General features: G+C 36.2%; 1 protein-coding gene across 2 annotated transcripts; it reads left to right on the forward strand.

Moving 5' to 3' along the window:
- Nucleotides 1-3,968: 3,968 nt before the first annotated feature.
- DSC1 (desmocollin 1) lies at nt 3,969-33,430 on the forward strand. 2 transcript variants are annotated; one of them, XM_032293121.1, is made up of 17 exons: nt 3,969-4,335; nt 7,329-7,413; nt 9,065-9,267; nt 10,455-10,574; nt 11,689-11,844; nt 15,732-15,876; nt 16,882-17,048; nt 18,202-18,336; nt 19,348-19,533; nt 21,211-21,470; nt 21,622-21,764; nt 26,748-26,960; nt 27,412-27,651; nt 28,826-28,947; nt 29,670-29,918; nt 30,666-30,711; nt 30,793-33,430. In XM_032293121.1, the coding sequence occupies exons 1-16, from the start codon at nt 4,273-4,275 to the stop codon at nt 30,699-30,701; spliced, it is 2,523 nt and encodes an 840-aa protein (XP_032149012.1). In that variant the 5' UTR covers nt 3,969-4,272; the 3' UTR covers nt 30,702-30,711; nt 30,793-33,430. The 2 variants fall into 2 exon arrangements, with proteins under 2 accessions (XP_032149012.1, XP_032149011.1); XM_032293120.1 differs by lacking the exon at nt 30,666-30,711.
- Nucleotides 33,431-55,959: the final 22,529 nt, after the last annotated feature.

Here is a 55,959-nt window from a genome sequence, read left to right on the forward strand (position 1 = left end):
AGCTTCTGGTGGTCATCTTTGCCTCCACACTGGGAAAACTGAAATAATGAAACCAACACACAGAAAGGCAGAGCTGAGAGATGGAGGGAGTTTATGCCTAAACCTTAGGCTATCCTTACCCTTCCAGTTACATGACCTAGCAAATCCTTTTGTGCTCAACAATTTTGTTTTGTTTTCTCTTAAGCCAGTTTGAGTTAGGTGTGTGGGCTGAATAGAAAGAGTTCTGAACTACCCGGAGATGTGTGCTAATATTTCTTTTCATAGATTTGTCAACAGTTTTGCTAATAATGGGGAGTGATCATTTTATATAAAATTAATCACTATTCTATGCAAACAGCCTTGAGAAATCATCATTAGTAATTATCAGTGCACGTGAGTTATTTCTAATTTTTAATAGTCCTTTACTCAGGTAAAAGACTGTGAGTCTAGTGAGATTGAGGGAGTTTCCACTGCAGTACATTGAACTCATGGGAGCCAAGTTTTTATTTTTTAATAGCTAACGCTTCTTTTTCTTTGTTAGTACACTTCACCCATATGAAGTTCACAAACCCTGTTTTTACACTTGGTTTTACACCTGGTTTCTGGTTTATTTAGTCATTTGTATTCAACCCAAAGTGACTTTTTGTGGCTTCATTAGTTTGTACAGCATTCCTACCAGTCTAGGAGTCTTTTAGAATATATTGAATCATCTTACAGAGATAATGATTCTATCTGTAAATGGTTTTCTTGAGGCCCTGAATTTATTCATAATGAGCCCCTTTCTGAAAGTTGGTCATACATAAACATCTCTAATAAAATTTGTCACTGTGATTCTATAAAATACATTATTTAAATTTATAAAAAAGATATATTTCCTTGATGTGCCTTAAGCCAAAAGAGAAAAATCTAAATGCAAGAGTCATGAAAGATTTACATTTAAATCTTTCTCTGTATAACCATAAATGTGTGGTAGAAAACAGATTATGCAGTATTTACATATTTAAAATAAAATATTTTTTTCTGTAGGGGTTTCTTGACATTTAATCATTGTTCTTGACATTTAATCATTGTTCTCTTCTACAGTGCCTCTTTTCATCCTGTCTTTTGAAGTGGAAAGATAACTGTATGTTCTTCACCATGAGGTGTCCCTTTAGTTTAACGTCATAATATTTCTGTCTTCTTTTTTTCTCTCTATATGATGCTTCTCTCTAGCAAAGGCCAGACCCCAATATATAAACCCTTAGCTATTTGTTCAATGAGTAAACCTATTCATGTATCTTTAGGTAGCCTTTACATAAGAAACCTTGGATTTGCAATAATTTTGTGTTTGTTTCATTTGAAGTTCAGTCTCTTCAATTTTTTATTGCATGCCTAGGCAATTGTATGGTGTAAAATATTAGTGCTTGCTCTGAGCCAGACATTGTTGGAAGTATTTTCTTTATAATATCACATTTAATCTTCATAATAACCTATGAATTAGCAGCTATTACTGTCTCCATGTTTTAGATAAAGAGACTGAGGCACAGGAGAGTTAACTAACTTGCCTAGGGGTTTAATTGCTAATAAGTAGTAAAGCCAGGATTTGAACCCAGGCATTCTAGCTTCTAAGTACAAGTTCTTAACCACCACACAACATTATCAATCTTTTACTTAAGCCTATTAATTTAGATATAGATTAAAACAAACAAACATACAGGTAGAACTAAAAATAAAATAGAGCTTGTAGTGGTTTGAATGTTTCTGCCAAAACTCATATTGAAATTTGGCTGCCATTATAATGATGTTAAGAGGTGGGATCTTTAAAAGTTGATTATGCCATGAAGTCTCCACCCTCAGGAATGGGTTAGTTATCATGAGAGTGGACTTCTGATAACTGGTAAGTTAGGCCACTTCCTTGTCTGTCTGGTGCACTGGCTCTGTCTTCTGCCTTCTATCATGGGACTACCCTCATCAGATGCCCATGCCATGCTCTTGGACTTCGCAGTGTCCTGAACCATGAGCCAAACAAACTTCTGTGTGTGTGTGTGTGTGTGTGTGTGTGTGTGTGTGTGTGTGTGTGTGTGTGTTTTAAATAAATTACCCAGTCTGCGGTATATCTTGATGGCAACAGAAAAGAGATTAAGAATTCTTACTGAATAATCTGATGGCAGAAAATTAGAAGAAATAAATCTTGTTTTCATTTAATTTTAAGGCAGAGTCAATTTTAAGTAAGTCAATAATTTGTAATAATGAATTATTTTTTACCTCTAAGGTGCCTATATTTTATTTTTAGGAAACCTTTGTGTGCAAATACAAAATATGGGAGAAATATTAATGTAATAGATTTGCAAACAAATGATTTAGTGTTAGCTTTTACACAAGCTTTTCTATTATCTTTGAGAACGATAGATAATGAGAAAAGAGCATGCAGAAGGTAGGTTAAAAGAACTAGGATCAGAACATCAATTTTGTAGAACTGTGCAGAGTATTCTGGTTCACTTGAATTTAGCAGTGCCTGGAATCTCTTCATCCAGCAAATATATGCCATTTTTTTTCAGTAACGCCAATTTAATTTTGCTTTTCTATATTTTCCTAGTTCGTTGGAGAATATCATATTATAGAAAGAGGTAATGATAACTTCATTAGCTGAAAAATGTCTTTCTACTTCGTAGGGTCAGAGAATTTGTCTTTGAATCATTTAAGCTATATGACTATTTATTTATCTGTATCTATCTATTTATCTGTATATCTATCTATCTAAATATATACTTAGATGATTATGCTTAAACATGCACAGAGTTACACTTGGCTCCATACATACACATCTAAATAATTTTTCTATTTTTATATTCCTACTCTTTTCTCCCAAAACGTTAGATGTAAAAATATTCCATTAAAGTGAATGTATTTTCTGATTGAGAAATCAAATTCCAATGCAGTCGCAAAATATGTTCATTACTGGGTAGACCACTAGCAATAAAATACTACAAGATATCTTTTAGATTTTTTCTCATGGGTCATTCATTTTCCAAATCTTACTAGGTTCTACTTCTAATGAAGCAGTTACATTAATATTTGTCTCTACATAAAGAAGCAATTGTTCCCATTGTCAAATAAGCTGAAGAAAATCTGTCATTCCTCCCTTCTCAGCAGCCTGGGTGTTGGGCTCTACCTTAACATTTGAAAATATGCATCTTCCTCTCCTAACTTCCATCACTGCCATTGAGTGCAATTGATGTCACTGAGCTCACTAAGTTGGGATAGAAATAATGATGCTAAAGCTCTTATTAGAATAATCATTAGGGTTTAAAAACACCTACATTTGATAGCCTTATTGTACTATTAGGCTAGGATATCCTATATGTAATGTACAGGTAATTAGGGTGAATGGAGTGATTTTAGAGAGACTTGGTCTCAAAGATGGTAGTTGTCCTTGAAAAATTATAGGGGTAAAAAGCAATGGCTTCATGTATAACCAAAGGAAAGCCAGAAGAAAGATTATATGCTAGCTATTTCTTTATTCTCTTACTTTCATGAAGTCTTTACATTCTGATAAGTTCCTTGTGACATCTAGAGGACCAACCACAGTGAATTGTCGATGACAAGAAGTACACACAATGCCTTTAGAAGTCGCTGCTTTAAACTGGAATGCCAGCTCTCTGGCAGAACTACAATGCTCTACAGGACCGACAATACCTAAATGCTTAGATGGGAGATAACTTCTGATAAGTGTGATTACACATGCTTAGGTCCTCTGATTTGCCAATGGCAGTCGAGGAGGCATCACTTCCTTGCATGGCGTTTGTGCACAATTTATGTTTATACCCAGGGGCAAGACAGGTTAATAAGGCCAAGAAGGAGGGGAGGCTGTGGGAGTGGGTAATAAGTGGGGAGGACTTCACAGCATCAACCTGGGGGAAAGGGAGGAGGGCTGAGGACGAAGGGTGTTCCCTCCTGCTTCTGTCTATGTGCTAAGTGGCAAGAGAAATTTTGAAAGCTGCTGTGAGGAGGAGCTACTGACTGGGTTTTGGGGTGTTTTGTACCCCACCCTTCTCACTTGTGGGAAAACCTCTTTGCATTTAGAGTTAATTGAACTGCAAGGAAGGAGACTGGCCAGGGAATAGGGGGAAAGCAATTCTGTTGCTCCTCCTCCTGTTTGTCACTTACCTCCTGACTCTCTTCCAAACCAAGCTCAGCTGCATCAAGGTGGCGGCAGAATATCCTGCCCAAGTGCCAGTGCCTGCTTAGCTGCCCTGTGCATCCCAGGCTGCCTTGTTATCTGGCCATTGTCCCTGGCCATTGGGACTGCTTCTGATGGCTGTGGCCTCCGCTGCCCCAGGGAGCATCTTCTGTAAGCAGCTCCTTTTCTCTCTCCTGGTGAGTAACAACCAAAGGATTAGGGAATTCAAACACGTTACTACCTGCTTCCTCTTTGCGATTTGGGCTTGAAAGAGACTAGCAGTGGGAATGGGAGGCAAAGAAGAGAGATCGGGGAAAACAAAAACAGATCTGAGGAAGATTCAGGGAAGGGTTGGCACACTTGGGATCCAGGATGAAAAGTGTTTCTCTTACTTCTCAAGCACCCACTGCCAGGGTGTTAAAATTTTTCAAGGGAATCCCTCTTACATCCTGCTGTGGTGTTTTTCTAAGCAGTAGAGAAATGAATTCATTCCTTAGGCACTTGGCTCAGAAGGTTCTGAGGTTTACTTTTGCTACCAGTGATTATGTAAACTCATGTTATTTAACATGCTGAGTTCTACTGAGAAACAAAAAAGGAGAAAGGATTCTGGTGAACATGGAAATTATCCAGGACTTTTTGAATTTTACCCATGAAGCAGTTTAAGCAAAGAATGGTTTAAGAAAAATAACAAAAATGTGACAGTCATTGAAAATATCCTTAACTTCACTTCCACTTGGTTTTTAATAGCTTTGTAACTGTGTATAAGGTGCTATTTCTTTTTTGGTGGTGTGGGAAGAGAGGGGGTTTATTTCACACATGCATCCATCATTTCTGAGCTGTGAATTTCCTTTTTGTTCATTTTAGCAAAATATTTTCGTTTCAAATTATATTTTTAGAAATGGCATGTATGGGGACAAATATTTCCTCCATGTAAATAATATACAATTCAGGCTTGTTGGTCACCTTCTCATTCTGGAACTGCTTGAGGAGAAGATAACTCAGATACCATCTTGAGTTAGTACAAGTTTGGTAAAATGTGGTAAAAATTTTCCGAAGGATTCTACCCACATTTCTTTTGCTTCTGATCCCTGTACTATCTGCTATCTCTTGGATAATTCATCTCCTGTTCATTTATTTCTGACCCTGAAACTAACTAAAAGGGTGTCACTAAGACACTTAGTCATTGATTTAACCTGAAGACTGGAATAGTATTTAATGAGTGGAACCACTCAGTGGCTCTGCCTGCAGAGGGAGGACCATCAGCATGGACTCCCAGGATGGGAAGAAAAGAAGATGGCGGTGGGAGTAGAAGTGTGGATATAACCTATGAGAATGTGTCACATATTTATATATCTGCATGTACACCTGCATATGTACACACACATACACATACAGTCATACGCTGCATAACAATGCTTCAGTCAATGGTGGACTACATATATGACTGGTCCCATAGATTATACCGGAGCTGCCCTGTATAGATGAACCATTTCTTACCTTTTATATTATATTTTAATATTCTTTTTCTATATCTAAAAATGTTTAGTTACACAAATACTTATAATTTCTTACAGTATTCGGTAGAGGAACATGCTGTACAGGCTTGTAGCTTAGGAACAAGAGGCTATACTATATACTATACACCTAGGCTGTACCATGATGTATACCATGGGGTATACATATATATACCATGGTGTACACCATGTAGGTATAACCTAGGTGTGTAGTAGACTATGTATTCTAGGTGTATGGTAAATATACTCTACAATGTCTGCAAAATGATGAAATCACCTAATGTTGCATTTCTTAGAATGTAAGCAATATGTGACTGTGTGCATATTTATACACATGCACACACATACATATAGGTATATGTACAGGTATATGTGTATATATATATGTGCATGTGTGTATATGTATGTACACATGTATATCCTAATTACAAAATGCTCTTTCAACATTATATATTTAGACCACTACTAATAGTTTGGTCTATGCTCAGAAAGTTATTTGAGTATAATTTAGTATGTTCCTTGGTATTAGGGATGAACATATTTAAAAAATTAAATACATATGAATGTCTCATGTTTTAAAAAGTGGCTTTTAAATTAGAACTAAATAAAATGTGGTCTTTTAAATTCTAGATTTCTGCCTAACAGAGATTAACAAAATTATAAACTATTTAATTAGACTGCTACAATCTATCTGATAGACTTGATTTGAGCTGGAAAAAAAGTACACATCCTTAATATGGATGTTAATCCATTCTCTTTCCTCCTCACAAATAATGGGTTCCATCATTCTAGAAATATATCTTCAGAGAAAAGCTGCTCATAAAATTGACCTACATGTTTCTTGGAAATCTAGCTCTACTCTGTCTTCTATTTAAATAATAAAAAAGCAGTTATTTTGATAATGAGAAACAAATGGAAAACGCCAAGAAAAGGACACAAAATACGTTGTGAACTTGTAGACATTTTTGAAATGATAGCTTTTCTTTTGTTTTTCAGATAGTATCTTTGTGTTTGAACTGCCTAGCTTTTAAAAACAATAGCTGGGTCTTGAATTTCATTAAAAATCTTTACCTATTTGAAAGACACTCTCCATATTGTGACCTATATTTGTTTTTAGACTAGTCATGTGATCTGAGATCATTTAGACTTTGCAGTTTTGTCCAAGTCTGTCTGAAAATTGATTTGAGAAAAATAATTTTAGTGGGGGTGGCATTTTTTTGTGAGGTAAAAAAATTCAACTATTTTCTAGACTCTATCAACTATACCTTCAAACAGTAAAAATAATGATTGGAGAATTAGTACAGATACGTAATTATGCATTTCAGAGTTAAGTATGTTCTTCACGCTAAAAATCAGACAGACATTTATGAATGGTTTTAGAGATGTATAACTTCTATTTAAAGTCAATGGTTTGTGAAATATTTTCTTGCATTGTTACAAGTTAGGTTCTAAGAGCTACTATTCTCTTAATTTTTTCATTGACACTAAATGACAGTGTTATCCCTAAAGCTATTCTCTTTGCTGGTTCCTTTTAAAGTGAACATTAAAAATTTAAAGAATAAAATGATTAATTTGTTTCCAAAATAGGCAATATTTTTATTAATAAGAAAAAGTTGTAACGTGAACATTTGTGATCAAATGTAATTCCTGATATATTTTTTTCTTTTTTTTTTGAGGTTTTAATATTACTTTGCGATGCTTGTCAGAAAATTTCTCTTCGAGTTCCTTCTCATCTTCAGGCTGAAACACTTGTAGGCAAAGGTGAGAAACTTTACTAACAATTTCATAGTTGTAACTTGGCACATTTAGCTTCAGGCTGCCCTTGTAAAGTTTGGGATAAAAGCCATGTAGTGGCTACTTGATGTTAAAATTGGACGTGCAATACTGATAGGCTACTTGTTTTTTGGTAGTGGTTAGAAACAATTAAAATAATAAAGTTAGTTGTATACTTCTCTTGCCAAAAAAATTAGCAAACATCAGAAGGCTAAATTATCTTGGATTACATTAAACAAAGCAAGGCACCCAAATCAGGAGCATATTCTAATCTGTATCAGCTAATCTGCTGCTAAAAGTTCAAAGCTAAGATTCTTTAATTGATTGGACATGAAATGGATGTCTCAAAATTTAAATGCCTCCAATAAATTTGTACTCAAGGCTGATTACAATAAACAAGCATCCACCAAGAATAAATGTGACATATTTCACAGAATACCTTGTGAAAATCAAAGTTTTGGTGGGTCTTGGTACCATAGGCATCTCTGAAGTATAAGTTGATTGTTCTTGAGTTCAAAGGTAACATTTTTTTCATCAAGGTTTTTCACTGACTTTGAGTTCACATGTAAAAAATTACAAACTGAATAGAGAAATGGTATCCTTTCCGAGCCAGATGCTGTTTTTCTCAGTGCTTTAATGTTTTAAATTATTAAATACACTGAATGTGTTAAATATGAATCTGTAAAGGAAGTAATTTGATAATGACCACAATGCATTGGGCTTACTAAACCTCAAAATGCATTACAGAAAGATTATTTGCAATATTACTAGGAAATATTACTTAAGAATAGACTAGTTTTCTTCTTATTTATATATTTATTTTTTTGAGACAAAGTCTTGCTCTGTTGTCCAGGCTGGAATGCAGTGATGCTATCTCTGCTCACTGTAACCTCCACCTCCCATGTTTAAGCAATTCTCCTGACTCAGCCTCCTGAGTAGCTGGGATTACAGGTGCCTGCCACCATGCTCAGCTAATTTTTGTATTTTTAGTAGAGACGGAGTTTCGCCATGTTGGCCAGGCTAGACTTGAACTCCTGACCTCAGGTGATCCACCTGCCTCAGCCTCCCAAAGTGCTGGGAATACAGGCACGAGCCACCTGTATTTAGCAGAGACGGGGTTTCACCATGTTGGCCAGGCTGGTCTAGAATGCCTTACCTTGTGACCCGCCTCCTTCATCCTCCCAAAGTGCTGAGATTACAGGTGTGAGCCACTGAGTTTTCTTATTTTTGGCAAGGTAGTTTTAACTATCAGACTATTTCAAAAAGTTCAAATCTACTGACATCATGCAGTTATACCACTTATTACATAAAAAATCAAGTTTGTATACAGAGATATAAATTCACACACACACACAAGATGATTAAGAGTTCAAAGAAAAGAGAATAAAACCAGTGACACTAGGAAAATATTTTACTTCTTAAATTAATGTATGGCGAAAGTAGTGGAAAATGTGACTCCATTAATTTAATTATTCAATCTTCATGGCCCCCACACTTTAGAATAGCAGGTGCTGAGCACATTCCAAATGTAACCTCCCTTTCTCTGCTTCTCGTGCACTAACTCATGGTTGTCATTCCTGTAAAACTTGTTCTACTCCTTTTTGATCTGACAAATTGCTGTGACATTTCTTCCCTGCAGTGAATCTGGAGGAGTGTCTCAAGTCGGCCAGCCTAATCCTGTCCAGTGATCCTAACTTCAGAGTTCTAGAAGATGGCTCCATTTACACAACACATGACCTCATTTTGTCTTCTGAAAGGAAAAGTTTTTCCATTTTCCTTTCAGACCGTCAGAGACAGGAACAAAAAACAATAGAAGTTGTACTGTCCGCAAGAGAAAACAAGGTATAAGGCAAGGGCATAAGCAACCTTGCACAGTAATCTGCTTATGGGCCTCCTTCATGTTATATACTTCTTTCACATTAAAATCCGTGCTACTGAATGATAAATTTGTCTTTTTCCACTTACAATTAATGTAAATAAAAACTAGACTTTTAAGGAGTGGCAGAACTATTTACAAATTTGCATAAAGATAAATGACTCTGTAGACAGGGATCAAAGTAAGAATATCAAAGTTTTCTGATAGTAATTTCAGGTTTGGCAATAAGAACAAACCAACCTGAGGAGCAAGGGCAAGACAGGGGCGGGTCTAAAACTCAGCGAAATGTGATTCAGGCTGGAGATGTGGGCTCCACCCTGTGCGGCTCTCTTCCCACTGATTGCAGGTTTGAGTCTCTCTTTAAAGAGGAGAAGAGATTGTCTAAAGCTCACTTCCATCTTACTCAAAAATTCTATGAGGGAGCTCCTCTGTTCAGAGAGTGGAGGTGTGGCCAGTCCACAGGATGAGTTTGAACGTTTGACTCTAGGCTCGTTTTCTTGCAGTGAGTGGTAGAGCTCAGTTCAGAAAGCAGGAAGAAAAAGTTGCTGGAATTTCCATCCCATTTTCAGGAAACTCACCCTAATGAATTTCATCTTATAAAATCATTTGTTAATAACTGATTCCATTTATGAGCAGATTTCCCAACTAAATTCCATTTGATTATAAGAACTCCTCTTAATATGCTTAAGGCTTACAAAATGTTATTATATATCCACATCGTAGAGTCCCCACATTGTGCAAAATCAAGTATACTTGAGCAAATGCTGACCTGTGTCTTTATAGAGATGTATAAATGATTGTACTGTAGCAAGGGTTTTAACAGATTTTGGTTGTACCATTCCTAGTGGAATAAAGTGATTCTTAAATATTTATTAATTATCTACTTTGAGGGGGGTCTATAACTTCTCAAAGTGACGTCTTTCCAAATGCTCTATACGGTTCCTGGTGGTTAACTGAGTAAATAAATAGGTAGAACAGAGGAACATAATACAGCCTGAGGTGTGTGTGCCTGTTATCAATAGAAATGCCTTGATGACTATCCATGATACTCTAATGTATAATCCTTACATCTGCTTGTTGATGTACGTGTTGAAAATCACAGTTCCAAAAATGATAAGCAATACTACATTCCTTTGTTTCTTGTCAAATGTAGGCTGCTAAGAAGAGACATGCCAAAGACACAGCCCTCAAGCGCAGCAAGAGACGATGGGGTCCTATTCCGTGTTCATTGATGGAGAACTCATTGGGTCCATTTCCACAACACATTCAGCAGGTGCATTTCACCTTATTTGATTTTATATACGTCAGAGTTTTTCATTGTTAAACTTTTCATTTGAATTGCACAGCATGTTGAATCAGAGCTTTAAACTAATGGTACAAATCATGGTCATCCATTCACCAGAACTAGGATCCCATAGAAGTGGCCCAGTATATCTTATTACTTTCTTACAGATATATTTAAAAATTTAGAAATAAGTTTTGTATTTGGAGTTTCTGATCTCTTAAGTCTACATCTAAATTCACCCAAATATTATGCTAGACTTGTTAACACTAATGTACAGAAGGCACACCTACATGTGTTGCATAGTTCAACTCTCACTTAAACTAACACTTGTTTTTTTTTTTTTTTTAATAAATATGGCCTGTATTTCTGCTTACTAAGTAAGCCTCACTGCCACATAGCTGGAATGCAAACATAGAACAGTTTTGAAATTTTGGAGCGCAGTGGCACGAACTCGGCTCACTGCAACCTTCACCTCCTGGGTTCAAGCAGTTCTCTTGCTCACCCTCCCAAGTAGCTGGTATTACGGGCACCCACCACCATGCCCGGCTAATTTTTGCATTTTTGGTAGAGATGGGGTAGCATTATGTTGGCTAGACTGGTCTTGAACTCCTGACCTCAGGTGATTTGCCTGCCTAGGCCTCCCAAAGTGTTGGGATTACAAGTGTGAGCCACTGTGCCCAGCCAAAATTTTGTAATTTTTGAGGAATTAATTGTGGAAGAAAAGTTGCATTACTTCTAGTTTTATTAATCACATAATATTTATTTCCAAAGAATTTAAAATCACTGAAACTGTTACTGTTACTTACATGAAGATAAGAATAAGTAAATAAGAATTGAAAAGGTGTATTACTCTACAGATTTCATAGATATGCAAATGACAAAAACCTTGAGATCAAATAAGTGACAGAATTTGTGACTTTGCACAATGCAAAATGCAAATAAAAATTTGGAAAACGTGGGAGATCATGGACACATAAGCAGAAGAAAGAAAGAATAGGAGAGCAGGAAAGAGGGCTAGTGATAAAAAATGAACCATCACAAGAGGTTAGGTTGAAAATATTTATCATGACATATTTGTTCTATTCCTGAATTATTACTGCAGATTCAATCTGACACTGCACAGAATTACACCATCTTTTATTCCATAAGTGGACCAGGCGTGGACAAAGAACCCTACAACTTGTTTTACATAGAGAGAGACACTGGGGATATCTTTTGTACAAGAAGCATTGACCGTGAGCAATATCAACAGTTTGCGGTAGGATTATTAAGATATTTCTTCAGAATTATATCTTTATTACTGGCTTATTAATATTTTCAATTATGCTTGTTCACATATTATAATAAATTATTTGATTCAATATTTAAGATATTAATATGCAATATAAACTTTACATTTCTGTTTATCATTGATGAGGAAAAACAGTAGATATCATAAGAGAAGTAGAGCGGGAGAGGATATAGAAAATATAATGATAGAATTTTAAAGGACATATTTTGGTCTGTAATCCCAGAGAAATGACAAAGAGTTTCACTGAGTTTAGAGTTATCTATAATAAAATAGCTCAATTATTCTCAAGCCTGGCTGTACATTATAAGAAAAAATACGGATGCTTGGACGCATGCCCAGGTATTCTGATTTAATTGGTCTGGGATGGGACCCAGTCATCCAAGGTGATCTTAAATGTGTAAGTGTTGGATCCACTTCCTCAGCCCCTTACACAGCTTTGTGTGTGTGTGTGTGGGGGAGGGGGTTTATTCTTTTCTCTCACTATTCTTCAGCATTGAGATCCCTTAGTACTGTTTTACTTTGTAGGTAACCCAGAACAAATTTACCAATTCATTTGATTCTATCTTATCCTACCCAAGGACAAGACAATTCTAATTCTTCTGATAATTAAATCATTTCGTTTCTGTTAATTTTATATAATTCTTTGATGTTCTGATGTTTCATCTGATGAAACATGAAATTTATAGTAGGCTTTTGGAATGGTGGAGAATAAAATTAATTAAACACATTGTCTTGAATTGTAAAAGAGTATAATAAAGTTCTTTGCTAAAGGAGCATATAAAAAAACTTATCTCATACCTGTGCAGTTCAGAGAGTAATATCTTAGCAGACATCTGGAGAATGAGTAGTATCTGGTGGCCACCTCAAGGCAGCTATGAAAGAAGTTAACAGCTGTGGGGAGGTATACACACACACACACACACACACACACACACACATGTACGTATTATCTATATATACACATATGTGTGTGTGTGTGTATAAATGTTCCACTTTAGATGTTTCATTATTAAATATAAAATTAATGGTGGGATAATAATGGCATATTTTCTTTATAATTTTATGTACCTTCCAATTTCTCTAGAATAAACATACTTTACTTCTAATAATATAACACATTTTTACTTTAAAAAATAGTGTATGCAAGTTCTTACAAGAGCAGTAAGCTAAGCACCATTGCAATCATTTTGAACTCTCTACTCATTAACAAATAAATAATTGATAGAAAGTATCTAAGTTCTCTGCCATTTTTACAATTTCTTACTAGAGAAAAGATCTAACACTAGAAGTCACTCTTGAGGAGAAATAAAAAGCTGCCTACTCTGTATGTTGCAATGTCCACTTCATTTTCAATTTTGCTGAGGAATTATTTGATAGGGTTCTATTTGCCAACCTGCTTTCTATCTTTGCTTGTTACTGTGATCATTGCCAGAGGAAAAAGGAGAGAATAGTTTATAATTTAAAATAAGTTACAACTTTATAGTTTTATCCAGCCAATATCTCAAAATAGCAGCATTTTAAGGAATAAAAATTCACAACATCTATATGAAGAGAAGGGGAACGATTGTTAGGAAAGGTGAGTAGTGTTGACATCTGAATGTGCTGGTTGTGATGATGATGACGGTGGTGATAATAGTGATAGTGGTAGTAGTGCTGATGATCATAGTGGTGATGGTGGTGGTGGTGATGATGATGGCAGTGGTGGTTATGTTGATGTGGTGGTAATGGTGATGGTGGTGGTGGTGGTGGTGGTGGTGGTGGTGGTGGTGGTGGTAGTGGTAGTGGTGATAATGATGATGATGGTGGTGATGGTAGTGATGGTAGCATGGTGATGATGATGTTGGTGGTGGTGATGGTGGTGGTGGTAGTGGTGATAATTATAATGGTGGTGATGGTGGTGATGGTAGTGTGGTGATGGTGGTGGTGATGGTGGTGATGATGGTGGTGATGATAGTGATGGTAATAGTGATAGTAGTGATGATGGTGGTGGTGGTGATGGTGGTGGTGGTGGTAATGATGATGATGGTAGTGATGGTAGTGTGGTGATGGTGTTGCTGCTGCTGATGGTGGTGGTAATGATGGTGATGGTGGTGGCGATGGTAATAATAGTGACAATGATGGTGGTGGTGGTGGTGATGGTGGTGATGGTAGTATGGTGATGATGATGGTGGTGATGGTGGTGGTAGTGGTAGTGGTGATAACGATGATGATGGTGGTGGGGTAGTGATGGTAGTGTGCTGATGATGTTGCTGCTTCTGATGGTGGTAGTAATGATGGTAGTGGTGGTGGTGATGGTGATGGTAACAGTATTGATGATGACGATGATGATGGTGGTGGTAGTGGTGGTGGTAGTGGTGATGGTCATGAGGATAATGGTGGTGATGGTAGTGTGGTGATGATGGTGGTGCTTGTGGTGGTGGTAGTAGTGGTGGTGGAGGTGATGCTGGTGGTAGTGGTGATGATGATGGTGGTGGTGGTGGTGATATGGTGAGGTGATAATGATATATTACTGTATTCCTCCTCTGAATTTAGAATTAATCATAAAAAAGATATAGAAATCAGAATGATGGAAGTCATAATATAAGTTTTATTACTGAAAAATGCCACCTGGAAGTTATTTGCGGAAAAGTAAGTAAGAGGGCAGAGACAACATGGATGATTATTTTAATACACTCTATCCCAGAGTTTGGAGTATAAATTCTTTCCTCTCCAGGTTAGCATGATCAGTGAACATGAAATGTTGCCTTTTAACACAATAATTAGGATTTTGTGGTTACTTTAGCAGCTAGTGGGTAAGTCATAGATGAGTCTGATTAAGGAGTATCATAGTTAAAATTGTGTTTTATGAAAATAAAATTAGACTTCTGAGGCTACATAGATAGGAATAGGGAATGTCAGAACAACTGCAGCAAAGTTGGTGAGTCAACGCGCAGAATGCATGTGGAGTCACATGAAGATGATAGCAGTGGGAACAGAAAAGAGAACATGCATGAGAGACACACAAATGCCATAATCTCTAGAGCTCAGCAACTGACTGCTAAGGCTCATGAGAGAGAGAGAGAGGAGTTTAATGCCTGGAATTTTAATCCTATTTCATTTAGAAATGGTTACAGTAGAGAAAATTAGAAGAGTTGTGGTAAAGAACGTGTTAATACAGAATTTACTTTGAGGAGGCTTAGTTGGTAACATGAGTGATGAAAATACGTTCAACAACTATTTACTGAACACTTACTATGCACAAACCACATGAGGAGGGTGCAGGAATAATTTGGAGTTTAAAGGGAAAGGAGATTAAATACTGGCTGTTGGGAACAAGGTGTTCATTTTGAAATGGGGTTTCTCATATGTATATGCTTTTATTAACATTTTTATTGTGAAGAAATACATGCTTACAATAGAAAAATGAGAAAATATAGGTAAAGTACTTAGAACTGAATTATCCTGAAAGAGTTGTGATGTCTTTTTATTTGCATATATATATATATACACACAAATCTAGACATAAATAGAATTATATTTTTAGGAACTTTAAAAATGCTTGTTAATAACATAACTGGGGGAAATCTACATGCATTCTAACAAGTGAAACCGTGTACAGTTAATTCAGGGAACACCTGGAGTACATGGTGCTTAGATTGTGGGAATAATGAGAAATAGCTCCTAGAGGGGATTGAAACCACGCGGCAGGCAGAGAGATTGCATCTGTGTGTTATCTCTCCATTGCATCACTTCTTAGTTACAGATCTTTGAGGGTGATTTTTTTTTTAATGTTACATTTCCCCCCACTGCTAGGCTTACTTTTGTGCATAATTTGTCATTTGAGAATACATTCATAGTACTTTTCTTTCTTTCAGTTATATGGCTATGCAACAACTGCAGATGGCTATGCACCAGAATATCCACTCCCCTTGATCATCAAAATTGAAGATGATAATGATAATGCCCCATATTTTGAAAACAAACTGACCATCTTTACTGTACCTGAAAATTGCCGAACCGGTAAGTTCACATTTTATAGTAGTATGATAAAGAAGATTATTTGACACTTCATAAGTATTAAAGATGTTTACATTTTATCATTGCATTTTATCCTTTTTCTGGTATTTCTGATTACACACACTTTTTTCCCCATTAGGAATTGATGTTATATGACATTGCTGTTAAGGATTGTAAATGACTGAGCAAATTTTCTTAAATTTAAAATATTATACATTTTTCCCTTTTATATCATGATTTTATAATTCTGGCAGGATTTATTTGACTCAGCTCTCCCCAAGGTAGAGTTGTTGCTGAAGTTGGTGTTTGGTTTACGAATGTATGCTTAGAAAGTCTGGAGTGAAGGAATTGTTGCTCAGTTTTGTCATTGGGAAAAGTCATAGTTTAGTGTAAAACAGGCTATACCCAGAAATTCATACAGAATATTACAGGGGAGTTATGAGTGAACCAGGGATCACTTTTTTTCCCAGCAAAATAAGATGTTATTTTTTTCATCATTCATTCAGTGTTTTTTAAAATTGTCATTTATCTATGGATATGTAGAAACCTAAATGTAGGAAAAATTCAACTTTTTCTTCTAAGCAAGGAAAATACTAAAAAAAGAGTGATATAACAATATATACAGGAATGCCTATTTTATGGTGCCAAGGAATATTTTTTAAAAGACAAAGCTGCATGTGTACCTTCAAATCTAAAATTAAATTAAATTTAAAAATAGTCCATGAACATAGAGAGAGAATTTCAGAGCTACTGTTTCTAAAGGTAATAGCTCATTTCTCTAAAGGTAGTGTGGGAACTGTTTTCACATATGTAGAATACAAATCAGGTTATTCACAGGAGCCACCTAATTGAAGTTCCCGAGTAAGGGAGACTTGGAGACATTTTCGAGAACAGCTTCACATTTCTCAACTTGGGGAGAATTTGCTACAGCAATGCCTTGATTTTATTTTGTTTATATTTCAATTATATAAGTAGAAATTTTTGACAGTTTTGAATTTATCTAAACAGGAACTTCAGTGGGAAAAGTGACCGCCATTGACCTTGACGAACCTGATACTCTCCATACCCGTCTGAAATATAAAATCTTACAACAAATTCCAGATCATCCAAAGCATTTCTCCATACACCCAGACACCGGTGTCATCACCACAACTACACCTTTACTGGATAGAGAAGTAATGATGATTAATTAACTTTCCAGTCATTAAACTACATTTAGACTGAGAACTCCCAAGAGAAGTTGCAATATGGCCGCTCTGGCCTCCTTTCTCAGCATGCTCCTGTAGGCTGTGGTTAGGGCTTCTCTGGAGACGTCCTCTGTCCTTCACAGAGATGTTGGGAAAGCACCATACATTAGACAGGGTCTCACTTGAGATCATTAACCTGATTTGATCTGTTGATGATTATATTGTTTTACATTTATTTTATTTTTGTTTTAAAAAATATTTTTATCTGACTCTAATATGCTTAACTTTTTAAATTAATAAACTTCCTTATAGCAGTTTTGGGGTCACAGCAAAATTTAGTAGAAAGTACAGACGGTTCCCATCTACTCCCTATCCCCGACCCCCACACACTTAACCTTTCCTGCTATCAACATCTGGCCACACAGTGGTATGTTTGATACAATCGATAAACTTATGTTCACACATCATTATTACCCAAATTTCATCGTTTTCACATTGCGGTTCACTCTTGATGCTATATAGTTTATGAGTTTGAACAAATGTATAAAGACATGCATCTACCATTATAGTATCATCCAGAGTGATTTCACTACCCTAAAAATCCTCCTATTGAGGATTATTGTGCTTCTCCTATTGAAGCCTTCTTCCCTCTTAACTCCTGGCAACCACCAGTATTTTTACTGTCTCTATAGTTTTGCCATTTTTAGGAATGTTAGTTAGAATCATATAGTACGCAGCCTTTTCAGATTGGCTTCTTTCATTTAGTAATATGCATTTAATTTTTTTCATGTCTTTTTAAGTCATGATAACTCTTTTCTTTTTAGCACTGAGTAATATTCCATTGTCTGTATGTACCAATTTATTTATCCATTTATCTACTGAAGGACATATTGGTTCGTTTCATGTTTTGGCAGTTGTAAATAAAGCAGCTTTAAATTTTGAAATGTTATATTAAACACGTCATCTTCCCATTGTACTGATCAGCTAATGTCTCATTCTGTGCTTGTGTTTATGATTTTTTAAAATAAAACTTTATACAAAAAGAATATTTGTACAATAATCATGACTAAACAGTGGTTGTGATAATTGCAAGTTATAGGAAATAAAAGTATTCATTAATGAACTTATTCCTTTTTTTCAGAAATGTGATACTTACCAGTTAATAATGGAAGTGCGAGACATGGGTGGTCAACCTTTCGGTTTATTTAATACAGGAACAATTACTATTTCACTTGAGGATGAGAATGACAATTCACCATCTTTCACAGAAACTTCTGTGAGTATACCTCTCTATTCATTCATCTGGATTCATCTACTTTTTCAAAAAACATATCTAGAATTTGGTAGCTCTGTGAGATCACACAGTTTAATTTAAATGACTACTACTTGCAAATAACATAGGGAGAAAAATATGATTTCTGTAAAAATCATTGAATTACCGGTTATTTCTGGATGCTAGGAAAATAACCATGCTCTTGGCTACCGAAGAGCTTAGCCTTAGATGTAGCTCATGTGTTCAACTTTTTTTTTTTTGTTGTTGGTGTTAAGCTCTAGTGTCAGATTCCTTGTCATTAAATCGTTTTTATAGGGTGAAGGAGAAGAGGTACTTTCTCTGGTGTCCTTTACATTTCAGCTTCTTAAGATGAATAAGGAGCTAGCCTATGGAGACCGTAGTACAGGCTGACTCACAACTCCAAACAAGCTCTTCCTGTATCATCAGCAAGCTTTTCCTTAGGCAGTAAATAATATGAGATGTGTGTGTGTGTGTGTGTGTGTGTGTGCGCGTGCGTGTGTGTGTGTACATATGTATATTTCTACTTTTATGATGATAGTTTCAGGAAATCGTTCTCCTTTCCTGAACTTTTGATAAATAACTTTTCATTTTTTTCATTAACCTATACCAGAGTACAAGTAAAGGAAGGAAAAATTTGCAAGTACAGTGATAGGCATATTCATATATTTTACATTAATCCCTACAATGTATGAGGATATATTTGACCTCATACTTCATATTTCACATTCTGAAGTCTAGAATGATTAAGAAAATTATCTTAGAGAAGTTCAGAAGGTAAGACTTTTGGTAACCTTTGAAGAATGGAGACGATATGGAAAGGCAATTTAGGAGGAAAGAACTAAGCTAGGCATTAAATTTGTAAAATGTTTCCCGATATATTGAGTGCATCTTTTCACATCACCTTATTTATTTTTTCTTTAAATACATGTTTTAGAATATAAAACCACATTGTTAAAGTGATAAATTGGTAATAATAAGAGGAAGCTCTTTCAGTATGTTACAGAAGTAGAAGAAAACAGAATTGACGTCGAGATTTTACGAATGAAGGTACAGGATCAGGATTTGCCAAACACTCCTCACTCAAGAGCTGTATACACAATCCTACAAGGAAATGAAAATGGAAACTTCAAAATTAGCACAGATCCAAATACAAATGAAGCAGTGTTGTGTGTTGTCAAGGTAAACAAATAAAAATAATCTGGCTATGCTTTAAAAAATCCTAACTCATGCACTGATTTTAAGAGATAGTTCTTATATGTATATGACTAGAATACTGCTATGCAAGGCCAAATGATTCATAGTTGTTTATATAAACTTTTTCTTCTTATTCTCTTACCCTAATTTCTCTCTTAGGGGAAAGTCATGTCAGGTACAAAACTCAGTGTCCTCTATATGAAGAAAATCAAGACAAAGAAATATTGAATATTGAACCAGATAGTTGCTTTAGAAGGGGTCTTAGACACTCAGTTGTTCAAATTTTTATTTTATAAGAACACAGAAAAGATGAAAATGGAAGAAGCACTATTTGAAATCAAACCTCCTCAACTTTTCAACTCCTTTCATGTTCATATTATATTTTTACCTCTCTGTGATGTATTCTGTAAGGGAAACGATTTCACTAAATATTCAGCAGCTTTTCCCATTAATTCCCCTATATGCCAGGTAGCCATTACTTTGGATTTTTTAAAATGTAAATGCAATTACTGGTTTCTATGATGATTACTTTAGTTTTTGGTTTTTAGTCTATCTATCCATAGTTCTCTCTAACTTCTTACATAGCTTCCTTCATTAATTTCTTGGAGACAATGTAAGTCCTCAGAAGGTTTATGCAGACATTGTGCCCTCCTGATAAGATTTTTAGAAAATATTCTTTAATTTTTGTACTGTCTATTCTTTCTTTTTTCTTTTCTTGTTCCTAGGTTTTTCCTCCTTGATTTTTCTTCGCCATTTAAATGTTGTTTTAGAATTATTTCTAATTATTCAGTTTAGGACTGTATTAGTTTGTTTTCCCATGGCTGATAAAGACATACCCCAAACTGGGAACAAAAGAGGTTTAATTGGACTCAGAGTTCCACATGGCTGAGAGGCCTCAGAATCATGGCAGGAGGTGAAAGACACTTCTTACATGGCAGTGGCAAGAGAAAAATGGGGCAGAAACAAAAGTGGAAACCCCTGATAAACCCGTTAGATCTCATGAGACTTATTCACTATCATGAGAATAGCACACTAAAGACTGGCCCCCATGATGCAATTAGCTTTCTCTAGGTCCCTCCCACAACAGGTGGGAATTCTGGGAGATAAAAATCAAGTCGAGATTTAGGTGGAGAACACAGCCAAACCATATCAAAGGTCAAATACTTTCATCAGGAACTAAACAGCCTGAAATCTAATGTGCTTGGAAAAGGTGCTGTTAAATATCATTCTATCTTTTGACTCGGGCACAGAGTAACTGCTCTATTACAGCCAAATTTCTATCTAATTATTTTATATACTTAGTTTGTAGGCACTTTAGTTGTCACTGTTATCCCGTATAATAAGCAACGAAATAATTTGATTTTTTTCACACACTTATCTTACATTTCTATTAATATTTAAGCTTAAAACAAAAAAGGCTGAAGGCAAGATCTTCCAAAAGGAAAACGAGAAGAAAAATGAGTCGAATCTGAGAATTAACAATTTTGCATTTGGCAATGTTTGTCACTTTAGGAAGCTAATTATTAGTCTTTAACTGTGTTAGCCCTAACTTTAGGTTACATTTTAAATGTAAAAATGATATTCCTTTGTAGAAAAATTTGAAATTAGAAGTCTTATATATAATGTTACATGTTGACTTATTAAAGTATGCTTATTTAACAGCCATTGAACTATGAAGTCAGTCGGCAAGTCATTTTGCAAGTTGGTGTAGTTAACGAAGCACAATTCTCTAAAGCAGCAAACTCACAAACTCCTACAATGTGCACTACAACTGTCACCGTCAAAATTAAAGACAGGGATGAGGGCCCGGAATGCCACCCACCAGTGAAAGTTATCCAGAGTGAAGATGGCTTCCCAGCTGGCCAAGAACTCCTTGGATACAAGGCATTAGACCCAGAAACACGCAGTGGTGAAGGCTTAAGGTGATGTACTTTTCAAAAAGCTCCTTAATTTTAATTGTGATGTAAATTGATTTTAAAGTTAGGAATGTTTTATGTATTTTTCAAAAGAACAGATTTTAAGATGATGTCCCTTCTTTGATTTGACCATTTATATTTGATTTCTAAAAATTAGGTACAGGAAGTTAGGGGATGAAGATAACTGGTTTGAAATTAATGAACACACTGGCGACTTGAGAACTGTTAAAGTACTTGACAGAGAATCCAAATTTGTAAAAAACAACCAATATAATATTTCAGTTGTTGCAGTGGATGCAGGTAAGTGCCATTTTCTGCAAATAAAATATAAATTTAGGATACATTTTTAAGGAAACCTTGGGGTGAAATCTGTTTATTTCTAGACAAAATATAATTCAAACAATGTTTGCATTATTATTGTTGATGTTATTGGAAAACACCCAGTTTAAACTCCAGTGTATCTATAATGCAAAGCTGTGAAGTAGAGAATGGCCAGTCTAAGGCTTAATTACATCAGAGTAAATTTAAATGTAATTACATCACAATTAAAATTAAAGTCTATGGTTTCAAAGACAATCCATATTATTAATTTCTGCTAAGGCAGTGGTGGCATACTAGGATCATCTTTTTTTTTCAGAAGTGCAGGTTTAGATACATTATGATTTGAACTTGCTGATAGGGTTCAACACATCTCAAACAGTTGGATTCAAACTAAATTTCTTCTGAGCTTCTCTTAATGGAGAACAAATAATTTATCCTATTTTATGAAGGAATAGTCAAATAATGACTTAAGTCTTTTTTGGTGGTTTGCGATCTTTTACCAAGGCCAATTTTGGAATCAATTCTGTAAAGAATGTCCTCCAAATATAGTAAAGTTGTGACCTGGAAATTCTTTTGAATATACAAATTTCTGTCAGTAAACCACTTGTTAGTATGTTTAAATATGTATTTATAAATGTTTTTAAATGTTTGCTATCATATGTATTTATATACATGTACTACTGTGCTAATGTATACATCATAAAAATACTGAAAAGGTATTAAAAGAGGATGATAAGAATGTAAGTATAAGTCACACTATTTCATTTTATCACATTGGTGGCAAATTTACCATAAATTTTGGCAAATTGCCATAAATAATAGAGATAAATGAATTTGGGCTTGTATAACATAGCCTATTCTTTTGACTACCTGCCTAATCCAAGAAAGTTTCCACTCTTTTTATCTGCATATGCTGGTTGTTTGAAACAAATTAGCTGATACAGCAATGCTATAGGTTTTTTTTCTGTGTCTATTGTATTTCTTTAGAAGGAATGGGTGAAAGTATTAATAAATACATATCCAATTTCATGGTAATTAACACAAGTTGGCAGTAGTGAAAATGTTCATGCCTGTTTATTTGTTTTGATTTTTTATAACAAAATGCGAACAATGTATTCTCAGATATTATACCCCTACTTTTTTCTATCCTGGCAAAGGAGAGCTTATATTTACTCATTTATTTCCCAAGTGTTGGTTTGTCTATTAAGTTCAAAGTATTAGACATGTTGCCATGGAAAATAAGAATGCGAAGATAAGACCAAATTCTCACATGGTATCAATTATAGAATTATTATATTTTCACAAGAGATTCTATGGTGTGAGAACTTTCCTCATAAAGAATGTAAGGATATTATCAGAAGTGGAGATCAATTAAGAGCTGTTCAGGTTAAAGGATGAAAGAGAAGAGATTACAGAAATGCAGAGGCCTAATTTTTAAAAAATAAAATACTATTTAGAGAGAAGAAAATAATGGAGAACAAAATAGTTAAAAATTAACTTTGTCTTTTGGTGCTAAAAGACCACGTCTGTGGGCACAGTGATCATAGTGTAAGAAAATAAAAGGCAAACTTGAACAAACCTATGTTCCAGAGCCATAGATAACTGGGGCGTGCTTAAGAAAAAGTAAAGATAAGGCCGTTACAAACTTTAATGAAAAACTGTATAGTGATATGAAGGAGTTTGTTTCTTCAAACTTTAAGACACACAGGCACACACACACACACACACACACACACACACACGCACACACACACAGGCACACACACATTTGTCTCTGATGCTCATGAATATTTCTGGATGATGATCTAGGTATTCTTCTAGCTTTCTTAGACTCCAGCTTACTTTCTTGTGTCAATCCTTTGTCAGTCAGGCTGATATCCCTGCTGTCAGTCTAGACAGCACTTTTACATACTTTCCATCTAGAATAGCATTGCTCCTCCTGTCTGAAATTCAGGTCCCTTAATTTCTTAAATAAATGACAATGACAACTTTTGTATTGTTTCCATTAGTCTTGATTCAGTTTTTCTCTAAATACCTTTTGAACTGGGAATAACAATTATCATATATGGTGTGACTTCTGTAGAAAAGTTTGCTTTCATTGTTTCTCATGTATATTCTGTTTCCCTAACTAGATTAATTATGAGTTCAATTTTCTATAAGGACCCTTTTTCTTTGGTAAACCATCTGTTTTGAAGTGTCTGGCAGAAAATTTGGTACACATATGCAAACGCAGGTGCTGATATTTGTCATTCCTTTGTTGTTTGAGAGTTCTATGAATTTCCAGGTTATAAATTTCACTACGAAGAGCTTTGCAATTCTAGGGGCATAGTTAGCACTTGGAAAAACTGGTTTTAATGTAGAAAATTGAGATCAAACATTTACTAAATGCTCCTTTATTTTTTGCTTCTGTAAAAAGGATTTTCTTAAGAGAACAAATATATTAAGTTGTCATGTAGAAGTGGTAAACATTTTGCATGTAAGAACACGAACAAATTGTCCCAAAAGAACATGAACAAATTGTAGGAGATTATTAGGAGGCATACTATAGCTTAATAAGAAAAAATTTAAATATTTTAACCATTAATTTTAAATTTTATGGAGTAGGCTGATTTATAATGCAGCGATTCTAGTGATTAAAACATTTGAGTAGCAGTAAAAAACTACTGCTTTTCAGCATTGCTGTTGACGTGTTATGAAGATTTTTAGTTAATCCAACATGTCATGTACTTTCTAGCTCTGTGATTGCAATGTTTCTTACTCATTTACACTCGACATTTGCTTATATGCTTAATTTAAAGTAAGGTTTAGAAGTAGATAAGCATACCCAATGATCTTTCACCATGCTCAGCTATTATCAGTATTTGCTTATTTTTGGCTGTTTACCTCTTCCCAGGGGTAAAATAAAAGCTTACCATCAACCTCTTATAATTTTTGATATCTTCTAAGACAAGTTTGTCCAACCTGTGGCCTGCAGGCAGCATGCAGCACAGCAGGGCTTTGAATGAGGCCCAACAAAAATTCATAAACATTCTTAAAACATTATGAGATTTGCTTTCAATATATATATTTTTTAGCTTATCAGTTATCATTGGTGGTTGTGTATTTTATATGTGGCCCAAGACAATTCTTTTTTTTTCAGTGTGGCCCAGGGAAGCCAAAAGATTGGACACCCCTGTTCTAAGACCCTCTCAGCTTTGGCTTTGATTGCCTTCCATGTAAATAGTTTCAGGCATCTTTCATTCTGTTTTTATCAACATGCTTAAAACAGAGACTGGAATAGAAAATAATAAGTTATGGGATAAATTTTGGTTGAATATGTGATTAAATGATGCTTAATTTTCCTTCCTATAATTACCACATTTTTATTGGATTTTTAAAGTGTGGTTTCTCACAATTTTTCCATAAAGAGAAAGGTTTTCTGCTTAAATTTTAAGAGGTGAAATTATAGCACATATGTCAACTCATGTGTAGTGTATGTAACTAAATTTTTTATTTTATAAAGACCTCTTTTCCACCTTATTCATTTCTTTGCTAGTTTGCTGATTTTAAAGTTGTTACTTATATTCAACTTTATTTGCTATTTTCTGGCAGTCTTAAAGTATTTATATGCTATTGCACATTTATTCTTCTAATAGCTACATCTCCTTTTTATTTCTGAATATTTTAAACATGTTCAGATAGTTTTAAAATAGGCATAAATAGTGATTACTTTAGTTTAAAAGTCACTGAATAAATTAATTATGTAGTTATTCAACAGAAAACAATTTTCCTGAAATACACTGCATGATATGACTTAGGGTTATTTAAAACTAAAAAACAAAATGAATTATATTTGCATAGGAATTATAGTAGTCTTCATGAGAAATTCAACATACATGTTTCAAAGTGTGGATCAGTATTTAAAACAAAAACATGAAAAACTGCATCAATTATCTTTCTGTTTATTTCAATTAGGATATCTTATCATTTATTGTAGTTTATTATTCTTTTGCAAATGGTGGAATTTGACATGTTTCTGAACTTCATTATCTCTTAAGCACAAATAATGGGCACTATTTTCACTAAAAATACTGTGTGTGAAGTCTTAGTGGCAATCAACAGATGAGTACAAGACAGTTCCTATTGTCAAGAACATATGATTTGCATTAGGGCAGAGATGAAAACTTACTTTTCGTGCGTATTCAATTAAATGTTTTCAAGTATAAAACTAGGAACTGCATTATGTTCAGTGTGTTAGGATAAAGTTATAGTGAGCTGGGAAATACTGGGCAAATCCCCAGGCTCTCAAGGTGAATACAACTTACTGTGTTATTAACATGTTTGCAGTTTAGTGTGTGAGCCAAGGTATTAGCAAAGAGTTCTGAGAAAATACTGGAATATGACTACCATTGTCTGTGCAAGTCATAGATTTCATGAGGAGGTGACATTTGAGTAGATTCTTGAAGATAATAGTATTTTACCTGGCAAAGAAGAGGAGAAAAGTATTCCTAGGAGTGGCAACCAAAAGCTACAAAGCAGACAGGAAGGAGAACACCTAGTGCATTTCTAGAGAAGTTTTCAAGGTTTGGGCAAAAAGTATATGATGTGACGGAGAAGCTGAGAAAGTGATTGATAACCAAATGTAAAGTGTTTGTATTCTAAGGATGAATAGATGCTCCTCACAAAGAAGGATGTAAGACATCAATTTTATTTCAACAGGTTATTTTTTGGTGACCTTCCTCATAATCCCATACCATTTAGTTTTGAAAAGCACCTGAAGAAATTATCTGATCCAGCCCCAGACTTCAAGGAACAGTGACATGTCCCTATTTTGTAGTCTTGGTGTCTGTTATCCAGGAAGCATGTGTGCAAACTCAAGCTCAGACAGCTAGTAGAAAGCAGATGTCAACTGTGTATTTTATAAATTGTTTAATAGAAATGCATTTTCATGTGAAGAAATAACCTATTTTTAATTTGTCTTAGTTGGCCGATCTTGCACTGGAACATTAGTAGTTTCTTTGACTGATAAAAATGATCATCCACCACAAATTAATAAAGACGTGACCATTTGTCAGAATAATAAGGATTTTGCTGTTCTGGAACCTGTAGATCCAGATGGGCCTGAAAATGGACCACCTTTTCAATTCCTTCTGGATGATTCTGCCAGCAAAAACTGGGTTATAGAAGAAAAGGATGGTATGTAATTATGCTAAATTTTATAATCAATAGGGACTTCAGACAGGTAATGGTCCTTTCACCTTAGTTTATCATAATAAATACATATTAATTTTAAGAAATTATTTTATTGATCCTAAAAACAACACCACCTTGTTTGTTTTTTTAAAAAAAACAAATTAATGTCGTTATGATAAGCTTAGACTCTTGTTCTGAAAATCTTTTAAGAAAACATATAAGTCCCATTTAAATTAACATTTGAGTAATATGGTAAGTGTAGATTAGTCTAATATCAACATAAAGCTACATCAATTATTTTTCTGGCTCTTCTGGGAAATAAAAATTAAAAAAAAAATAAAAAATTAGAGTTATTATTCTAAATTGATTCCTGCCCACTGAGAATATCAAGTAGAATAACATTGCTAACTAAACATCCTGTCTGTATATATTTTCTCTGTTTTTTTTCCCCTAGGTAAAACTGCCATTCTTCGTCAACGACAAAATCTAGCTTATAACAATTATTTTGTGCCTATCAAGATAAAAGACAGACATGGTTTAGTTGCAACACATGAGTTATCAGTGAGAGTATGTGACTGTTCAGTTTCATCTGAGTGTAACCTGCCTGCTAAAAATCTAAGAGACGTTAGACCAAATGTAATACTTGGAAGATGGGCTATTCTTGCTATGGTGTTGGGTTCTGTATTGTTATTATGTAAGTATATTAAGTATCATTATCTAGAATGTGTTAGCTTAAATTTTATCTAATACTTTTTTAAACATGGCAGTTTTTTATATTAATAAATAGCCTTTGGCAAATGTGTTCTTTTAAAAGTATTGTATCTATTTTATGTCTTGGGGCTCTGAGTGATAGAAGAAACACATCAGTAATAGCAGATTAAATTTAAAGTAAGTTTCAGAGGTGGTAGCCTTAGTCCTTCAATAATTATCTGTGAATCATTGGGTAAATTATTTCCTCTTTCTTGAACTCATTTTTCTGTATGTAAAATGAAGAGACTGGATAAAAGTATTAAGATTCTCTCCATACAAAATAATATAGACTTTTAACCAGCCAAGTTTATTTAGGGAATACAAACATACAAAAAGAATTTGTGAAAACAGAGGTATTCCAAAATTTGCTCAGATATTTTTATTCCATAATGAAGTGATTTAGCATCATCATAAGACTTCCATGAGTGGAAAATGGTCATATGAGGCACTGAGGAAATGTAATACATGCAAAGATGCTAAGATTTTGCATTCTGCAAACTGCTATTTGGAGGTGCAAAAGTAATAGAAACATTGCCCACAATTAATTAAGCCTGCCTTTTTCACTCTCTCTTTCTTTCCATTTCTTTTTCTTTCTCTGTCTCTCTCTGACTCCAAAGAACCCATTTGCATATACAAATAATCTATAATCTTTACTGTATCCTAATTCATTGATTTGAGTTTCAGATTAAACTGGATATTCCCCTTATCACTGTATTAGTTGGCACACACTTTCAAAACTGGACATCAATTTTATGTAATTGCCTTTCTTGTTTGTATTTATGCCTCACGTTCTTTGTTTTGTTATTCTAAGTGTGTTCTGTATGATTTTACCTACTAATGATGCTATCTTAAATTTCAGTTAGCTAAAGTTTCCATTTCAATGTTGAGGAAATAAAAGATACATACAAGTCAATTTTGGACATGGGAAGAGAGCTATTATTCATCTTTCTAAGCTACAAGTAGTATAAATACATTTTAAAATATTCTGTTTTTAAATCTTGTGACCCAAAGAGCTCAATTTATGGAATGAATTTTTTAAAACATATGCAAGAAAACTTTAAAAAATCATGTAATCAAATGATTTAATGTCTGTTTTACTTTGATTTTTTTTTTTTTAGGTATTCTGTTTACATGTTTCTGTGTCACTGCTAAGAAAACAGTCAAGAAATGTTTTCCAGAAGACATAGCCCAGCAAAATTTAATTGTATCAAATACTGAAGGACCTGGAGAAGAAGTAACGGTAAATCAGATTTCATTCCTTTGAATTATATGGTGAATCAGTAATGATGGATTATAACACAACAATGTCAATGATAATATCACTCATGTTTATTGAGCACTTGCTAAGCTAAGCAGAATTTCAAGTGGCCTCAATGTTTTAAATCATTGCAACCTCCCAATTCTACAGGGCTAGGGCTGTCACAACAAACTGAGTGACTTAAACAACAGACAAGTATTGTTTCACAAATCTGGAGACTAGAAATCAGAGATCAAGGTGTTGGCAGGTCCATGCTCCCTCTGAAGGAACTGCAGAGGGATCTGTTCCGGGATTGTCTCCTAGCTTCTGGCAATTCCCTGGCTTGTGGCAGTGTAAATCAAATCTTCACATGGCATTCTCCCTGTGTGCATGTCTGTGTTCAAATTTCCCCTTTTTATAAGGATGTTGGTCATATTAGCTTAGGGGCGCACCCTAATCCCATATAACCTTATCTGAACTAATTATATCTACAATGACCCTATTTCCAAATAAGTTCACATTCTGAGTTACTGAGGGTTAGGACGTATGAATTTTTAGGGGACTCAATGCAGCCCATCACACCTATGATACTATTCTTCTGATTTTATGTATGAGGAACAGAGAGGCACAGCAGGCAAGTGATTTGCCTATGGTGGAAAAAAATAAAAACGAATTGTTAATTTCCATTTTTCAAATTCACTTTATCACTTTACCTTTTCTTTTAGGAAGCAAATATTAGACTCCCCATGCAGACCTCCAACATTTGTGACACAAGCATGTCTGTTGGTACTGTTGGTGGCCAGGGAATCAAAACACAGCAAAGTTTTGAGATGGTCAAAGGAGGTTACACTTTGGATTCCAACAAAGGAGGTGGACATCAGACTTTGGAGTCTGTCAAGGGAGTGGGGCAGGGAGATACCGGCAGATACACGTACACGGACTGGCAGAGTTTCACCCAGCCTCGACTTGGTGAAGTAAGTTCCACTGTCTTCGAGGTCATATCAAATGGAAGTTAAATGCTAGTTATAAATAGGAATTTCCCAAAAGTTTTACTCCTCATATGCCTGAAATTCAACATCTTTTAAATGTTGAATTATCATAGATGTGAATGTCTGGTTTAAACCCAAAGAAAAAAAATTATCTTTGAAAATTCACCTTTTAAAATACAGTTCACAAAACTTTAGGAGTGTCATATGTAGATGTGTTACAAAGGATAAAAGGTTGATAGCCTCTTCCCTAAAAATTAACAGAAAAACTACCTGGAATGAAATATTTATTATAGATGAATAAATGGATAATAAATTATAAACATTTTTCAGTGTGCTTGAGTTCTTTGTGTGGTTATAAAGTCCTGGCTATCAAAATCAACCAGATACATTGTTGAGCTTTTGAGTTTTAGTTCCTTGTTTTGTTTTATATTCAAATTAATCAGTATAGGTTTGATATTAGCCAGTTTAATATATTACACGATTACAGTTATATAATAGTGTATAAACATAAGAATCATAGCCTATATTGGTTTTCTTCAAATATGTGAAGAAGCTACAGAGTAAAATTTCAAATATACATGTCTTATGTTCAAATGGGAAATAATAAATTAGTTGTGTGATATATGTGTAGTCTTAATTTTTATAAATGTACTCACTAGAAGCATTTATTTATTTGCTATATTTTAAGAGTGAATATAATACAGACCAATCCTGTGCATTTTTTATATATAGGAATCCATTAGAGGACACACTCTGATTAAAAATTAAACAGTAAAAGGTAAATCAAAGACATCATTTTTCTGCTAATATATTTAGGTGTTTTTAAAAAAATAATAAAATGTGCTCTTTTTTGATACAGAAGGTGTATTTGTGTGGACAAGACGAGGAGCATAAACATTGTGAAGACTACGTTCGTTCGTATAACTATGAAGGCAAAGGTTCTCTGGCCGGCTCAGTAGGCTGCTGCAGCGATCGTCAGGAAGAAGAGGGACTGGAGTTTCTAGATCACCTGGAACCCAAATTTAGGACATTAGCAAAGACATGTGTCAAGAAATAAATGTGCCTTTTAGTAGCATAACATCCACAGCTGAATAAGTAGGAGTTTATTGCATGCAGAATGATAGCAGCATCTGCTAATGTTTTTGTTTATGGAGGTAAACTTCATCGTGTATAGGTAAGGGTACTATAAATATGAGACTTCCCTAAATTCTCCTTGTCTGGTATAACGTCTATGTTCTCTAGAAATCAAGGTTGTGTTTGCTAATTTTCTTTTATATGCATGTGTATATTGCCCCTTTCAGGACTGTATTGTACACTTTCTTGCACCCTGTATTTGAAAACTGATGTTACTTTTTGTGCTATGGAAGAGCATTTGGGAGAGCTGGGTGCTGCAGAGGCCAGTGAAAGATGAATTTGCATTGTAGATGTATGAATTAAATATTTTCTTCAAAATATTGGGAAGAATTATGTTCTTAGAAAATATTTCCTTTGGTGTCAGATAACTGCATTCTCTCCACTTGCGTAGTTTGAAAAGGGCTTTTAAGTATTCTTCAGCGCGGTCGTCAGTTTGGTGAATAAGCTCATTTCTCTTTTACACTATGGTACTCCTCAGAGCAGTGCTCCCAGCATTGTTTCCTTTCAGGATCCTTCAGAGCTCAGTCCTTGGACCTCTGCCCATGTGGATTCGTTATGAGGTTCCTCCAACTTCTAGGATTATTGGAAAGATAAGGACCAGAACAAGCTCACAGCAAACGTGAGGGGCAGAGATTTTACAAAGATTGCATGAGAAGATTTCCATGAAAGAATTGCAACCCTGAGGTCCATGGGTTAGGCTCACAGATATATTTCGTTTGCTCAGTATGGTTTACTAGTAACATTTAAAACATATAAATATCTTGGCAAAAGCATTCACTCTTGAATTTGAAATAGGCCCGCCATATCTGTGGCTGTCACCTGCCATTTCCAAGCATCTGGAAAGCTAGCCCTGACGGCATTAGGCTGCAACTCGGATATACTGAGAGTAACACCTTGAATATGCACAAAGTTGAATTACCATCTGTATTAAAACTTAAGACTCAGTCTAAATTTATAGATACTTTAAGAAAATAGTCAGAAATAGGGACTAGAATGTATATGTTACAAAATTGAAATCTATTACAGCAACACTTACCAAAGATTTGTGGAATGCTGAATAAATGAATACACACATTCATAAATCATTTTGAAGGTATAACATTTTAATAGGATAGCATATTTTATTAATCTAAAAAGAAACTTTATATTTATATAGTATTTTCGTAGTTATTTGTGGCAAGCTCTATAAATCTATAAACAATAAGAGTATGGAAATTTCTCATCCAAAAAAAAAAAAAAAAAAAACCACAACATCTATTAACTAGTTAACTATTTTTAAAAATGAGTGGCTTAAAAAAAAATGTTGTGACTAGTCTTCTTATTCTCAGTTCCAAATTAAAGGCACTTCTTGATGTGAAATTGAATATGAGATCAGAAGAAAGAAGTAATTTTAATAAGTCAGATTTTACTTTATAAGGTGTCCAAAATATGTAATTTTTATAGCCATTATAAAATATTTCTGCGGTCATGCAATTTTTGTTCTCTGATGTACAGGTTGCTCTGATAATAATATAAATTCTAAAAATTTAAAATATAAATTTGGACATTTATCATAATAAGTCACATTCTTGAATGTAGGTACAAAATATTCCTGGAGCAATTAAAAATCATTAACTAAACCTTAACTTTAATTGTGCTTTTATGTTCAGATATACATTTTCTTTTCTATAATTAAGCAAGCATAAAAGAAATATGAAGACAAACAAACATATATAAGTTAAATTTCAGCTAATGATTTGTAATTGCTCCAAGAACAATTTGTATCTACATTTAAAAATGTAACAATTAATGTCCAGAGGTAGATACCTCAGTCAGCAAGAGAAGATATTCTAAAAACATTAGAAAAAATATTAGAAAATATGCGAAATAAATATGTATTAAACAGTTTTGGTTATGTAAAATATTTTCAGAATATCGTTGAAGTTTATCTCAGAGAAACTTTGACTGTCTTTTGGTTTACTTAGGCAATTCGATTCATTCTCTGTTTACTCCCCAAATTAAATGTTAATTGTATGATTGATAAAATCTGTGAAACCCTATCAGACTGCTTACAAATTTCATTTGTTAATAAAAGATTTATTTCATGGATTTATTTTATATAACTTAATTGTCAGTTAATTGTCAATAAGTTAATAGTTATGAATGTTTTTTCTAGAATTAAATTGGTATTGAGGAAGATATAGAGTTAAATTTTTCTTATCTTGTTTCAGATCTCAAATATTTCATGTGAAAAAGTCTCATGAGAACACCCAAGATAGGTGAAAATCAATGTAATTTTATAAGTGAGCTTCATTAGGCATTTCCTAATCTTACTGAACTTCTGCTTCCTCCTGCATTTATTAAAAGTATTTCATAAAACTTGACATCTATGCATACGTTTACTGTCAGAAAATGTCACATGCTCTGTTATTGAGAAAATGCTCCAAATAGATGTTTTAGAGCCAAATATTTTTATTATTGCAAAAAAGCTAACTCCCTTTTTATTGTATGCTAGTTATGAAAGTTCTGTACAAGTTGAAAAACCTAAATGAAATTAGAGTAATGAAACAAACAATGTATACTGATGCATTTTTCTACTCTCTTTTATTTGCTTTTCTAATAAATCCAAAGGAGTGCTGCATTTGACTAGACACTGCATTTGTCTTTCTATGTTTGTAGGAAAAAAGAAAATAAAGAAGTCTAGTAGGAGAAAACATTACTAAGAATGGATAGATTCTTGCATATTTTACAGGGTCCAATAAAATTAAGTTAGCATACTTTTTCAAAACTTTTCGAAAGAATAATGTTTACATAAAAAATAAAAATCACATATATATTACCTCAAATCCTTACTACCAAAGCCAAAATTACTACTTTTAAATAGACAAATTTAAGTGTATTTGAAGCATTATTAAAACAAATGTGTGAAGTACCTTCATAATATATATTTTATGAAGCTAAGTCTTTTATTATTTTAAGATATTCATTCCTTAAAGTAAATTTTTTGATGGATGGAAATAAAATATCCTTTAACAAATCAATCCACAGAGTTAGCAGTTGTTTATTCCCTAACTTCAGAGGAAAAAACAATGAAAGACAAGTGTGGTTTTCCTGTGGTCTGCATTTGCCTGAGAATACATAGGATTTCAAAATTTTAAAAATTTGATTGTCAGTGTGCAACAAGCTGATGCCCGTAACTGTGGAATTCTATTTGTCTATGTCTAGAGACTTTTAAATGACAAACCGTGGAATTATTAATACTAAAAAAATAATCTCAAGGCCTCATTTGAGATAAGTGAAGTTTTAATTTACCTAAAATTAATGTTATTTTCTACCAGGTAACGTTTAAGAAAAACTAAAAGAAGCCCTCTAATCAAAAGTGGAAATGAAAGGATTTCCTTACTTGGCTTTGCCTCCCTTAAAAGATATAGAATATTTGGCACTGAGTGGTTAATGATATTTGCATAGTTCAAAATCTCTCTTAAAATCCAAATTTCTAAAGATCTTCCATCCACAGTAGCTATCCTGCAAAAGGGATGTGCTACTGTCCTATACCCAAGATATTTCCCACCTCTTTGAGATCCATACTAAAATTCAAGATCACTGGTTCTTGAAGTACAATTCCTGGACAAGCTGGCTCCGCTGTAAGGTCTTTTAGACCAACTGATGGCCCCATGGACACCATGTTAACCTTTGTAACCTGCATGGACACTCCAGGTGAGTTCCTGGGAAAATCTAGAGTAACTGGAAGACCATGAAAAGAGGAAGAAATGATCAACCCCTGTGTCTACTTAACTTTAAGATATTCTCTATTGTTCCTTATTCCTGCCCCAATTGATAAGGCCAATGGACTTTATAACCAACCATGGTCAACCTCATGACTCCACACCCTATGACCCTCTCCCAGCTTGCAAAAACATCACGCTAAAGTTACTTCTGTAACTTTCCACTGTTTACCCCAAACCTATAAAATCAACACCTATCCGTCTGCCCTCCACTGACTCTCTTTTCAGACTCAGCTTGCCCACACCGGGGTGAATAAACAGCCATGTTGCTCACACGAAGCATGTTTGGAGGGGTCTCTTCATTCAGCACACATTTTAACATTTGGTGCTGAAACCCAGGATGGGGGAACTCCTAAGGGGGACCAAACTCCCTGGCCCTGTTCTCCTTGTGCTGCCTCTGTGAAGAGAACTACCTATGACCTGGGTTCATCAGACCAGCCCACAGACCCACTCACCATCCTCAAATCAGGTAAGCAGTTTGCCCCAACCCTTCTCTTTAGCCCTTCTCGCTACCTGTCAGCTTCCTTGTCCCATCAGTTTCATTTTTCTCTTCCTGTCAATGGAGACAAGAAAGACAGGACTTTCCATGAGGTTCATGATTGGAAAAAATCCTATGTGGGTCACAGAACTGGGAGGACAGACTCATCATTGTGGAGACATCTACTCTGGTCACTGGCACTCATAGGCGATGAATCAGTCAAAGGGGGATACCCCCTTTGACTGATTCACCCCAGGTTCAGACCAAAGTTTAGTCTGGGATGCCTGCTAAGCTGCTTAGTAATGCAGTCACTTTCTTTGTCTCCTCCACTCTTCTTAAACTATGGGCAATCTCCGGCCCTCCACTCCTCCCTCCTCTCCCTTAACCTGCATTCTGAAAAAGCTCAAACCTCTCCAGCTATTACCTGAACTAAAACATAAGCATCTTATTTTCTTTTGCAATACTGGTTGGCCACAATATAAATTGGACAATGGCTCTAAATGGCCAGAAAACAGAACCTTCTATTTTTCTGTCCTGCAGGATCTAGACAACTTATGTGGTAAAATGGGCAAATGGTCTCAAATTCCCTAGTCCAGGCATTTTTTTTACACTCCAATCCCTCCCTAATCTCTGCTCCTTCTCTCCCTTTTGTCTGCCCCTCCTGCCTCTGCTGGTGACACAGAATCCTCCTTGTCCATCGACCCTTCCAACCTTTCTCCTCCCCGCCTGTCCAAACCAGGCCCTAATCCAGGATCTAACCCATCCCCTCAGCCTTCCTCCTCTTCCTCTGCCCACAACTCACCTCCTTATGCCCCTCCTGTCACCTCTCCACCTCAAAGGCGATCAGGCTTACAGTTTAGTCCTGTGACTACCTGTCTGTCCCTGCCCAACAATCCCCCTTCGAGAGGTGGCTGGAGCCGAAGGCACAGTTAGGGTACACTTTGCTTTCTCTTTATCCAACCTTTCCCAATCGGCCCATGGTTAGGCTCCTTTTTATCAGATCCTCCAACACTTAGCCCAGTCCTATAGTCTCGCCTGGAGTGATTTACTTAAATGTCATCTTTACTTCTACTCTTACCCCTGAGAACACTTAATATGCACTTCATTACCCCATCTGCCCCCTATATTAGGAAAAAAACTTCAAAAACTAGAATCTGGCCCTCAAACCCCACAACAGGAACTAATCAACCTCAACTTTAAGATATTTAATAACCAAGAAGAAGCTGCCAAGCTGTTAACAAATTTCAGAATTACAAATGCCTGCCTGGAGCTGTAAGACAGGGCCCAGCCTCTTCTTCAGCTCACAGAAGTTTCAGACCTCCAAACCTGCAGCCTCCAGCCCTCTTTTCAGGACCTCCTCCCCGAAAGCCTTGCTTCAGATGCTGAAAGCCTGGCTTCTCGGCCAAGGAATGCCCGCAGCCCGGATTCCTCCTAAGCCCTGATCCATCTGTACGGGCCCCCACGGAAAGTTGGCCTGTCTGACTCACGTTGCGGCTCCCCAGCTTGGTGGTCGAAGACTGACGCTGCCCGAACATCTCGGAGGCCCCCTGGACCGTCACGGATGCCGAGCTTTGGGTAACTCTTACAGTGGAGGGTAAGTAATCTCCTTCTTAATCAACACGGGGGCCACCCACCCCACGCTGCCTTCTTTTCAATGACCTGTCTCCTTGGCCTCCATAACTGTTGTGGGAATTGATGGCAAGGCCTCCAGGCCTCTCCGAAGTCCCCAAGTCTGGTGTCAATTAGGCCAGCACTCCTTTCCACATGCCTTCCCAATCATCCGCACCTGGTCAGTTCCTCTGTTAGGCCAAGATATCCTGGTGAAACTGTCTGCTCCTCCTCCCCAAACCCGTACCTCCCTCAGTAGCTCCCCTTACGCGCCCCCCATCTTAACCCTAGGGTGTAGGACACCACCTCACCATCCGTTGTTACAAGTCACTGACCCCTCATCATCCCCTTAAAACCTGACCACCCTTAGCTCACCCGGCACCAGTACCCCATCCCACAACAGGCTTTAAAAGGCCTAAAGCCTGTCATCACTCATCTATTGCAACATGGCCTTTTAATTCCTACAAGCTCTCCTTACAATTCCCCTATCTTACCTGTCCAAAAAACGAGACAAATTCTACAGACTAGTCCAAAGACCTCTGCCTCATCAGTCAGATAGTACTTCCCAGCCAGCTGGTTGTACCAAACCCCTATACCCTTCTATCTTCCATACTCCCTTCCACAACTCACTATTCTGTTCTTGACCTCAAAAATGCTTTTTCCTAAAGCCCTCCCTTATTACGAGCAGCCTTAAAAAATGTCAACAGCAGATTTTGCCTAGATAGGCATTTACTCTGTCTCTCAATTTACCCTTGGCCACCCCCGCACCTTGCTCCTCAGACTCTCCTCCAGACCCCTCGGCCTGTCTGCTCATACCAAATCTTGTAAATGAAAGTGAGTGGATATTTATAGATACCACCCACTTCCTCAAACACCATGAAAACCAGAGCTCTCCCTCCACACAGTTACCCTACCAAACCCCGCTACAACATTAACAGCCGCAGCCTTTGCTGGTTCCCTTGGCATTCGGGTCCAAAGCCCCAGCCCCCTCAGAACACTTTCCCATCTTTTCAGTTTACACTTCCAGCTCTGTCTAAGCCAAGGACTGTTTTTCCTCTGTGGTTTTTCTTACATCTGCCTTCCTACCAACTGGACAGGCACTTGTAGCTTAGTTTGCTTACTCCCAAAATTCAGTTTGCCAACACAGACACACGCCTCCCTGTTCCTCTTGTGGCCCTGACATGACACAAGAGGGTCATTTCATTGGTCCCCTTACTTGTAGGGATAGAAATTACCACTGCACTTAGCACAGGCATAGCAGTGAGCTATGATTGTACCACTGCACTCCAGCGTGGGTGACAGAATGAGACTCTATCTCAACTAAAAATTAAAAACATTAAAGTCAGAAGCCTGACTTTGTAGAAAGCCATTATTAGGAGTGAGGAGACTGCGATTCTTCTATTAACTTGCTGTGTGATTTTTATGAAGTCATTGAACCTCATTTACCTCAATTCTTCAACTCTAAAAAGAATTTGTTATTTATAAACCAAACTATGGTGTTCTTTAAGATAGAAATAATGTTGTATGCATCATTGTATTCTCCCTTATAACTGTGCTTGACAGGTGTTTTGTTTATTATGGCATTTAATATTTAGCTGTTGCACTAATTAAATTTTTAAATAAAATACCTTCCCTGAATATACTCATTTTTAAATTAAGGACACCATTTTCATCACTTTTTTTGTGTTTCTACACACAAAAAAAGATCTAATAGATGTGATTCTTTAAGTCTGAGAGAGTTAATATTTGGTTGTATTCTTCTGTCCTGAGGTATGTTCTCATTTTACAGCTAATGAAAATAAAGGCAAATAAAAATAAATAAAACTTTTTCCCATGAATTAATTCAATGAATGTTCATCACAATTCAAAACTGTCTTAATGCCTACTTCAATAGACTTAAGAATGAGTAAAGGTGAGCTTAAACAGAAAATCATGGAGCATTCAGTATGAACAAAGATAATTTTATGGTTTTGCTGTATATGAAAAATGGTGATTCCATATTCAAATTGACAGGTGAAATTCTGCTGTTCCATGTTGTAGGCTACATAAAAAGTTGATTTTTTGTTTGTTTGCTTGTTTGTTCTTAGTGATCTCAATGAATCAGCCAGGACTTGCGTTAGTTTGCTAATAACAGAAATGGGTGGCTTAAGATAAAAGTTTATTTTTATTTAATGTTAAACAAGTTCAGAGTCTTTGACTGTTATTAAGGCTTATTCATGGCAACAATATCTTAGGAGGCTTCTCTTTTTCTGTCCAACTATCTGTTTTTAATTTAATTTAATTTTTATTTTATTTATTTATTTATTTATTTTGAGACTGAGTCTTGCTCTGTCACTAGGCGTCAGGCTAGAGTGAAATGGCATGATCTCAGCTCACTGCAACTTCCACCTCCTGGGTTCAAGCAATTCTCCTACCTCAGCCTCCCAAGTAGCTGGGACTACAGGTGCGCACCACCACGCCCAGCTAATTTTTGTATTTTGGTAGAGATGGGGTTTCACCATGTTGGCCAGGATGGTCTCGATCTCTTGACCTTGTGATCTGCCCGCCTTGGCCTTCTAAAATGCTGGGATTATAGGCGTGAGCCACCGCCCCCGGCTCTGCCCAACTACCTTTTGTACCAATTGTTTCATAGTCTCAAGATGGCTAATGCAAGTCCAACCATTGTATCTGTATCTAAAACAGAAAGAGGCCAGGTATGGTGGCTAACACCTTAATCCCAGGACTTTGGGAGGCTGAGGTGGGTGGATCACCTGAGGTTGGGAGTTCAAGACCAGCCTGGCCAACATGGTGAAACCCCATCTCTAATAAAAATACAAAAAATTAGCTGGGCATGGTGGCAAGTGCCTGTAATCCCAGCTTTACTCAGGAGGCTAAGTCAGGAGAATCGCTTGAACCCGGGAGTTGGAGGTTGCAGTGAGCTGAGATCACACCATTGCACTCCAGTCTGGGCAACAAGAGCGAAACTTCATCTCAAAAATGAATAATTAAAAAAAATAATAAAAATAATCAGAGAGAGAAAGGGGGAACCCTTATTTTTAGAGCACTCTTCCAGAGACTCCCCTCAACAACTTCTGCCCAGTATATACCTTTGGGAGCACTGAGTAACTCATCCATTCCTATCCGCAAGGGAGAGTAAGAAATGCAGTTTTACAGCTGAGTTATAGCATAGTTATAACACAGCAGAGTTGTAGCATAGTTACAACAACTTGATTACAAAATCAAAGTATTATAACTTTGATTTTACAAAATTATACAAAATCAAAGATATTATAACTATGGAAGATATTTAATAATGATGCCAGGTAATCTAGGCTAAATTCTGTAAATATTCTTAACTGGTGTAACCCTGCCCCAGGTCAATGTTATTTGTAGCCAAATATTTATTCCTTATATAATAGTTAAAGACTATGTGTTTAGAGTGGAGAAACACGTGTTTTAATTGTCAAGTTTTGTTAAATATAATAGAACAAAACCTTATTTTAACAATCACATAAGCCAGGCAAGTGTGGCTCATGCCAGTAATCTCAGCACTCTGGGAGGCCAAGGCAGGCGAATCATGAGATTAGGAGTTCGAGACCAGCCTAGCCTGCAAGGTGAAATCCTGTCTCTACTAAAAATACAAAAATCAGCAGGGTGTTGTGGTGGGTGCTTGTAATCCCAGCTACTTGGGAGGCTAAGGCAAGAGAATCACTTGAACCCAGGAGGCAGAGGTTGCAGTGAGCTGAGATTGCACCACTGCACTCCAGCCTGAGTGACAGAGCAAGCCTCTGTCTCAAAAAAAAAAAAAAAAAAAAAACCAAAAAGTCACATAAATTAAACCTCAGTTTTTTCAGAAATTAAAACCTGATTACCAGGCCAGATATATCCTAAATTTGTAGTGGTGAGGGGTGGGGGTGATATGGGGAAGGTGATGGCTTTTACAATTGAAAGAATTTATGAATACATTGCTACATTAAAAATCAGAACATTTCATCCCAAATGCAAATATGTGACTTATCTTGAAAAACTGAAAAGTCTGGTGACACTGAATCCATATTTTTGAAGGCCACCAGTTGGCTAGAGGTGACAGGGGGTTTCCCTTACTGCCCTCTTCAGCTTGCCATTCATGTCACCGACAGCAAGGCTGTCAATTGCCGTTTTATCATGACACTTGTATAATGGTTTTCTGAAGATAGACTTAAGAAGGAAAAAAGAGACACATTTTTAGTACTATTATTATCTTTTCTGAAAAGTAGAATAATAAAAAAGGGCTGCTCTTTTCAATCAACCTGACGTATATTTTGATTACTTTTCTGTCCCTGAGGGCATTGAAGTTTGTGATTACATGAACTATGTGAATTTTCAATGTGAAATGAATTATGCTACCATTTGGGATATAATTTGCTTCTTTTTGTGTTCATTGTTTATGGTTTCCACCCCTTCCCTGCATCAGAGTATTAGTTCCATGTGAGTGGGGATCTTTGTGCCTGGAACTGTAATGCCACATGGAGAGAACTCAATAAATGCTTGCTAATAAAATTTACTGAGCACCTACTATGGGCAAGCAGTGTGTAATGCTTTCACAAATGTCATCTCTTTTAAAATATTAATAACAGTCCAGGTGCTGTGGCTGATGCCTGTAATCCCATCACTTTGGGAGTCCAAGGAAGGTGGATCACTTGAGATTAGGAGTTTGATACCAACTTGGCCATGAAATCCTCTACTAAAAATACAAAGGAAAAAAAAAAAAAGCCGAGTGTGGTGGCAGGTGCCTGTAATCCCAGTTACTTGGGAGGCTGAGGCAGAAGAATCACTTAAGCCTGGGAGGCAGAGATTGCAATGAGATGAGATCACGTCTCTACACTCCAGCCTGGCAACAGAGTGAGACTCCATTTCAAAAAAAAAATTAATAACATACTTCCAAGGTTAGCTGTTATTATTTCTATTTAACAATAAGAAAATTGAGGCCAAGACACACTTAAACAAGATCAGACTTCCAGGTTTTCATACAAATTTAAATGCAAATCTAACCTATGATTACCACCAAAGCATTCCTTTGAATGACCTTCTCATTTCCACAATACAATAAAAGAAGATGTTTGTAGCTACTTAATCATTAAAAAATGTTTCCTATAAATTTGTGTTAAATATTTCACATACTCACATTTTTCAACAATATTCATTTTGATCATTAGCTGATAAAATTTCTTTGAGAAGGAAAATACAACAGTCTTCCACCCAATCTCAAAACTCTAAGAATGTAAATTGGTACAGCTATTATAGAATACAGTGTGATGTTTCTCCAAAAAATTAGAAATAGAACCATCATGCAACCCAGTAATTCCTATGCTGGATATACATACAAAAGAAATTAAATCAGCACCTTGTAGAGATAACTGCACTCCCATGTTCACTGCAGCATGATTCACAATAGCCAAGATATGAAAACAAGCTAAGTGGCCACTGATGAATGAATGGATAAACTAATCATGGTGTACATACACATTCAGAGTGGAATATCATTCAGCATTTAAAGAGAAGGAAATACTGCCATTTGCTGCAACATCAGTGAACCCAGAGTACATTATGCTAAGTGAAATTAGCCAGACACAGGCAGAAAAATAATGTAGGAGCTCACTTCCATGTGGAACCTAAAACAAAAGTCAAACACACAGAAACAAAGCAGAGCAGTGGTTACAGGTTGGGGAGGAGGAGGAAATGGGAAGAAGTAGACTAAATGGTACAGATTCGCAGCTAGGTGGGATTTAGAAGTCTAGAGATCTGGTATGCAGCACAAGGATTTTAGTTAATGATATAATATTGTTAAAACTTTGCAAAGAGAGTAGGTTTTAGGTGCTCTTAACACACACACACACACAGCAACTATGGAAAGTGATGAATAAGTTAATTTACTTGACTGTAGTAATCATTTCTCTATGTATGTCAAAGCATCAATGTTGTATACCTTAATTACATACAATAAACAAACAAAATAAATCAAAATAATTAATAGATTAACACTACAAATAAATATAACTATCTGAGATGATGGATATGTTAGTCTGGTTTGATCATTCCACAATGCATATATGTATCATACATCACATTGCACCCCACAAATATATACAATCATTATTTGTCAACTAAAAATAAAATAAGAGTTTTAAAAAAGAATCAATGGGTTAAATAGATGGATTGCTTTCATTTGGAATTGCTCTATCCACATACTAATAATTATCAAGTTTGCTTGTGCAGACCAATGCCTCTTTCGAATTCCATGCTCATGTTGCTTACTTATTATTTCCAGTTGGATTGCCCACAGAAAACTCAGTATTTTCCAAAACAATTTATTTAACTACCTCACAAACTAGCACTTTCCTGTTATCCCTATCTTCGTTACTAACAATATCATCCGTGAACTCTCCAACCATGTATCCATTCCAGAATTCTGCAATTCTTTGCACATACGAAGAATAAGAAATTAATGCACTTTAGAATAGACAGCTTTATCAATTAATGAATGACAACGCTTTGGTTATTTTCAATAACAGAGGCACATAGCAAAGACTGTGTGCACACGAGAGGTTCAAGTGCTTTTTCCTACATTGGAAAGCCGGGGTCAGCTCCCTGAGCAAGGTGGAAGGGGACATTTGAGTTGAAGTAGAGGAAAGGACTCTCAAATCAAACAGAAACAAAAAATGACGAAAAGCGAAACAAAATGAGCCAACATACAAGGACCGTGAGAGTCCAAAAACTACAGGTGGAAAGCCAGGATTTTAGAGGTAGCATTGGAGGAGGTAGCATCTTTTGTAGCGCAGGGAGACCGGTTAAGGCGGTGCAGATGGGAGGCGAGGGACTGCAGACAGCAGTAACCTGGAGACTGACGGTTGTGAGGTGGAGCCAGAGAGAGTGTCTAGGGTGACTCCCTAGTTCCCTTCCTGAGTAAGTGGGAGAATCATGAAATCATTAACTACAATGCAGCTTTTGTTATGGAAAAAGAATGGCTCCAGTTTGGGATATTTTGACCTTGAAGTATTTGTGAGAATTTCAGGCAGGTACTTTCTGTCTCTAAGTTGGAAATAAGAAACATACCAAATGCCTCCCACCTTGTAATTACCGAATATCCATTTAATCCTTCCCCAGATACTAAAAGCTCCTTTAGGGCAGGACTGCTTTTTGTTTAGCTTCCTATAAAAAAGAAAGAAAGAAAGAAAGAAAGAAAGAAAGAAAGAAAGAAAGAAAGAAAGAAAGAAAGAAAGAAAGAAAGAGAAAGAAAGAAAGAAGTGAGGAAAAAAAAGTGAAGAGACTTGAGAATGAAGAGAGTGAGAAGTCACAAAGAGGCACATTTAAATTTTCAAGAAGCAGCGACACACTGTATAAAGGCTATTGAGAAGGTCAGCCACTGAAGAAAGGCTTTCACAGATGGTTGCCTTAAGGCATAAGGATGATACAATGGGCTGGGTGCGGTGGCTCACGCCTGTAATCCAGCACTTTGGGAGGCCGAGGCAGGAAGATCACCTGAGGTTAGGAGTTTGAGACCAGCCTGTCCAACATGGTGAAACCCCATCTCTACAATAAATACAACAAATTAGCTGGGTGAGCACCTGTAATCCCAGCTACTCAGGAGGCTGAGGCACAAGAATTGCTTGAACTGGGAGGCGGAGGTTGCAGGGAACTGAGATCATGTCATTACAGTCCAGCCTGAGTAACAGAGTGAGACTCCAACTCAAAAAAAAAAAAAGAAAGAATAATACAATGGACTTTGGAGACTTGAGGGGGAAGAATGGGAGGGGGGCAAGGGATAAAAGACTACAAATATGGTGCAGTGTATACTGCTTAAGTGGGTGCACCAAAATCCCACAAATCACCATTAAAGAACTTACTCATATAACCAAATATCACCTGTACCCCAATAACTTAAGGAAAAATAAAATAAAAAATTTTTTAAAAAGATGGTTGCATTGCTGTGTATTAAGAATGCCCATAAAGGGGCTAGAAAAGACTTAACATATTTGAACTGGGTTTGTTTGACTGACTTTGTTTTGGAGAAAGCACATCTGCTGATATTGGGCTCAGGGTAAGGAGAGGCTAGCAATACAAACAAGTATGTGGCTCAGTTAATGTTTGAGAAGTGATTGGATCTGATGAATCTCCAGGCCCTATTGATTTTGTTCATTAAAGACCACTGACTCTGTTTCTTGCACCTAAACAGTCTGCTCACAGCCTTGTTCTGGGCCCCAGGATTCTTGGTTAAACATCTGCAGTTGTTTCTTAACTGAGGTCCTGTCCTCCAGTCCCTCTCCAATCGAAAGAAATGTCCCAAATTTGACCTTCCTCATGCCAATGTTTAAAATATTTCAGTAGTTCTTCATGTATACATACGGCAGTGGTTAAGACTGGTCATCTTTTGCTTAATCTAGCCTATAGGCAGTTTTATTGTGTTTATAATTTTCTTTCTAATGTGATTACTCTTAGTTGGTGCATGCACTCCTAAAGACATTTCAACTTGTAATTTTCTGGCATGAAGGAAGGAAGGAAGGAAGGAGGAAGGAAGGAAGGAAGAACAAAGAGGAAGGGAGGAGAAAGGTAAGTAAATAGGAAAGAAAGAAAAGATAAAGAAACAAAAGTGGAAAGAAATAAAGAGAAAGAAAGAGAAAAGGTAAGGAAAAGAAAGAAAATGAAAGGAAAGGAAAAAGTAAGAGTTCAAGTCTATTTAATTTGGACAGAGCCAATCCTTGTCTCAGAAGCTTTGGTGTTGAAGGAGACATACTTCCTATAGGTGGGCAAAGGTAAATCTGTGCAACATCACACATATTTAAACCACTACAAATGAATAAAAATGATGTAAAACATTATCTGTGCCCTCAGCACTCCTCAATAATCTGCTCAAGGTCTTTTGGCTATGTCTGTCACTGATTCAAAGCTATTCTAATTTTTTGTCACCCATTTTAAGCCTGTCTCACCCAACCCTACATGCCTTCCTCGTTGAACAGAAAACTTACTTTCTACTTTGGAAAGGTAGATTCAGATTATAAGTATGAAGTATCTCGTCTCCTAAATTGAGCAATAAATTCACCATTCTGAGTGCAAATTTCCTTTTTTTTTTTTCTGAGATGGAGTCTCGCTCTGTTTCCCAGCCTGGAGTACAATGGCACAATCTCCGCTCACTGCAACCTCTGTCTCCTGGGTTCAAGCAATTCTCCTGCCTCAGCCTCCTAGGTAATTGGGATTACAGGTGTGCACCACCACGCTTGGCTAATTTTTGTATTTTTAGTAGAGATGAGTTTTCACCATGTAGGTCAGGCTGGTCTAAAACTCCTGACCTCAGATGATCTGCCTGCCTCGGCTTCCCAAAGTGGTGGGATTACAGGCGTGAGCCACTGAGCCCAGCCCTGAGTGCAAATGTCTAAAAATGATAGAACTTTAGAAACCCCAAACTGTTTTTTCCTCACTCTGTAACTTATTTGGCAAGAAAAACAGACATGCACAGAAATTAATTGGTGGCAAAATCTGGACTGAACTAAAATATTATGTCTTTGGTTCAGATTTCCCTTCTATCCACTTACATAACTGCCCTCATCATGTCATTAGACACCTTAAACTCAACATATCCAAAACGACGCTCTTCACCTAAATCTCCTCTTTCTCCATTTGAGGATAAGTATCTTTGGCTCATGACCCCATGGTGGCAGCCTGCAGTGCTCAAATTCTTCAGATTTCTAAGCAACTATTCTAAAAAAAATCTACTTTTAACAATACCATGAAAGATTGTTCCTTGCTGATCTAGAACATCTGTCTCCTTCTGTGCAAATCCATGCCTTTTGTAAAATGACTTCCCAGCACCTTTTTGGCTAAATAAAATAAACAAAAGATCACCATCAAGATATCTGTATCTGTACATCTATCTCTCTCTCTCTCTCTCTCTCTCTCTCTCTCTCTTTATGTATGTACGTATCTGCATATCCATCCATCTCTGTAGCTACTCATATTTATTAGCTGGCTTTCCCAAAACTGATTACTAAAATATTAACCCATAGTTAAACAAATTAATTACTGCCGTTGCTTCCTCAGGGACAAACAATATAGAACCGTAGCTTTTGTATAAAATACAGATTAACTGTCAAATCAATGTCTAAAATTAGAAACAACAGGATTTGTTATTTTTAGTTTAAGTCTCACGTTTATGACCACTGTTTTATTAATGTTTTTCATATACTTCTTGCAACTGGAAATTATATAAAACTCTCATGCTTCCTTTCCCAGTTATTCTGAAGGCTAACGACCTTTATATGGGATTCCTTTTCAGATGACCTAGTGTAAATTTCAGGTTTATAGCCAGTATTTTACATATTATTATCTCAAAGTAACATCATAATTTGTTAATAATTAGTCTACAGATTACAAGTAGTTAGATAGCATAAACTATATGTGCATATATATAGTTATCCAACAAATATTTACCAAAAGCCCACACTGTAATAGACACAACTGTAAAGACTAAAAACAGGGACCAATATAAGACATTGTGAAAATTACATACTAATGCAGAGAGACAGACCAAAGAAGAAAAATTAATAAAATATGAGGGAAGGATGGTAGGATGACAAATGTTCTCACCAAGACCAACAAGAAGCTCTGGATAAAATACCAAATTTATCTGTTCAGAGCTCTCAGAGAGTTTCAGAATCAAAAAGAAATAGAGAAATTAAAATCCACAGAGGAGAACACCAACTCTAGCACCACTTTTCTGAGGGAGCATTTGAAGCTACTGAACACGGGCTGAAAGCTGAGAATTCAGGCTCAGCCAAAGCAGAAGGCCACTGCTAGGGAAGAGAGAAAGTAGCAGAGTGTTTAGCAATTGTGTGGGGCTGCAGTGGCAAAGTCAGAGGCTTGAGGGATTTCGTGTACTTCCGGTTTTCTCTTCAAGGCATGTATTGTGTTCTAAAGCTTTATGAAGTAGGAAGCTGACACACTAGGCCAAATCACTGTGATAAACAGAAAAGAGTTTCTGGTCTGTGAAGGAAATAAAGACCTACTAGGGGAAAGGGTCACAATAAAGTCAACCAGGCTCTTGGCTAAAAGCTCTGGAAAGGAATCAGAGGTCTGCAATTTCAATGAGGGCATTCAGAGCAGATCTCACTGAGAAGGAGACATAAGGGTGAAAACCTGAAGGAGGTGAGGGAAAAAGCAGCATGGCTATCTGAAAGAAGATCATCCCACGTGGAAATGAAAGGCCCAAGCAGGAGCATGACAGTGTCTTCACCAATTAGCAAAGAGCCCAAGGTGACTGGAGCATGGGGCATGATGGGAGGGTAGGAGAGACCCGTGATGGATTGCCTGGTCCTGTAGACTGCTGGAAATACTTTGGATTTCATTTAAAAGAGATGAGAAGTTTCTGGGCAGATGTTTAAAAATATTTTTATTTTGGAATAATTCCAGAAGAGTTTGAGTAGAGAAATGTCTTGATCCAACTTATTTATTAACAGGGACAATCTGGCTGCTGGTTTGAAAATAGACCCAAGTGAGTTGTATTGTCAGCAGAAAGACCAATGAGGAGATCCTTTTGAATAATCCAGGTGAGAGAAACAGTGGTTTGGACCAGGATAGTACTGATGGAGATGGTGAGGATTGGGTGGATTCCAGGTATATTTTAAAGGTAAATTTGCTAAGATTTACTGACAGATTTGATTTAGAATATAAGAGGGGCCAAAGAAATCTGCAGAGATTTTGTCCCAAACAACATGAAGAATGGAGTTGCCATTAATTGGAAGGGAAAAAGGTTCTGAGGTGGAGAAGATCAGGAGCTCAGAACTGGAAACATAAATTTTGCAATTCCTACAAGGCATCTAAGTTAAGAATTTTTATGGGAAGTAGAAAGTTCAAGGGAGAAATCTCAGAGAGCATTTTAGAATTTCTGGCCATCAGCCTAGACACAGTTTTTAAAATCAGACACTGAATAAGATCAATAAAAAGTGAATGTAGATAAAAAAAATAACAAAGACATAATAAAAAAAACCCATAACTGTAATATTAATAAATTAAGGAGAGAAAACAGAATAAATAAGGTAGGGAAGGAAAAACAGAAGCCATGTGAAGAGTGAGTTTTAATGATGGGTTACCAACTTTCTGCAGTTAGGACAATAAGAGAAAGCTGAAAAATGACCATTAGATTTAACAATATGAAAGTCTCTGTCATCTTTGTAAGGACAATTTTGGTAAGAGATAGGGGTGAAAACGTGATTGGAAGTGGTTCAGAAGATGAGAGAAAAATAATTGAAGACCGTACATATAAAGCAGTTTTCCCCAGAATTTTTTTCTGTAAATCTGGGTAGAGGAATGGGGTGTGTTAGCTAGAGGAATAAATGAGATACAGAAAGGCAGGTATTTATGCTGGTTTGGTTCACATGCTGCTGGAAAGACAGAGATGGATTCAACTCATGATTTAGGAGAGCAGGAGTGGAACTGCCAAGCAATGTGCTTACGCAGGTGGGAGCAAGTGAGAATGAATGTACAAGTGAAGAAGTTGAACTTAGCTATGAACAGGGGCAGTTCTTCCATAATATAGAGGGAAAAACCCATATAGACAGCACAGAGGCAGTCAAGTGGGTAGATATGGAGAAGCTTATAGAAGTTTTCCTTGATCATTTCCATTTTCTCTGTGAAATAGAAAGTGACGTTAGTAATGGAAAGTGAGGACAGAAGAGGATAAATAAGCAGTTTCAGTAGAGAGAAAATGGTATGAAAATATTGCCAAGAAGAAAGGGGAAGTGAATGGACTAGACAAGTAGAGTAAGACTGCAGGGCAGTATGAAGGCCTATTTGAGGTACTAAAGATGAGCTTAATGTGAAACTACCCGGCCTGGATATGAATTTATCTCTAGCCACATTCAGCCGTGTGTCACAGCCAGCTAAGTGGAGAGTTAGATTGACCAGGGAGTAACTTTGACAAGGGAGAGCAATGAAGCTATAAAGGACAGCAATGGAGTAGAGGTATATGCAAAGAGTGATTACTACATATGCTATAATGGTTATCAGGAAACTTAAGCTGGATAAAGAGTGAAATGGGGCCATAAAAGGGGTGAGAGAAAGTAAAATGAAAGAGTCTATAAATGTAGTTACTAGAGCAGTCTAAGATTTGCTGAAACTGAGATAATAGGAGGAGGGAGCTGTGAAAGTAGAAGGTGGTGGTCATGGGGTGGAATGCTTGAAACTGAGATTTCTGGAATTAGTTACAGTGCTTAGCAATAGTAAGATCTAGAGTAGGATCATGGAGGGAATAGCTAAGGCAGTAATGGAGGATGACATTGAGTGGGAGGAACTCAAGGAACTGAGGGACTAGAGTGTGTGAGTTTTCTGTTGCTATTGTAACAAATTATGATAACACTTAGTGGCATAGTATTTATTGTTTGCAACCAGATGTCTTCCCCATAATATTGTTCTTCATGTACCTCACATAGATGTGTGACAAAACCCATTAACTCATCATTATAAATCTATTGATTTGGTTGGTAACATAACTTAAAGCTTGCCTTCTCATTAGTTTTCATTATAATTATAGGCTACCAAAAATATTCATCTCCTGTTAATAGATGATGAGGAGCTGAATCTGTGTAGCTACCACTCCTCCTGAGACTATTTGGTTCATTTATCATCTTGGAATACATTCCACACTTGTCTTTTATTTGATGATTGTGCGTGACAAACTGAATAATAGCAATAGATGTTTACTATTGGTTATTATCTGGCTATATGTGACCATCAGGTTTCATAGTCCTTCCTGCTTTTGGAACAATGTTAATTTCTCTACCCATTTGGTCTACTAATAATTCCTTGCATTATTGCTTTCTGATTATAAGATAGGAACAGGTATTATATATACTAATAGTTTATAAACAAACATATAACTAATATGAAAAAACAATATAGCATCAATTTTTTTCCTCTTCTACTTACTAAAATAAATGAGATTTAAACATCTTGTGATATATTAATTATTTTCTCCTTGTTAACCCCTCACAACCTTTGCTTCTCATACTCATTTCTCTTTACCTCCACAAAAAATTAGTTGAATATGTTTAGAATGTGTGTTTCTGTTTATATACTTTCTATTAATATGCTGCTGTTCAGTGTTATGAGTTTTTTGTCTATTTAAATTTATATTGAATGTAGAAATTCTATTTTTAGTTATTTCACTGGGTTCTACGTTTTTAAGATCCCTTTATATTGCCATATGTAGGCAGCCTATTGGTTCTAACTTTGCACAGTGACCCAAGGGGTAGATCCACCACCATAATTTATCTGATCTCCAAGGATGGTAACCCAGATTGCTCCCAACTCCCTCTACAACAAACCATCCCTTCATAGATTCCAGTGAGAATTTCTCAATTTCTCTGGGTTATATAGCCAAGAGATAAATTGCTAGGCTACAGGGTATTCATATATTACCTTGAACAATCACTGTTAGGTTACTCTCCTGAACATTTTATCAAATTTATAATACTACCAAGAATGTACCAGGGTTCCCAGACACCCATAGTCCTATCAACATTTGCTATTAGCTTCCTGATTTTTGCCAAACAGGCATAGAAGGATATTTTATGACTTTAATGTGCCTTTTTTTCTGATTTCTTAAAATATGCTTGATAGGCTTCAGATCCCTCTGTTGTGAGAGTATGTCTAGTTATACTCTTTCCTTGTCTTTTTCTGATGCACTTTTGTTGCGGTCCTACATGTCACATTCTGATTGACTTGTATTTTCTAGATATTTTTGCCTCAGCTGTTTTAGTCATAACAAATCAAGTGTATCTGTTTTTTTATTCCTATCTGGTATATGCTTTCTGGGTTTTATTTCAAAAATCTTTTCCTACCTCTGTGTAACATTAATGTTCTCCTGTATTATTTTTCGTTAACTTTATGTGTTTGCCACCACAGTATACATATAAATATAAAATTGGCTGTATGTGGTGTTAAGTAGGGACCAATTTTATTTTTCTCCAATAGTGAATCTGTTTTCACAATGCCACCACTAAATAATTCCTTATTTTCTTCTTGGTGTCTGGTGCCACATTTATCAGATATTAAGTATCCATTTATACACTGGTCTCTCTGGAGTTCTAAGTTAAAAGTTATAAGCATATTTGTCTGTTCTTGTGCAAAAGCCATACTAGAAATTTTTGGCAGGCCCATCTCATATTTTATTAATATGCTACTATAATACATGTCCACCATATTTGAGATTAGACCAGGAACTCCCACCCTATCAAATGTGATCCAAGACATCACTTTAATATGCCAATAAGTACTAGAATAGAAGAAGAAAAGCAAAGAATTACTTGTCAGAAATGCTCAGTAGTCATTTATTTATTCATTTGCTTACTCATTCAGCAAATATTTATTAAGTGTCTACTATGAATCAGGAATCACGGCAGTGCTGGGAACACGAGGGTGAACAAAAAAAGGTTACTGCAATCACAGAAATGTAGTCTTTGTTGAGACACAAACATTAATCAAATAATTATTTGAGCGAATTTAACATTGTAATTGTGTCAAGTGCTCTAAGTGAGAGGCAGTGGTTTAATGTGGAAGGTTTGGCCAGGTAGGGAAGAAAATAAAAGTTGAGATTTGTAGGATGGATGGGAGTTAACCAGGCCAGAGAGACAGAAGAAGGTTCTAGAAGAGGTTTGGGAGTGCAAGAGTTTGAAACAGTGCAGATGCATTTGTATACAGCGATATTTGGAGGCAGGCCGGGTGCAGTGGCTCGTGCCTGTAATCCCAGCAGTTTGGGAGCCAAGGCAGGCAGATCACCTGAGGTCAGAAATTTGAGACTAGCCTGGCCAATATGGTGAAACCCCATCTCTACTCAAAGTACACACGCACAAAAAATTAGCCAGGCGTGGTGGGGGAATGTATGTCCTGTTGGTTTGCTGAACTGCAGTAACTCTTAGTTTTCTTCTTCCCTTTCTGGCTGTATTTACGGATTCTACTTGGCTGATTCCTTCTGTTCTGACCTCTAAATATTATCGTGCCTCTAAATATTTTTTTTTCTTGAGATGGAGTCTCACTCTTTCACCCAGGCTGGAATGCCGTGGCACAATCTCAGCTCACTGCAACCTCTGCCTCCCTGGTTCAAGTGATTTTTCGGCCTCAGCCTCCTGAGTAACTGAAACTACAGGTGCCTGCCACTGCAACTGACTAATTTTTTTATTTATTCTTTTTTTAGTAGAGATGGGGTTTCACCATGTTGGCCAGGCTGGTCTCAAACTTCTGACCTCAGGTGATCTGCCTGCCTTGGCTCCCAAACTGCTGGGATTATAGGCATGAGCCACTGCGCCTGGTCTGCCTCTAAATATCGCTGTATACAAATACATCTGCATTGTTTCAAGCCCTTGCACTGGCAAGGCAGCCAAGAGGACATATGTTCTAGATTAGGTTATCTCACAAAATGGTGAGTTTCTTATCTCTAGGTCCATTTAAGAAAAGTTACATTTCATAATCCTTGAAATGATATTAACAAGTTTTATATTGGTAATTTTTTATCCTTATAGAACAGTCTGTATTTTATTATTAAATTAATTTATGATTAATTTTCTCTTTTTCTTTCCAAAGAAGTAGACATGATATAAATCTCAAATGAAGAGTGTTTTTTTATCCAACCTAGTTATTTTATAATTCTCTAGGTGTTTCCCTTGAGGAAGTGTCCTTTCTGTCTGGTTCACCACTACATTCCCTGTGCCCAGAACAATGCCTTAGACATAGTAGATGCTCAATAAATACTTACTGAATTAATTAGTAAAGCAAACAAATGAAAACGTAGTACTTTTAAGGATATATTATTTCATTTCCCCACTGGGGAAAAGGGAAGTGCGTGTCAACTGTGTCTATTAAAGGCGGACCAGACATCATGAACTGTCTCCAGTCACATTCAATGAAATTGCCTCAGAATTCATTCATTGGCTTGTTTTAATTGAATGTCTGCTAAATGAAAACTAGTCATAAGAACTGATTTATAATTTATTTCATATTCTACCTTGAATTTTTATAAACTACTTTGAAATGTAATAGAAATTGAACTTGATTAGTACACTATGTTTCACTGAGATCAATTTTGAAAAGCGAAGTTCAAAGAAATATACAAAGCATTAAAAAGTAAATATTGCATTTGTTGGAAAACGCACAATTTTAAGATTTTTTCTCAAATTGAGAAGTATTTTTTTTTTACGAATTGGTTCAAATTTTCAGAAACTACACAATTGACACAAACTTCACATCTCATCTTAGTGTTATGTTGTTCACTCATTTGTGCCAGACAAGCTCTAGAGCCAATGTTGAAGAGAGGGGGTTGAAGGTGAATGAATTAGCATTAGCATTCAGCCTTAGACCAAGACAGATCACTCTCTCAGAAGAGGTAATGGAAGGACAGGAAACAGGGAGTGTCATGAGGAAGGAGTGAATGGATCAGAGAGATGTGGCAGTACAATGGCAGGGAAGATGGAAGTCCCTAATAACTGACATTGAGAAAGCACTTAGAATGTGGCAGGCTTTGTTCTGAGTGCCTGGATATCATTTAATCCTTGCAGCAACTCTGAGAAGTGAAAAACTGTGCTCATTTTATTGTGATTAGGAGATGTTTCCCTTTCTACTCCAACCTATGAAGCAACTAGACAATGTCCTTTAATATTGCTTTTTTTCCCTGTTAGGCCTGTGTTTCCCTTGTTTTTGAATACTATTCTTTGTCATATGCCATGCAGAGATGATTTCACCCTGAAGATGACATCTGTCCCTGTGCATCACTCATCCTTTGGTGCTGTCAGGGGAGGAACTGGCAGGGTTGACAAAGCTCATGGAGAACTGTCTCTGTTTTCTCATCAGTGAGTACGTGAGACTTTTGTTGTTGTTGCTGCCCTTAATATCTTTAGTTTCTGGCCTCTGAAATTAGAAAACTATGAAACTAAGCTGGATAGATTTGGATTTGGCTTTGGATTGCAAATTGTTCGCTTCTTTAAGAATTGCTCTAGTCCTGACTTTCTGTTATCTCTGAAATGAACAACCATTTCCAATCAACCTTCTCAAACATCTGTCATAAGCAGTCTAAATAATTTAATTTTAGATGTAGAAAGTACTATAGTCTCCAGTGTTACCTTATTTTTATTGATTATTTTACTTAACAGATGGACAAATGGAGTGTTTAGACCTGAGAGGTCACTCAAGCAACATAAAAGAAGTTGCTTGTTACATTTGGTCTGGTGTACTTTCTACCACACAGCATTGGAAAACTAGTTCGTACAGCAGAATCATATTTATAAGCAAAAGTTATTCTTTAAAAGAAATCACATCTACTCACATTCTATTGTATCTTTAAATTTATGCTCTTTGTTTCAAACCTATGTTTTAGAGGAATGTATTTCAGTGACCATATAGCCTAACCTAAATACGTTAAATAAATTGGACACTTGTTCAGAGAAAGTACTTTATATTCCATTCTTTTGTTTTAAGTTTTCTTTTTGTGATGCAACAAACAAATCACCATTTTAATAGCCTCTATTAATTAATGCGAAAGAGGAAAATAAATATCTAAGATGAATTCTAGTCAAATTGCTTTTCCGCCCTTTACTGGAATGAGGAAAAACATGAGCCATCCTTAAAGCATCAGAGGTTAAAAAGTACACAAGAGTTTGGAAATGCCCTATAGTCAAAGGCTATGATGATGGTCTGAGTAGTTCTCTGAAACCTGAAGCTAGCTTTCTTTTTGTCCTCAGAAAAGCTTCATGCTAGAGATGATGATGTCATCATTAATAGGATGAGATGTGCTTATGGTATCATTGATGGAAAAACACGAGTGTTAAAAAATATGGAAACGGAAGGATGTCAACTGGTCTCATGCCGATGACTCAGGCTTATTTTACTAGCAAAGGGTCAATGACAATTTTATAGATATGGAGACAGACAGCTCATTAGTGGCATTCACTAATAAAATAGAGCATGGGACAGACACAGAAAATGTAAAGCATGCACTGTTAGACATGAATTTTTAATTTAAATACACGTTCAGTATTTCAATAATTCT

Source organism: Sapajus apella, unplaced genomic scaffold (genome assembly GCF_009761245.1).
Source record: "Sapajus apella isolate SASKATOON/1434 unplaced genomic scaffold, GSC_monkey_1.0 scaffold29, whole genome shotgun sequence".
Taxonomy (NCBI): Eukaryota; Metazoa; Chordata; class Mammalia; order Primates; family Cebidae; genus Sapajus; species Sapajus apella.

Bases quoted from the DNA above. Each gene is read 5' to 3' on its own strand.
- DSC1 (XM_032293120.1), top strand. From the start codon at position 4,273: ATGGCTGTGGCCTCCGCTGCCCCAGGGAGCATCTTCTGTAAGCAGCTC. The intron at 10,575-11,688 runs GTGCATTTCACC...TTATTACTGCAG, and splicing joins TTCCACAACACATTCAGCAG to ATTCAATCTGACACTGCACA. The intron at 27,652-28,825 runs GTAAGTATATTA...TTTTTTTTTTAG, and splicing joins GGGTTCTGTATTGTTATTAT to GTATTCTGTTTACATGTTTC.